This window comes from Primulina tabacum, chromosome 8 (genome assembly GCF_025594145.1).
Source record: "Primulina tabacum isolate GXHZ01 chromosome 8, ASM2559414v2, whole genome shotgun sequence".
NCBI lineage: Eukaryota > Viridiplantae > Streptophyta > Magnoliopsida > Lamiales > Gesneriaceae > Primulina > Primulina tabacum.
The window spans coordinates 38,134,701-38,200,489 of record NC_134557.1 but is presented as its reverse complement, the minus strand read 5'-3'; the positions used below and the strand labels follow the sequence as shown (position 1 = coordinate 38,200,489).

General features: G+C 33.2%; 2 long non-coding RNA genes across 2 annotated transcripts; both read right to left on the bottom strand.

Moving 5' to 3' along the window:
- Positions 1 to 16,286: 16,286 nt before the first annotated feature.
- On the bottom strand, positions 16,287 to 18,202 carry LOC142554066 (uncharacterized). Its single transcript, XR_012822082.1, has 3 exons — positions 17,929 to 18,202; positions 17,280 to 17,328; positions 16,287 to 16,562 (listed from the first exon to the last, which is right to left on the bottom strand). It is a non-coding gene; the product is annotated as an uncharacterized LOC142554066 (long non-coding RNA).
- A 5,066-nt stretch (positions 18,203 to 23,268) lies between these two features.
- Positions 23,269 to 25,047, bottom strand: LOC142554065 (uncharacterized). The gene is made up of 3 exons (XR_012822081.1): positions 24,842 to 25,047; positions 24,195 to 24,243; positions 23,269 to 23,492 (listed from the first exon to the last, which is right to left on the bottom strand). It is a non-coding gene; the product is annotated as an uncharacterized LOC142554065 (long non-coding RNA).
- Between the last annotated feature and the right edge of the window lie 40,742 nt (positions 25,048 to 65,789).

Genomic DNA, 65,789 nt, shown 5'->3' with positions numbered 1-65,789 from the left:
CAAATTTGTATAATTTTGTTTTTCAATTATCTGATTAATATGTTTAACAGTTATTTGCAACATATCATTCTCAAATAATTTTGAAAAAGCAGTAAAATTTAAAATTTTATTATTTTTTTCTATAATAAAAGATTGTTGAGGAGGATAAACAGATTTTTGAATCTGTCCAGAAGAAAGTTTATAATTTCTTTCAAGAATAGATATATAATCTATAATAAATGTTTTAAAAAACCAAGGAACAAAATGAATCAATTTATTCTAGTTTTCACAATATTTATAAAATTCCGAAACAATATAATCAAACTCATCTTCAGAAAAACTTTTAAAGTACCAATTTCTGAAAGATTCCTATTTGGGTAAATAAAATTCTGCATTGATCTTTGCTCTAGCAAGAGATCATTTAGTAAAATCAATTTTTGATTTACTATCCATTAAATACTAAAATTCATTTCTGAAACTGTATCAGTTTCTCTAACTTTTTGAAAGTTATTTTTATGAACAATATTGTTTTGATTTATGATTAATTCATCTACTATATCTTGTACAGAAGACTCTACATCTTCTCTTATCTGAGAAGTTGAAGCTCTAGAAATTTGACGAACGTCCACCATATAATCTAAAGGTGAAATAAAAGAATGACTAGATCTTGATCTAGCATAGATAGAAGATGGTAATAATCTTCTTTGTTCATTATTGAACTGTATTTGTACAGATCCTTCATTATTCTGAATAACTCGTTGTAAATCCCTATTTATTATAGGATTTCTAGGAACAGCTTGTTCAATTATCCAGTTTTCTGGAAATTCAATTTCTTCTCATTTTATAGATCTACGGGTTGTAATATTAGATCTATTAAAATTAGTTTCTATAAGAATAGTTTCATTTAATTTTTTATCTATTCTTTTACACATAGGATTCAATGTAAATAATGGTTTGTAATAAATATGATAACAGATACATATTACTTCTGTACCAGGAGTATAATTATAACAATGAGTTTAACATTTAATGTTAAAGAATCTAATATATTAATATCAGACAGAGATAAAGATAAATTAGGATAAACATCAAAATATATTGGACCATGTGCCAGACTAGATTGAATTATTCCCATAAGGGATTTTTTCCAATTCAAATTTCTACCATCTCTTAAAGCTGCTATGAAACTTTCTGGTAGTCCTTCTAAAGTTAGAGGTCTAAAAGCAATTTGAATTAAACCTATATGAATAAATCTATAATTTTTCATATAAGGTAAAATATCTTTATTATTTAACAATCTAATTACCATTTCATTATTATAAAGAGGTACTGATTATTCTGTAGTTTTAACTACTTGTTTAAAAACAATTCTTTCAAAGGTTCCCAACTTATAGATCATTTTAGATTCTATCTTAGGAATAGTCCATTTATTCAATAAATCTAAATTTTCAGGTAAATCATATTCTTCATTTAAACTGTTTTGAACAGTTTCTTTCATACTGAAAATATTCATTAGAATAAAAAGTACTAAATTATTATCCAAACTATTTTCATGGCTTTGATACCATCTGAGGCTTGGAATCAAAGTGAATCTGATACGTGGCGTTGTTATACCAATCTTTTCTTGTAACTCATTAAGAATTCTATGAACATGTTTAGTTATAAACTTAAATAAAATAGGATTACCTTGAAAAGTTCCTATTATACCTGATTCATCAACATAAGTTAAAGGATAAATTTGATAAATAAAAGGAAGACCAAGTGTAAGTTGGTTAGAAATATCTTTTGCTAATAAAAAACTGGTTTGAATACAGTTTTTATCTTTACAAATATATACTTTTGGTAATTTATAATTTATTTCTAATGGTTCTCCTCCTGCATGAGAGAGAAAATGAGTAGTTTTATGAAAATATTTTGTAGGAATTAATCCTTCCTGTATTACATTTAAATTTGCACCACTATCAATCATAGCAATGAAATTCTTTTTATAAGAATTTTCAATTAATAAAGTAATATTGGTGTATTATTTTTGAGATATGATCATGCTTAAAACAGATAAATATTTTTGATCAAGAAATGAGATATCATGAAGATTATCAAAACTTTCAGAATTATTAACTGAATTATTATTTTTAATAATGGAAATACGATAATTTAAACTATTATTATTATTCTGTAAAATTTTTATTTGTTCTTTAAGATTCTCTATTTCTTTTACTAAATCCTGTACAGTAACTGGATTTTGTTTACTATATTTCTGTTGTAAAAGATTTTTTACTTCTTTCATAGAATAAGATTATAGGTAGACATTCTCATAGGTGAAGCAAATCAAACCTATTTTCAGATAAAGAAGATGAAAAAAGAAAACGATAGTGGTTAGGAATGTTATTATTATTGCTAGTTGAAGCAGTATTTTCCATTTGATCAATAATTGTGGATTTTAATATAGGATTTTTAATCATTTTAAGGAATTCTAGAATATTATTGTTAGTTAACACATTAATATTTAAATCTTGAAATTGAGACATGAGTTTATAAAAATCATCATTTTTATCTTTATTATTTTCTAAATGATTTATACAAGATTTTCCTTGTATAAAGTTTTTACATTCTTCTAAATCAGAAATTTCTGGTACACAATCTAGTATTTCTCCTGAAATATAAGATTCTAACGAACTATCAGTTTCATTGTCAGAATTATTATTTGAATTCATTATTATTTTAAATAATATTTCTTTTAAATTTTCATCTATATCTAAATTATTAATTTTGTTTTTAGCCCAACATTGATTAGCATAGTGTCCTAGTTATTACAATTTCTACAAATTTGTTAGACTTAACTTTATTGTGGTGATAAGTATTAAAACCAGTAGGAATAATATCAACCAGAAGATTATGCAAAACAGTAGCTTTTGAGTTGTTCTATCAGAAGCAGTATTTTAGTTAATACTCAACGGCTTAGCAGAACTTAGTTCTACTGGATCAGCACTTAACGGATTTCTACTCGATTGTTTCAATCTTAATTGTTACCGTTATCTTATCTAGTACCAAGCATTTATTTCACCATTAAATGCTATACTAAGTCATTTAATACGCTTTACCGATTTTAGTATAAAACAGGACTGATTGTTCTGTAGCTCTTATGCAGGAACCTATTTCCGTAATAAAGCTGATTGTATCAGAGGTCAGGAGACAATCTCTGATTATATAAGTCCTGCTGAAGTGGGTGTGTACAAGTGTGTGTGTACAAAACCAAAGTCTTTTAGTGATACCTTCTGGAAACAGAAGAAGGGGAGACGTAGAAGATTTTAGTGATACCTTCTGGAAACAGAAGAAGGGGAGACGTAGAAGATTTTATCTTCGAACTTCCAGAAACAACTACTGTGTTATTACCTACTGCTATTACTGTTTTTCACCTTACTCCATCAGATTGTTTCCGCACTTTCAATAGTGATCTGCTGGACGTACTATTGAACAAGAACAGCTACAATCTCTAACAGGATTTTAGCACCCTTTGCATAAACTATCATCAAAGGAGAAGAGTTTATTCACCCCCCTCTAAACTCTACATCGATCCCCAACAAGTGGTATCAGAGCGGGTTTCTCTTGTTCTGAATATTTGCAATAGTTATGACACACTTTAGCAAGGTTCCCATGTTCTCAAAAGAAGATTTTGATGATTGGAAGATCCGTATGCAAGCTCACTTTGCAGTTCAGGATGATGACATGTGGTATGTCGTCACAGACGGACCATTAAAGATCTTAAAGACAAATACAGCTATTGCTATTACTGAGGGGGCACCTCAAATGGTTGAAAAACCACGAAACGAATGGACTGGCGAAGATAAGAAGAAAGCTAATCTTGACAATGTTGCGAAGGATATTCTGTATAAGACTCTTGATAAAAACACCTTTAGCAAAATCAAGATGTGTTCTACCGCAAAAGAGATCTGGGAAAAGCTCATTCAGATATGTGAAGGAAATGAGCAGACAAAGGAAAACAAACTGTCTGTAGCAATGCAGAAGTTTGAAAATCTAAAAATGAAAGCTGGAGAAACTTTAAATGAGTTTGATGAACGTTTCAGTAGCTTGGTCAATGAGCTGACGGCTCTGGGAAAAGAACATGGCAACAGAGAAATAGCACTCAAAGTAATGAGAGCGTTACCTAGAGAATAGGACGCCAAAATAATGGTTATGAGAGTCTCTAAAGATCTAAACAAGTTGGAATTACATGACTTGTTCGCTGACTTAAAAGCCTATGAGTTTGAGCTAGAAGTGAGAAGAGGAGAAGAGCCTTCAACAAGTCTGCCAACCAAGGCCCTAGCTGCTACTATTGCTACTACCTCTACTACTGCTGCTTCAGTCAATCCACAAGCAGCATCTGCCACCTCTATTGAAAGTACTTCTGAAAAGACTGCTGAGCAGATCAGCAGTGATGCTATGTCCTTGTTTGTAAAGAAGTTCTCTAGGTTCATGAAAAAGAATCATCGAGCTTACCAAGGTCCAAATCAAAACTTCAAAAAGGATTCATCTTCTGGAGATATGGCATGCTTTAATTGTAGAAAAGTCGGGCATTTTATTGCTGACTACCCAAAGCCCAAGAAGGATGATCAGAAGAAGAAAGAATACAGAAGGAATGACAAGAAGTTCAGAAGAGAACGCAAAGCGATGATTGCTGAGGAAAGAAAATCAAAATGGGCGGACTCGAGTACTGAGTCATCTGACTCTGAAAGTCATTCCAGCGAAAGTGATGCAGAAGAGATCAAATGACTTATGGCAGATGTTGAACCAAACTCGACATCTGAAGAGGTACTCGATTTTGACTCTGATGAATTAACACGAACTGAATTAATTAAAGCACTGCATGACATGGTAGAAGAGTACTCGAGACTTTATCAATCATTCGAGGAAGTTAAGATTGAAAATCTAAACTTAAAAAATCAAGTCAGTAAGTTCACTTGCTTGAAAGAGAACAGCTGCAATGATTTGAAAGTGGGGATGAGTAAATTGAAAACTGAGAATGAAAGAGTAAAAGAAGATTATCAGACAAAGAAATCTGAAAATCAGAAGCTATCTGTTCTGGTAAATGCTTGGAATAAGTCTTCTGTTTCATTAGAAAAGATGCAAGAATTGCAGAAGCAATCAGGTGACAGAAGTGGTCTCGGATTCAGTAATAATAAAAGCACTTCTGAAACTAGTACTAAACCAGAACTGGAGAAAGGTAAAGGGAAATTCATTCACTTTGTCAAATCCAGTGTGGCATATGAACCGGAAGTACCGACTGTTCAAGTTGAAAGAAATGTAAATCAGATTAACAGAAGAAAGCATTATGGTCTGGGTTATGTTGAATCTAAGGAAAGAGTTGACCAAAGTTCTGGATCCAGTAGAGGATTCAACTCAGGAAGACATCCCCCTATGAAGGTTAAAAACTACCAGTACTATAATTATATACCTGTTCAGAAGAGATACAGGCCAGACAATAGGAACAAAAGGGAAGAACAACATTCTAAGATGCATACTGTTAGAAATAACAAAACCTCTGCTGCACACACCTCTATGGATACCCGAAGTACAAAATCACCAAAAATTGTACAAATGTGGGTTCCTAAGGGACTAATAAGGCTTGGACCCAAGTAGATTGGGTACCAGATACTAAAATTTGTGTTTGCAGGAACAGATGAAAAAAGCTAAAGTAAGCAGCTCCACATGGTATCTGGACAGTGGATGTTCCAGGCACATGACTGGACAGAAAAATCTACTATCAGAAATAATGAGTTGTACTGGACCAAAGATAACGTTTGGGGACAACTCAAAAGGTAAAACCGTGGGTAAGGGTAAGATTATCCATGGTAACATAACTATCAATGACGTACTACTAGTTGAGAATCTTTGTTACAATCTGATTAGCATAAGTCAACTGTGTGATAATGGGTATTCTGTAGCTTTTCAAAAGCACATATGTACAGTTAAAGATTCTGCTGAGTCCACCGTCTTAACTGGAAAGAGAGAAGGCAACACCTACAGAGTTTCTTGGAACTTAGATCATGTTAATGCTCCTACATGTTTAGTTGACTCTCTTACTGATAAGCATTGGCTCTGGCTCAAGAGATTGAATCATCTGAATTTCAAGTCAATCAATAATCTCAAAAAGCAGAACTTAGTTGATGGTTTGCCTGATATTAAATTTGTTAAGAATCATGTTTGTTCTGCATGTCAGCTTGGAAAACATGTCAGATCCAGCTTCAAGAACAAAGGCAGTAAATCAACTTCAAGGTGTTTGGAATTACTGCATATGGACTTATTTGGTCCAATCCCTATCGTGAGCTTAGGGGGAATGAAATACACCCTTGTTATTATTGATGATTTCTCTAGATTTACTTGGGTAATATTTCTTGCTGGAAAGGATCAAACCAGTAACCTCCTGATCAAGCTTCTGAAAAAGATTCAAAATTAAAAATCTTCTTCTATTGTTAAAATCAAAAGTGATCGGGGTACTGAGTTCACTAACAAAATACTTGAGTTGTATTTAGATGAGCAGGGAATTCATCATGAATATTCAGCTGCCAGAACGCCTCAACAAAACAGAGTAGCTGAGAGGAGAAACAGAACTCTTAAAGAAGCTGCTAGAACAATGCTAGCAGATGCAGACATCTCTCAGCGCTTCTGGGCAGAAGCAATCAACACTGCATGCTATACGCAAAACAGAATAATGATCAACAAAAGGCATAATCAGACTCCTTATGAGATATGGAAAGGGAGTAAGCCTAATGTATCTTATTTTCATGTATTTGGTTGCAAGTGCTTTGTGCTCAATAATGGTAAAAACTATTTAACTGCATTTGATTCAAGATCAGATACTGGAATATTTCTTGGTTACTCTGCTGTGAGCAAAGCTTTCAGAATCTTCAACAATAGAACTCTCAATGTTGAAGAATTGGTTCATGTTGTCTTTGATGAAGATAGCAATACTCCTGAGATATCTAATCTGTCAAATTTAAGTAATAGGATAGACAGAATTCATCTGGAACCAGATAGTGAAGAAGATACAGAACCAAGCTTTAAAGATGTTCAAAATCCAGAACCAGACATTCCAATAGTGGAACCAGAAGTACAGACATTAGACTTACCGGTACCAGCAGAAGACATTCAAGAACCTGCTACTGGTTCAGTAGAAATCAATCCAAATATATCAAATCAGGAAGAAATCCCTTCAAACCCTTTTATTTGGAGAAAATCCCATCCTCCCTCTTTGGTTATTGGAAATCCAGCAGCACCTTTGAGAACCAAAAGGCAAATGATTAATGAATATATGCATACTGCTTTCATTTCTCAGGATGAACCAAAGAAAATTGAAGAAGACCTTCTGGATCCTAGTTGGATTGAAGCTATGCAAGAAGAGCTGAATCAATTCAAAAGAAACGAATTTTGATTTCTAGTACCTAGACCATCTCACCAAGCTGTCATTGGAACCACGTGGGTATTCAGAAACAAACTAAATGAAGAAGGCACAGTGATCAGAAATAAAGCAAGACTGGTGGCTCAAGGTTTTAGACAAGAAGAAGGAATCGACTATGATGAAACCTACGCACCAGTAGCTAGGCTCGAAGCTATCAGAATATTCTTAGCCTTTGCTGCTTTCAAAAATTTCAAAGTTTGTCAAATGGATGTGAAGAGTGCTTTCCTAAATGGTCTACTATAAGAAGAAGTCTACGTCGAACAACCTCCAGGTTTTATTGATCATTTTTCACCTCATCATATATTCAAATTACACAAAGCCTTGTATGGTCTAAAACAGGCACCTAGAGCGTGGTATGACACTATTTCACAATTTCCTGTCGATCATGATTTTACAATTGGGACAGTAGACAAAACTTTGTTTACTGTAGTCAAGAATAAACATATTCTATTGGTACAGATCTACGTTGATGATATTATTTTTGGGTCAACTAAACCCAAATTATGTGCGAAGTTTGCTAAATTGATGCAGGATCAATTCGAAATGAGCATGATGGGAGAGTTAACATTCTTCCTAGGATTACAAATTAAACAACTTGATACTGGAATTTTCATAAATCAAGCTAAGTATACTAAGGAGCTTCTGAAAAAGTTTGGTATGGAAGCATGCTCTGCTGCTTCTACTCCAATGAGCTCATATACCAAGCTTGATAAAGATGAAAGTGGAATTCCAGTAGAGGTAACTCAGTATCGTGGTCTTATTGGCTCACTGTTATATCTTACTGCCAGTAGACCTGATATATTATTTGCTGTTTGCATTTGTGCAAGATTTCAATCTAACCCTAAGTAATCTCATTATATTGCTGCTAAACGCATTCTGAAGTACTTAAAGGGAACTCAAAATGTCGGCTTATGGTACCCCATTGATTCATCTTTCAATCTTATTGTATATTCAGATGCTGATTATGCAGGTTGCAAACTAGACAGAAAAAGCACAAGTGGTTTTTGTCAATTCCTTGGTGATAGGCTGATCTCCTGGTTTAGTAAAAAGCAGACTTCCATAGCTACGTCTACTGCAGAAGCAGAATACCTTGCTGCTGGAAGCTGCTGCTCTCAAATACTATGGATGCAACAACAACTTAAAGACTATGGAATTCAGGCCTCTGAATCACCTATCTTTTGTGACAATACCAGTGCCATTGCAATCACGCAAAATCCAGTACTTCATTCCAGAACGAAGCACATAGACATCAGACATCATTTTATAAGAGATCATGTGCAGAAGAAGGACATTCGTCTGGAATATATTTCTACTGATTTACAAGCAGCAGATATCTTTACTAAATCTCTGCCTGAGAATAAGTTTTCTTATTTTCGAAATATACTGGGTTTAATTGAATTAACTTGATTTTATGATATCATCTGGTTTATTTTATCAACTTTGTGATAACTCTGCAGAAGGATAAAAAGACATGCGTACTACTGCAAGCATCGGAATTACTTTAATCTGATATTTTGAAATCATGTTAGCCTGTCACTTGTTGTTGTTTTATTTATACACATGTTACAATTAATGGTGAAGAAGTTGAATAATCTCAAGTCAGTCGAAGCATCTACGGATTTACCAGAATGAGTTTTTCTTACTCAAACTATTTCATCATTCATTCAATGAAAGTAGTAGATAAACAGAATATGCCAAAATAAGATTCTTTTTCATTCATAAAACCAGAAGCATTACATTGAGTTTATATACTACATTTGTTGAAAATCATCAGCTTGAAGTACTTTTCTTGTTGCAAAGTACTTCAGCAGGAAAATGATGGTCTTCTTCGAAAAGATTCCAGCAAGCTTGGGTCTTGTAAGACTCTAGCAAGCTTGGGTCTTGTCAGCACTAATGTATTGGAAAAGGATGTCTTCAAACATCTGCTTACGAGAGACTGGAAGTAGTCTTTGGAATTCCTCTGCTGATTCTGACTCTGGAGAAGACTCCGAGAGATCACTTGCACCTATCATATGTATTGGTTTGATAAAAAGATTGAATGATTTAGTTTGTGAACATGCAGGCACTTGTGTAGAGTCACGTGAAGCTGAAGAGACGGCGATCTGGTTACTCGAATACCAAGATTCATCCCTCTTATCCTCAGATATCATATCTTTGCATTTTTTAGTTGCATTAATCGAGGGGGAACAGTATCGTCTTTTTCAGATTGACATTTTTACCTTGTCAGAAGCAGAAAGGATGGTTTGTCTTTTCGATAAAACAACGAGTCTACTGGTTTTATCAAAGTGCTCACATATTCCAGTACTTTGAAACTTCCAGTAGACGTTATCATAAAACGACAAACCTCCTTCTGATTTTTTTTAGTAACCGCTTGGACAGCCCGCTCTTTTCACTAAATTTCAAAATTTTAAATCATTGGTCAATCTGACACGTTCTAAAATTTTCAAATACGCAACCGTAGACAAATTGACACGTGTTCTTGTGTTTACATTGACGGCTGTACATTCTCTTGAATATTAACCGTTCTTGTTTTTACTTGTCACTTTTTACGTTTCCAGGATCTTACTCTCTAACTACTGCTTTCTCTCGAAATCACACTCTCACAATCTACTTCGAAGCTACTTTCTTTACAGGAAACGAAATGGCTGGTGCTTACATCCTGAATGCTTACCAGGTTAACTTCACATTTGTCCTTACTATCAAGGATGAAAATCTCCTAAAGATGTTTCAAACCATTGAAAAATCGGGACTCAGAAAATTCTTCGAAGCACCTGCTGTAATATATAAAACTGCTCTTCTGGAATTTTTTGCTAAGGCAACTGTGGAAGAAGGGAAAATTGTATATTCTCAGGGAGATGCATCTATCTCCATTGACGCCGCACTTTTGGGATCGACCTTCTTCCTTCCTTGCTCAGGTACCTCTGAACTTTTTGATATTTCTAAACAGGAGATGTCAGCTGCTCTCTGCACTTTCTCAGCTTCTGGAGAGGAAGTATCTCCATCTTGCTTCAAGAAACTTTTGAAAATAGAATATCAAGTGCTTGCTGACATTGTCGCAAAGGCACTGTTGGTCAAGGCCGGTACGTTTGATAAGCTGACCAACGAAAAAGTTCAAGTGATTGTTGCTATCACTTCAAGGATTAAGATGGATTGGAGTCATTTTTTGTTTCGAATAATGAAAGAAATGATTACCAGGAAGAGTTCTGGTTTTGCTGTTCAAATTAGCCAGATGTTGAAGGATGCTGGTTTTCCGTTCACCACTGAACATGATGCTTCTTATGTCACTATGGCCGACGCTGACAACGTGCTTGCTCTTCGACCGAAGCCAACTGTGGCTGAATTTGTTTCGATGAAAAAGGAAGAAGGAGATGCTCAAGCTAAGGCTATGGCACCTCAAAAGAAAATTAAGAGAAAAAGAGTGGTCATCACCACTGGTTCTAATAAAACCGTTTCTAAGGAGTCTGCCGCTCCTGTTTCAGAGTCCATACCTTCTGGCATCAGCAAGATGAAGAAGCCTCGCACTGTTCTCCGCATCAAGAAAACAGTTGATACTGCTGACGTGGACACTGTCCCATTGCTACAAGTGTTTCCTAAACCCACTTCATCTGTACCAGAAATTGTCGATCGACCAGCTACAACTTCTACTGCTACGGCATCAACCACTGCATCAGCATTTAGACCCACTTCTGGGGTTGTTATTCGAGAACTTGCTTCAGGATCTTCTGCTTTCCGACTGGTACTGCCTACTTCATCTTCTGATAAGGGCAAAGGGAAGCTAATTGAAGACCCAAAATCTCATGGAGCCATGTCATTCGTCCTAACTGGTATTGAACTTCACTTGATAGAGATCGAAGACTCTGCTGAAGAAGACATAAATTTCTTTGATGAATGGCATAAAGTTCGAGTTTTTCATCCGTTCTCCTACTTCAAGACGACAGGAGCTTATCGAAAAATGATGCAAGCCGAGATGAGAGTATTTGAACTGACAAAGACAGAGAATGTAATTGATGCCATGCGTCGACGAAGTTACGTCCTTGAGCAACTGAAATGTCAAAAGTTGACATCAATTTTGAAAACCCTCGAATCAAATTTTGATCCAATGATTCCCACTGCTGCTCAAGACAAACAGGTTATCGACACTCTAACTGCGAAATTGAGACAAATGAATGAGCTAATTCTCGCTCAAGAACAGGCTTTGTTCCTGAATTTTCTCAGAATCAGACAGTTGAGGATCGGACCCCAGCTTCACCAGAAGCTCAAGTTCCCAGTACTCCTGCAATGACGAAGCAGCCTACTCCATCTTTATCTTTGCTATCAGTTCATGAATTGGCTTCAGTGGAAGAAGTCATTCAATCAATTGTTCCTACATCTTCTACTGTACCACCAGCAGATCAAGATGATGATTTTGTTCAACCATCTTCTCCTCCAGCAGATCAAATCATGGCAGAATCAGATGCTGCTCCTTCCTCATTATTGCCTAATCTAGAGAACTTCTCTACTGAATACAAAGCAGAAATGGAAGCTCTTCTGCTTCAGCAATCTGAACCTGCTTCCACCAAACAGCCACTGGAAATCTCTGAAGAGATTCAACCTGATGTTAACAAAGTTCTTGTTTCTACTTCTGCTGAAGAAACTGATCTCTCTACTGCTAAAGACACTACTGAAGCACCACACCTTCCTACTGATCCAGAAGTAATCATTGCTGAACCTGGCCCCTCTGCTGATCCAACAGATGTTATCACTTCCTCTGCTCAGCCAAAAGTTCAACCTTCTACTGCATTAGCATTATCCACACTTGAACAAACTGCTCATGATGATCGCCTTGCTGAAGTAAGGCAACGTATGCTTGAAAGGACTCCGTCACCAGAACTAGAACCATTCAATATCGAGATTGAGATAGATATTCTACATAGGAATATCAACAATCTCTCTGATATAGTTCGGAGACTATCTCATGAACATGCCGCAGAAGTAAGTGGTTCTCAGTTCTTTCGAGACCGTATATCAAAGGAAATCTTCAACACGGCAGAATCTGTGAGCAGAATGCATGCTGAGACCATCGTGTTCAGATAGTCCATTTCCAATGGTCACAATGCTCTCGTGCTCGGACATAATGATATTTTTCAATGCCTCACTGAACATGATGCACTTATTCGTTTGTTCTCCAACACCATGCAATCTATGGATGCCAAGATTGAGTCTCAATCTCAATCTCTCACTACTCTTCATGAACGAGTTTCTACTCAGGCTCCATATTTTGAAATGTTGACGAATGGAATTCAGAACTTGTCTGGACGCATGGATGATTTAATTGCTCGGGTCATTGTTAATGATTCCAAAAAGGGGGAAGAAGAAAAAAGAGGAAAAGTTCAAGAAAAACAAGAAGATCAGGGACAACCATCTAACAGGAACCAAGATCCTCAAGATGAGGATACTCTGTTTCGAGATATTGGAACAGATGACTGATTTTTTTACTGTCTTTCAAACTCTGTTTAAGATGCTTATTTACTTATTAAATCATCTGGTTTTAGTTATTATCTGTCGTATTATTTATGGCTACTAACCTCCAGGTTTTGGCATCACCACAAAGGGGGGAATTGTTAGACTTAACTTTATTGTGGTGATAAGTATTAAAACCAGTAGGAATAATATCAACCAGAAGATTATGCAAAACAGTAGCTTTTGAGTTGCTCTATCAGAAGCAGTATTTTAGTTAATACTCAACGGCTTAGCAGAACTTAGTTCTACTGGATCAACACTTAACGGTTTTCTACTCGATTGTTTCAATCTTAATTGTTACCGTTATCTTATCTAGTACCAAGCATTTATTGCACCATTAAATGCTATACTAAGTCATTTAATACGATTTACCGATTTTAGTATAAAACAGGACTGATTGTTCTGTAGCTCTTATACAGAAGACTCTACATCTTCTCTTATCTGAGAAGTTGAAGCTCTAGAAGTTTGAAGAACATCCACCATATAATCTAAAGGTGAAATAAAAGAATGACTAGATCTTGATCTAGCATAGATAGAAGATGGTAATAATCTTCTTTGTTCATTATTGTACTGTATTTGAACAAATCCTTCATTATTTTGAATAACTTGTTGCAAATCCCTATTTATTATAGGATTTCTAGGAACAGCTTGTTCAATTATCCAGTTTTCTAGAAATTCAATTTCTTCCCATTTTATAGATCTACGGGTTGTAATATTAGATCTATTAAAATTAGTTTCTATAAGAATAGTTTCATTTAATTTTTATCTATTCTTTTACACATAGGATTCAGTGTAAATAATGGTTTGTAATAAATACGATAACATATACATATTAATTATGTACCAGGAGTATAATTATAACCATGAGTTTTAACATTTAATGTTAAAGAATCTAATATATTAATATCAGACAGAGATAAAGATAAATTAGGATAAACATCAAAATATACTGGACCATGTGCCAGACTAGATTGAATTATTCCCATAAGGGATTTTTTCCAATTCAAATTTCTACCATCTCTTAAAGCTGCAATAAAACTTTCTAGTAGTCCTTCTAAAGTTAGAGGTCTAAAAGCAATTTGAATTAAACTTATATGAATAATTCTATAATTTTTCATATAAGGTAAAATATCTTTATTATTTAACAATCTAATTACCATTTCATTATTATGAAGAGGTACTGATGATTCTGTAGTTTTAACTACTTGTTTAAAACCAATTCTTTCAAAGGTTCCTAACTTATAGATCATTTTAGATTCTATCTTAGGAATAGTCCATTTATTCAATAAATCTAAATTTTCAGGTAAATCATATTCTTCATTTAAACTGTTTTGAACAATTTCTTTCATACTGAAAATATTCATTAGAATAAAAAGTGCTAAATTATTATCCAGACTATTTCCATGGCTCTGATATCATCTGAGGCTTGGAATCAAAGTGAATCTGATACGTGGCGTTGTTATACCAAATTTTTTCCTTAGTGGCTTTTGCACACATGGAGGTTATTGGTTTTCAGCCTATATACCATCTTAAACCAATATTGAGCTAAGAAAAGGAAGAATTTAAATCTTAGAATAATAATGAATATAAGATTCATATTTGGAATTTTTACAAAACATAAAAGGATTTATAAAAGATATAACAAGGAAATTAAATAACAGAGGATTTTACCGAGATCACATAGAATCATAAATTCATAAAAATACCCATAAATGACTTAAACGCCATTTCTCGGCTAAGCAGGCTGAAGGGCTACAACATGAATTTAATTTTACTGGTTAAACTCGAACCTTGTGTTTACCATTTTCTAGTTCATATTTTTACCTTATGTTCTAACTAAAGACTCTTATATTACTTTAAATTCCAAAAATTTAAATAAATCTTTTATTATCTCAATTTAATTCCAAGTTACAAATAAATATAGATCATGTCATAGTAAGGTAATAATTTAGCACGAATACTTTAGCCTGTCAATCAGGCTAATTCTTATGAAATATAAAAATTTAAAACAGTAAATAAAAATAGAAAATAAAAACAAAATAAACTTACAAAGTTGTTACCAGAACTTCAAGCTTTTATTGATAAATTTCAGAAGGGTTGTTTACAAGAGAGAATAGAGGGGAGCAAACTCAACCGTGTCCTTCTAAAGACACAGAAGTAACCTATAAATAGATAGAAAAGCCCGACATCAAACCCGGATTCCATCTAAAAATATAAATAGTAAAATGCTTTATTAAAGCAAATAGTAACATGGTTACAAAATTCAAAAAGTAAATAGTGATATGACACCCATTTTTTGTCACGATATACCATGATGTGAGATTCCACCATGTTTGAATAATGAGATTCCACTTTCAACGATTTTAAACATCTTTGATATTTTCCTTTAGTGATTTCTTCAAATTTTCAAAGATATCATCTATTTGAGATAATTGAGGAATATCATCCTCTGGATCCTGTGCATCCTGCATTTGCATTAGATGTGTAAGGCCCTGGCCCTGTCCTCAGACCCTGCAATCAAAGTTCCTGAACTCAGACCAGCTTGCACTTACTCATCGGTCTTCTCCACGCCAGGAAAGTGGAGTTTGTGCCTTCCCATGATTCGACCCCTCAACCTCCTGGCATATAGGTATATTGGCTACAATCCTGGTAACCACTTGAGCTGTGTAACCACTTGAGCTGCAGCTCAAGTGGCTACCAGGATTGTAGCCAATATACCTATATGCCAGGAGGTTGAGGGGTCGAATCCTGGGAAGGCACAAACTCCACTTTCCTGGTGTGGAGAAGTCCGATGAGTAAGTGCAAGCTGGTCTGAGTCCAGGAACTGTGATTGCAGGGTCTGAGGACAGGGCCAGGGCCTTACAAGATGTATGAATTGATTTTCGCTAGATTCAGACGCCATTGATTTATCTGACTTTGAATCAGAACATCTAATATTCTGAAAAAGATCCTTCTTCATTTCTTCAATATAGACTTCAATCATTTTTTCTTTTGAATAAATCTTAGAATATTTCTGAGTGAGAATTTTGAATGGACTCATAGAGGCTTTTTTATTTTCTTGTTGATTATGAAATTCTTTCTGATATAATGAAAATTGCTCCTCCATTTGATGAAGAGTGTCATAACCATAAAGTTTTCCAGTTTCTGGATCATCACGCAATAATTTGTCCCAAAATTTAGTGGAACTAACTCGCAATATGCAAGGGATTCCTTCATCAGGGCAAAGAAAAAATTTCGCCATGACCTCCCCGTAAGTAGGACATCCCGAAAACTCAAACAACAGTTTATATCAAAATATACTCCAACTAGAATCATTAAATCAAAAACCGAAGTTAAACAACCTATAGCCGCACTGGCCAAGCCTAGGCAGAAATTAAAACTTACCAATTACTCACCAGATCAAAAGAATCTCAGAGTCGACTCAAAATAGCACAAAAACAACCAAATAACACTACAGATACACGGGGCATCTCCCCGGCAAATAAACTACAATACAAGACTGAAACAACTCAAGACATACATATAGACTAACTGAGAGACTCCACTTAACAGAACCAAGCAATCCAACCTCAATCCCGAGCTCCACTGGCAGAACCTCGGCCTGATGCTGCAAAACGACTCGGGAGATCTACCATGGTGCCCAAAAGCAACCACAGCAGCCCCCCAGTAAACAACTGAGATTAGGATTCTGGTAAGAAACAGTTCAACAATAAAAACAATAATCATAAATCATGCATAATCATATAATAAAATATAATATGCAATGCATGAAAGGCTCAACGAATAATCGGGATAACAGGAGCCAACAAACGGTACGATAACAACTGGAATAATGCTCGAGCAACAACACAGAGGAGCTACATCGTCATGCAGCTAAACCGCCCTGCCAAGTATGCGAGGTATGCCAAGCTGTGCTGAATAACACCCCTGACTCGGCCTCCATACAACTGATACACTATAACAGGATGGCACAACAGAACGAACTAGTTGACACAATTCCAGCGCTCACCTCAAAAGGCTGCACTAACCACGGGATTGTTCAATCACATCTACGGTCTCATGTGTATAGGACTATCAGCCACACTATGATCCCGAGATAAACAACAGTGCCAGATAACAACATATATCAACAATGGGCTAACAAGATTGATAGGCTCAACATGAATGTCATAACTGTATGACCGATGCTAAATGCCAATAATATGTCATAATAATAAACATAGATCACGAAGGCATTTAACAATTTACAACAATCAACAAGTTATAAACACGATCCATGTAACACAGAATGACAATTAAACATAATTTATGTTTTACCGTCGTATGTTACCGAGCTGTAACATACCTATACCAACTTGAAACTCCAATATCAACTTCTCTTCAAGACTCTCGGCCTAAACAAAACCAGAATAAGCTGATCATGAAAACTACATTCCATACCAATGTCCGATTAGGCAGAAAAGAGCATAAAATTTGTATCTCGCTCAATATTAACTCAAATCAATATCTGCCAATTGGAAATAAAAGATAACTCAATTATCTAAGTTCCTTTAGTTGAAACCATCTTCAGAATCATAGTAGATTATTCCCAGAATTTTCAAGAACACACTGTTACTTCAAAATTCGCGGACAGAATCTCATGCACTGAGCAGTTCAAGAAAAACAAGCATAACTTGCTCAATTCTTAATGGAATTTAACGAATCTTATATCATTACGAAGAAAACACATAGCTCTACAACTCTTATTTCAATCACAAGTCCAGAATCCGAGCGCATAATTGACAAAAACTCGAATTACAGTAGGTGTCCTGCACAGCACACTTGCAGAATTCGATTTTGGCACATTTGGTAGAAAAATCATAATAAATCCGTTTCTTATTGAAATTTGATGATTCTAGCGGCTATATACAGAAAACCTAAACCACTACAAAGTTTATTTAGGTCATTTCTACAAATTCAAACTACAAAAATCGCAGCAACCCAAAAACTCTCACCCAAAAACCGGAAGGATTCGCGCAGAAACAGAGCACCGGAACAGCAGCTTCGAACTACTCGAATCCTTGCTCAAACTTCACGATTTCTAACTTAAATCGAAGCTTAGGATGTTAGGAAGACACCCCTTTAGACCGATCGAGATTTCTACTCCGGACGGAGGAGATATCGCGATTTTCCCGCAGCCGCTACACAAGTGACGGGAATGAAGTTTGGGGAAAAGCTTCTTTCTTCTTATTTCCTTTTCTCTCGATTCTTCCTTCTTTTATTTGGTAAGTTGTGTGTATGTATATGTGTGTGTATATATATATATATATATATATCTTGTGTATTTGGTTACTAAAATAGTAACTCAAGCCCATCTATCACGGTCTGTATTTATTTTGCTCTCGTGTGTTATTTAAACTCTATATGTATTTTATATCGTTAAATTCTCCGATATTCTAAAATACATATTTTTAACACACTTCTAAAATTTATTTGACATAAATAATTATTTTAATTTACAACTCAATAATTATTCTAATTATGCCAAATTACCGGATAATTAATTACAGGGCCTTACACTTCTCCACCCCTTAAAACAAATTTCGTCCTCGAAATTTCTGTTTGTACACATACATCTTACACACGATACAATATCAACAATACAATATTAAGAATCAAACAGATATGGATAAGACGTTCTCATCTTCTCTTCTGTTTCCCACGTTGATTCTTCTACACCATGCCTCGACCACTGAACACGTACAAATGGTATAACTTTATTGCGTAGAACTTTATCTTTACGATCCAAGATACAAACAGGATACTCAGTGTACGATAGAGAATGATCAAGTTCAACCTCATCAGGCTGAATCACATGAGACGGATCGGGCTCATACTTACGCAACATAGAAACATGGAAAACATCGTGGATGCCAGACAATGACTGGGGCAAATCCAAACGATAAGCGCATGTCCCTATACGTTCAACAATCTCATAGGGACCAACGAAACGAGGTGACAACTTACCTGTCATGCCAAAATGAACAACACTTCTAAACGGAGAGATCCTCAGAAACACAAAATCTCCAACTTGAAATTCTAGAGGTCGACGACGTCTGTTAGCATAACTAGCTTGACGATCTTGAGCAGCTTTCATTCTCTTACGAATCAACTGGAATTTATCATGCTTTTCCTGAACAATGTCAGGTCCAGTCAACTGCTTCTCACCAAATTCATCCCAACAAAGAGGTGATCGACATCGTCTGCCGTACAAAGCTTCAAAAGGAGCCATACCAATAGTCACCTAGAAACTGTTGTTATATGAAAATTCTACTAGTGGTAAAGCTTCCTGCCAACTTTCTTTAAAATCCATGACTACAGCTCGAAGCAGATCCTCGAGTGTCTGGATTGTACGCTCTGTCTGACCATCTTTCTGAGGATGGTAAGCAGTACTCATCGCAAGCCGTGTACCCATTTCTCTTTGGAAACTAGTCCAAAACTTTGATGTGAATCTAGGATCACGATCTAAGACTATTGCAACTGGAACTCCATGCAGTCTCACAACATTTTCAATTTACAGACGAGCCATTTTCTTGTACGAACACGTCATCTCATACGGAATAAAGTGTGCCGACTTAAATAATCTGTCGACAATCACCCAAATGGCATCGAAATGACGAGAAGTACGTGGCAAATGCGTGACAAAATCCATAGCCACGTGCTCCCAGTTCCACTGAGGAACCTCAAGACTATGCAGTAATCCTCCAGGTCTCATTCGTTCTATTTTGACTTGCTGACAGATCAGACAACGAGACACAAACTCAGCTACATCCTTTTTCATATTCTTCCACCAAAACTGAGGCCGTAGAATATGATACATTTTCCTGCCTCCTGGGTAGATACTGTATCGAGTACAATGAGCTTCTTTAAGGATGGCTGTACGCAATTCAGGAATATCTGGGACAACCAATCTACCATTCAACCGAAGAGAATCATCTGAGTGAATTGAGAAACCAGATTGATGTCCTTGAGATACTAACTCATAAGATTTCAGAACTCGATCATCAGTTTTCTGAGCTGACTTTACAATCTGAATCAACTCTGGCTCAATAAAATCTGAGACACACAAACAGCATTACCTTGGATTTGAAAATCCAACCCAAAAGTGCAAATATCCTCTCGTAACTTAGAAACATGAATCGAGGATAAATTAATATCAACAACCTTACGACTCAAAGCATCGGCAATGACATTCACTTTTCCCGGTTGATACTGGATCTCACAATCATAATCTTTCAAAAGATCCATCCAACGTTTCTGTCTAATATTCAGATCTGACTGAGAGAACAGATACTTCAAGCTTTTGTGATCAGAATAGATTACAAATTGCTCCCCAAACAAATAATGTCTCCAAATCTTGAGAGCAAAAACGATAGCAGCCAATTCTAAGTCATGAACAGGATATTTAGACTCATGCGATTTCAATTGACAAGAACCATAGGCCACAACTCTGCCATGCTGCTTCAGTACACAACCTAATCTTCAATTTGATGCATCGGTACAAACTACGAATCCTCCAAAACCACTTGGGATGGTAAGAACTGGTGCAGAAGTCAATCTCTTCTTCAACTCGACAAAACTTGACTCACATTCATCAGACCAAATGAATCTCTGATTTTTCTGAGTCAGTTGAGTGATAGATCTAGCAATCTTTGAGAAATTTTTGATAAATCTCCGGTAATAACCAGCTAAACCCATGAAACTACGAATCTCTGGCACATTGGTTGATCGTGCCCAGTTCAGTACTGCTTCCACTTTACTTGGATCGACAGAAATACCATGTTGAGATATGACATGGCCCAAAAACACAACTCTATCTAACCAAAACTCACACTTGGATAGCTTGGCGTACAACTGCTTCTTTTGAAGAATTCGAAGAACTATCCTCAAGTGTTTAACATGCTCTTCCTCGGACTTGGAATAAACAAGAATATCATCGATAAATACAATCACAAAACGATCGAGATATTTACGAAATACTCGATTCATCAAGTCCATAAACACAGCAGGAGCATTGGTCAAACCAAAAGGCATAACCAAAAATTCAAAGTGTCCGTATCTCGTGCGAAAAGCTGTTTTCGGCACATCTTCTTGTCTAACTCGCACTTGATGGTACCCAGAACGGAGATCAATCTTACACTGAAGTACCTTGCAACTGATCAAATAAGTCATCAATCTTAGGGAGTGGATATTTATTTTTGACAATAAACTTATTCAGTTGCCGATAATCAATACACATCCGCATCGTTTCATCTTTCTTCTTGACAAATAGAATCGGTGCACCCCACGGTGAAGAACTCGGACGAATATAACCTTTACTCAACAAATCCTGTAATTGTTCTTTCAGTTCTTTTAGCTCAACAGGAGCTAAAAGATATGGTGCTCGAGATATGGGTTCCGTTCCTGGCATTAATTCGATACTGAACTCAACTTCTCGTTCTGGTGGAAAATCAGAAATCTCTTCTGGAAACACATCAGGAAATTCACGGACTACAAAAATATCGGATAAAAACATTTTCATCGTGAAACAAAACCGCATTGAACAACACATTATCAGTGATAATCATTTTGCCCATCGGAGTAGCAATAGATAGGTTGGAATTCATACCATTTGTGCGAAGATTATGCGAAACAACGAATGCATGAGAAACAAAGGAATGAGATGCTATGGTATCAAATAACACTCGTGCTATAAAACCACATAGAGCACAGTTACCGGAAATGACAGTACCTGGAGCTGCCTGAGCCTCATCCTCAGTCAAGGCAAATACATGAACAGATGACTGATTCTGTGGACCACCTTGCCCTCTGGTCTGATGTGAAGGGCGACTAGGCTGGTGGGAAGACTCGGACGCTGCTGGGAATCTATTCCTTTGAGCTCCACTACCTGCCTCGGCTGATTTCCCCGTCTTACTAGGAAAAACTCTAGCAAAATGACCCGGCTGACCACAATTATTACAAACCCCTTGAACTCCAACACACTGATTACTGGAATGCTTGCCCCCACAGTGATCACAATAAGGTCCACTATAATGATATCCACCACGGTTCCCTGAACTCCCTAAACTCAAAGAACTAGAACCGGGCTTCTTAAATTGCTTCCCACGTGGACGAAGAGATGCAGAACCAGATGAACTGAATTGTTGTCTCCCCGAATGATGATGTTGGGTAGGCACTCGATTGCCACTCCTCTTAAGACTAGCTTCAGCCCTTTTTGCTATTTCCACTGCCTCAAGATAATTCAGTGGCTTACCGGTAGAAACAAAAGGGTGCAGATGATCGTTCAATCCTTCAATGAAACTTTCAACGACAGCAACCTGACTCGCAGCAACATGAGGAGCATATCTCAGCATTGCATAAAAAGTATCCGCATACTCCGCAACTGACATATCGCCCTGCTTCAAGTTATGAAACTTCGAAGCCTTAGAACTGTAAAATGATGGAGGATAGTAACTCTCCTTAAACTTCAGCTTGAATATATCCCACGATGGAACAATCCTCTGAGCATCTAAAGTCATCAATGTAGTAGACCACCACATTTTAGCACGATTTTTCAACTGATGCACAGCTAATCTCAATCGACACTCTGGAGGATACTCGATCAAATCAAACAATTCCTCAATCTCAGAAATCCATAATTCAGCTTTCTCGGCTCCCTCCGAACCACTGAATCGAGGTGGATGCATAGAATGGAAACGCGCAACTAATTCATCCATCCTAAGCTGCTCTAGCTGATCAGCAGCTTGCTCAACAAAAGTATCATCAACAACATGAACACGAGGTCTACCACGTCCACGACCTCGACCTCGAGCTAGAGGAATCTCATCAACAGGAATTTCTCCACATCCTTCCATTCTATACGATAAAACACCAAAACAATTAGAATGGAAGTAAACAAAACATATAACCACATAAGTATATTTTCAAGTAGCATACACAGGCGCAACAACCACTTTAGTGCCAAGACTCTAGTTCGAGCGTATCCCAGTTTACGCTCTGATACCAAGATGTGAGGCCCATTTAATCTAATGACAATTAATGATAAAACAATAATGGTTTGACTTAAAGATGCAGCGGAAAAAGGTTTAAAATACTTTAAAACGGACCTCAGGGACTAGAAAAATTTCGGCATGACCTCCCCGTAAGTAGGACATCCCGAAAACTTAAACAGCAGTTTATATCAAAATATACTCCAACTAGAATCATTAAATCAAAAACCGAAGTTAAACAACCTATAGCCGCACTGGCCAGGACTAGGCAGAATATAAAACTTACCAATTACTCACCAGATCAAAAGAATCTCAGAGTCGACTCAAAACATCACAAAACCAACCAAATACCACTACAGATACACGGGGCATCTCCCCGGCAAATAAACTACAATACAAGACTGAAACAACTCAAGACATACATACAGACTAACTGGGAGACTCCACTGAACAGAACCAAGCAATCCAACCTCAATCCCAAGCTCCACTGGCGGAACCTCGGCCTGATGCTGCAAAACGACTCGGGAGATCTACCATGGTGCCCAAAAGCAACCACAGCAGCCCCCCAGTAAACAACTGAGGTTAGGATTCTGGTAAGAAACAGTTCAACAATAAAAACAATAATCATAAATCATGCATAATCATATAATAAAATATAATATGCAATGCATGAAAGGCTCAACGAATAATCGGGATAAAAGGAGCCAACAAACGGTACGATAACAACTGGAATAATGCTCGAGCAACAACACAGAGGAGCTACATCGTCATGCAGCTAAACCGCCCTGCCAAGTATGCGAGGTATGCCAAGCTGTGCTGAATAACACCCCCGACTCGGCCTCCATACAGCTGATACGCTATAACAAGATGGCACAACAGAACGAACTAGATGACACAATCCCAGCGCTCACCTCAAAAGGCTGCACTAACCACGGGATTGTTCAATCAAATCTACGATCTCATGTGTATAGGCGTATCAGTCACACTACAGTGCCAGATAACAACGGATATCAACAATGGGCTAACAAGAACGATAGGCTCAACATGAATGTCATAACTGTATGCTCGATGCTAAATACCAATAATATGTCATAATAATAAACATAGATCACAATGAAGGCATTTAACAATTTACAACAATCAACAAGTCATAAACACGATCCATGTAACACAGAATGACAATTAAACATAATTTATGTTTTACCGTCGTATGTTACCGAGCTGTAACATACCTATACCAACTTGAAACTCCAATATCAACTTCTCTTCAAGACTCTCGGCCTAAACAAAATCACAATAAGCCGATCATGAAAACTACATTCCATACCAATGTCCGATTTGGCAGAAAAGAGCAAAAATTTGTATCTCGCTCAATATTAACTCAAATCAATATCCGCCAATTGGAAATGAAAGATAATCAATTATCTAAGTTTCTTTAGTTGAAACCATCTTCAGAATCTCAGTAGATTATTCCCAGAATTTTCAAGAACACACTGCTACTTCAAAATTTGCGGACAGAATCTCATACACTGAGCAGTTCCAGAAAAACAAGCATAACTTGCTCAATTCTTAATGGAATTTAACGAATCTTATATCATTACGAAGAAAACACATAGCTATACAACTCTTATTTCAATCACAAGTCCAGAATCCGAGCGCATAATTGACAAAAACTCGAATTACAGTAGGTGTCTTGCACAGCACACTTGCAGAATTCGATTTTGGCACATTTGGTAGAAAAATCATAACAAATCCGTTTCTTATTGAAATTTGATGATTCCAGCGGCTATATACAGAAAACCTAAACCAGTACAAAGTTTATTTAGGTCATTTCTACAAATTCAAACTACAAAAAGCGCAGCAACCCAAAAACTCTCACCCAAAAACCGAAAGGATTCGCGCAGAAACAGAGCAACGGAACAACAGCTTTGATCTACTCGAATCCTTGCTCAAACTTCGCGATTTCTAACTTAAATCGAAGCTTAGGATGTTAGGAAGTCACCCTATAAGACCGATCGAGATTTCAACTCCGGACGGAGGAGATATCGCGATTTTTCCGCAGCCGCTACACAAGTGACGGGAATGAAGTTTGGGGAAAAGCTTCTTTCTTCTTATTTCCTTTTCTCTCGATTCTTCCTTCTTTTATTTGGTAAGTTGTGTGTATGTATATGTGTATATATATATATATATCTTGTGTATTTGGTTACTAAAATAGTAACTCAAGCCCATCTATCCCCGTCTGTATTTATTTTGCTCACGTGTGTTATTTAAACTCTATATGTATTTTATATCGTTAAATTCTCCGATATTCTAAAATACATATTTTTAACACACTTCTAAAATTTATTTGGCATAAATAATTATTTTAATTTACAACTCAATAATTACTCTAATTATGCCAAATTACTGGATAATTAATTACAGAGCCTTACAATTACCAATCTAGGAACATCTCTTTCCTGCTCAGAATGTTTATTAACATAAAAAGCTGTACATGACCAGTGAGATTGAGAAGGTTTTATTAAACCTTTATCTAATAAGGAATGAATTTCATTCTTACATAATTCTAAATATTCAAAATTCATTTGACAAGGACGAGCATTGGTAGGAATATTCCTTTCATCAAAATTCTCTTCATATGGAAGAGATATAATATGTTTCTTTCTATTCCAAAAAGCATTTGGAAGATCATTACATATTTCTAATGAAAATTTATTATAAATAATTTTAATTTTTTTCCTGTAATTTAGGAACCTTTGAAAGAATTGATTTTAAACAAGTAGTTAAAACTACAGAATCATCAGTACATCTTCATAATATTGAAATGGTAATTAGATTGTTAAATAATAAAGATATTTTACCTTATATGAAAAATTATAGATTTATTCATATAGGTTTAATTCAAATTGCTTTTAGACCTCTAACTTTAGAAGGACTACCAGAAAGTTTCATAGCAGCTTTAAGAGTTGATAGATATTTGAATTGGAAAAAATCCCTTATGGGAATAATTCAATCTAGTCTGGCACATGGTCCAGTATATTTTGATATTTATCCTAATTTATCTTTATCTCTGTCTGATATTAATATATTATATTCTTTAACATTAAATGTTAAAACTCATGGTTATAATTATACTCCTGGTACAGATAAAAGAATAGATAAAAAATTAAATGAAACTATTCTTATAGAAACTAATTTTAATAAATCTAATATTACAACCCGTAGATCTATAAAATGGGAAGAAATTGAATTTCCAAAAAAATGGATAATTGAACAAGTTGTTCCTAGAAATCCTATAATAAATAGGGATTTACAACAAGTTATTCAGAATAATGAAGGATCTGTTCAAATACAGTTCAATAATGAACAAAGAAGATTATTACCATCTTCCATCTATGCTAGATCAAGATCTAGTCATTCTTTTATTTCACCTTTAAATTATATGGTGGATGTTCCTCAAATTTCTAGAGCTACAACTTCTCAGATAAGAGAAGATGTAGAGTCTTCTGTACAAGATACAGTAGATGAATTAATCATAAATCAAAACAATATTGTTCATAAAAGCAACTTTCAAAAAGTTAGAGAAACTGATACAGTTTCAGAAATGAATTTTAGTATTTAATGGATAGTAAATCAAAAATTGATTATACTAAAGGATCTCTTGCTAGAGCAAAGATCAACGCAGAATTTTATTTACCCAAATGAGAATGTTTCAGAAATTGGTACTTTAAAAGTTTTTCTGAAGATGAGTTTGATTATATTATTTCGGAATTTTATAAATATTGTGAAAACCATAATAAATTGATTCATTTTGTTCATTGGTTTTTTAAAATATTTATTATAGATTATATATCTATTCTTGAAAGAAATTATAAACTTTCTTCTAGACAGATTCAAAAATTTGTTTATCCTCCTCAACAATCTTTTATTATAGAAAAAAATAATAAAATTTTAAATTTTACTGCTTTTTCAAAATTATTTGAGAATGATATGTTGCAAATAACTGTTAAACATATTAATCAGATAATTGAAAAACAAAATTATACAAATTTGTATCTTACGATAATAGGAGATGAAATAGTTTCTCTTAAGGATCGTATTGACAAAATTATTTTAGCTATAAATCAAATTAAACCAGATGTTCATTTACAGTCTAAAGAAGAAACTAATATTGTTTCTATTGCTACTTCTTCTATTCAATCCCCTGAAGATATAAAGAATTTTAAATTTAAATCTTCTGTTTCTGATATAGAAAAATTATTAGAAGAAAAATTTAAAAATCTGAATTTAAATACTCTTAATGAAGAATTTGAGAATAATGAGAATTATTCTGATGAAGAAATTTATAAAATCAAATGGGCAGATAGACATACCCAAAATAAATATTATTATAATAGACCTACTCCCATGGATGTTCTTATAGAAGAACAAGAATATATATTTGCTAATAGTTATAATGGGAAAAGTATTTATGAATGGAATATTGATGGTTTTAGTGATAAGCAAATTTATAATATTGCTCACAGAATGCTTATGTATAGTACTGTGTGTAAAACTTCAGGCAATAATGATATAAATATTGCTAAGATGATTATATCAGGTTTTATTGGCCAACTTAAAAATTGGTGGGATAATTATTTAAATCAATCCCCAAAAAGAAGATATTATAAATTCAATAAAAATTGAAAATAATATTCAATCAGAGAATGTAGTATATTCATTAATAATGACTATGATTGAACATTTTACTAATAAATTCACTGATGATAGTGAAAAGATTCGTACTTTATTAAGTAATCTAAAATGTAAAACACTTACTGATTTTAGATGGTATAAAATACCAGATTGTAATAATAGTTTCTGGAAAGCTAAATTCATAGATGGTTTACCTTTTCTATTTGCTGAAAGAATTAGAAAAGTATTAAGAAAAGATGAAATTAATATTCCATATGAAAATTATACTTATGAAAATTTAATTAATACTTGTATTAAAGAGGGTTTAGCTCTTTGTAATGAATTAAAATTAAATAATCAAATTAAAAGACAGAATTTATTTGAGAAAAAACAATTAGGTAAATTTTGTGATCAATTTGGCATGGACTTACCTAATAAAGGTAAGAAGAAAATTAAAGAAAAAGATGAAAAAATTTATAGAAAGAGAAGACATTTGTCTGGAAGACAAAGAGATAAAAAGAAGAAAAGAAAAGAAAGCCGTGATTTACGGAAAGCTGAAAAATATAAAAACAAAAATAAATTAATAATTTGTAGAAAATGTAATAAGCCAGGACATTATGCTAATCAATGTTGGGCTAAAAACAAAATTAATAATTTAGTTATAGATGAAAATTTAAAAGAAACATTATTTAAAATAATAATGGATTCAAATAATAATTCTGACAATGAAACTGATAGTTCGTTAGAATCTTATATTTCAGAAGAAATACTAGATAGTGTATCGGAAATTTCTGATTTAGAAGAATGTAATAACTGTATACAAGGAAAATCTTGTATAAATCATTTAGAATATAATAAAGATAAATTAGGATAAACATCAAAATATACTGGACCATGTGCCAGACTAGATTGAATTATTCCCATAAGTGATTTTTTCCAATTCAAATTTCTACCATCTCTTAAAGCTGCTATGAGACTTTCTGGTAGTCCTTCTAAAGTTAGAGGTCTAAAAGCAATTTGAATTAAACCTATATGAATAAATCTATAATTTTTCATATAAGATAAAATATCTTTATTATTTAACAATCTAATTACCATTTCATTATTATGAAGAGGTACTGACTTGTTTAAAACCAATTCTTTCAAAGGTTCCTAACTTATAAATCATTTTAGATTCTATCTTAGGAATAGTCCATTTATTTAATAAATCTAAATTTTCAGGTAAATCATATTCTTCATTTAAACTGTTTTGAACAGTTTCTTTCATACTGAAAATATTCATTAGAATAAAAAGTGCTAAATTATTATCCAGACTATTTCCAAGCCTCAGATAATAGTGATATGCCACCCAATTTTTGTCACGATATACCATGATGTGAGATTCCGCCATCTTTGAATAGTGAGATTCCACTTTCAACGATTTTAATCATCTTTGATATTGTCCTTTAGTGATTTCTTCAAATTTTCAAAGATATCATCTATTTGAGATAATTGAGGAATATCATCCTCTGGATCATGTGCATCCTCCATTTGCATTAGATGTATGAATTGATTTTCGCTAGATTCAGAAGCCATTAATTTATCTGACTTTGAATCAGAGCATCCAATAATCTGAAAAAAGATCCTTCTTCATTTCTTCAATATAGACTTCAATCATTTTTTTCTTTTGAATAAATCTCAGAATATTTCTGAGTGAGAATTTTGAATGGACTCATAGAGGCTTTTTTCTTTTCTTGTTGATTATGAAATTCTTTCTGATATAATGAAATTTTCTCCTCCATTTGATGAAGAGTGTCATAACCATAATGTTTTCCAGTTTCTGGATCATCACACAATAATTTGTCCCAAAATTTTGTGGGGCCCCGGGTCCGATATCTAATATTAATAATTATAATTGTAACAAACAAATGATTTAGTAAATACATAATTTGTGGTTCACAAATTCACATAAACATCGTCAAAATAATTTAATGGTCTCAAATGTTTGAAATATAATTTTCAACATGCCAACAAAAAGTAGTGAACCAAAGAAATCCAAACATCATCACATAACTCCTAAGACCCGAGAATCCCACTCTAACTCGTATCTCCTCGCCTGGAGCTGGACTCTGGCATCCCAAACCTCGCCTCACCTACCGTCAAGCACATGAAAACAAGAGGTAGCAGACGTGCCGGTGAGTATAAACCCAGTATAATACAATCAATAACATATGAGAATTAACATTTCAAATATCTCATATAAAATTCATAAAGATGCAATATAATGCAATGCATGATCAGAAGCTGTGGGCTATCAATAAATATCAAGATCAAGTGAATCATCTGGTCATAGGGTACCCATGGGAATAGAATCACCCAGCAACATCCACCGACTCATCCGCTCGGGATGGGGTGCTGTGTTCTACAATCCTAGGACTATGGTGCACCTATAGAGAGTGTTCAGGCCATAGCAGCGACCTCCGCATACACTATGCCAACTCAACTATAGCCCCATACGTCCAACAAATCAATAAATCAAGGCGACCTCCGCCATATCAAATCTGAATCAAAAAGTGGCTCAATATGCAATGTAATGATGCAAATCAATATCATTATTTCGATATCATAATCAACTCATCTCAATACAACAATCATCATCAAATCACCAATAGTTCATCGAGCCATAGAGTTTTCAATTTAAAATAAAAATGATACTTTTACCTCGTATGTTACCGACCGTAACATACCTTTCAAATATTACCAAAAGAAGATCGAAATGTGTAGGTGAGAACTCTTGAACCTTTGAATTCTACTATAACTCAAGAACTTTGATCATCTATCAAAACAAAGTAGTTTCTGTTCAAAATTCATAATTAATTCAATACTGCTTCGAATCAAGATCCGTAAATTTCTTAACCGTAATATGCCATAAAAACATTTATTGAATCATTTTATCAAACACATGACATGCGTGCTAAAGAGTTAGCTCCTTTACTTTGCCCTTACCTTCAATTCCATTTCTTTTCAAAATATCAATACATACAATAATAATACCATCAATCATTATATTAACAACTTTACCTCAACACTCAAACCAAACAACACATTGTTTTCCCTTCAATCACTAAACCAAGTAAATAAGCTTTCTTAACTTGCTTATAAACTCCTGAGGAGAAGAACTTCAAATCTCCAAGCAAATATTAAGGCTTCAATCAAAGAATAATGTCTCGGAAGAAATTGGATTGAAGGAGAATGAAGAACCCTAGCTCTAAACCAATGGAGAGAAAAGAAGGAGAAGGAAAATGAGTAAAAAGATGATCTCATTCGATTTTATGCCTTCCCAAACCTCAAAACACGCTTTTTAACTTTCTGGGCACTCGGGCGGTCACATATTACCGCCCTAGCGCCGAACTTACTGCCCACAACTCAAAAATTCAGAAGCAGTGGCGCTCGGACGACCGTTTCTTACCGCTCGGGCGCCGCTCTGCGCACAGCTACTATAAAGATCGCTTCTGAAACGCCTCTTCCTTTTTCGAATTAGAAAAAGTGGTAAACAAGAAAGTTGTATCCCCATGTCTTGGTTTTCGTCTCCAATTGGCCTCATGTCATTTGAAGGTCTGAGTAAAAAGTTATACTCAATCTCCCAACATGTGTCATTGTAGGAATGTCGATACGCACGACACACTTCATGGCGCTTTTGACTCGTTTTCCCTTATGATTTGAACAAAATTCAGAACATGAAAGTTATAGCCTTATGTCTTATGTTTCTAATGAAAGAGGCCTAACATCAATTGGATCAATATACAAAATATTATGCTAAAAACCACAACTACTGCTACATTTTTCATACCGTTTCTGCACTTCCATTACCTATTTAGCTCAAATTCCACCTTTGATTCTACCCCTCCATTATCTATTCCATTCTATAACATTCATTACCATTCATACCATAACGTAAAGCCAAGAACCATCACAACTACTGCCACATTTTTTCAAAATTCGGGCATTACAATTCCTCCCCTCTAAAATAGATTTCGTCCTCGAAATCAATCATTTCTTTCAAGTCTAACATGTAGTAATCAATACTGAAAATAAAACCGAGAATAGAAGCATACTTCATTTGAATAACTCTGGATATTTTTGTCTCATTTTATCTTCTAATTCCCAAATTGCCTCCTCGACACCATGTCTGCTCCACTGTACTTTAACCAATGGTATCAATTTATTTATGAGTTGTTTATCTTTTCTGTCTAGAATCTGAATCGATCTCTCAATGTAGCTCAAATTCTGATCTAACTCAACCTCATCGGGTGGAAGTACATGAGAAGGATCTGGATGATATTTCCTCAACATGGACACATGAAAAACATCATGAACACCTGATAACACAGGAGGAAGAGCTAATCTATAAGCCAAATCACCAACACGTTCCAAAATCTCATACGGACCTATGAATCTCGGTGATAATTTACCCTTCTTTCCAAATCTAACTGTAACACGGAAAGGAGATATTTTCAGAAAAACTCTGTCACCTTTCTCAAAAATCAACGGCCGTCTCCTGATGTTCGCATACTTAGCCTGTCTATCCTGAACAGCTCTCATACAACTCTGAATCAATTTCACCTTCTCTGTCATATCTCTTATCATATCAGGTCCTACAATTGGTGCTTCAGATAAATCGTCCCAATACAGAGGAGATCGACACTTCCTGCCCTATAGTGCTTCAAATGGTGACATTTCAATGCTCACTTGATAACTATTGTTATAAGAAAACTCGACAAGTGGTAACGAATCCTGCCAACCAATCCCAAAATCCATAACTACAGCTCTCAGCATATCCTCTAATGTCTGAATAGTACGTTATGACTGTCCGTCTGTCTGAAGATGATAGGCTGTACTCAAATGCAAACGAGTACCAAGGGCCTCTTGTAAACTCTGCCAAAAATGAGTAGAAAATCTGGGATCACGATCTGATACAATGGACTTAGGCATACCATGCAATCTCAAAACTTCTCTGATATACAATCTGGCCATCTGATCATGCCTCTATGTCATCTGATAAGGAATAAAACATGAAGACTTGGTTAATCTATCAACGATAACCCAAATTGAATCGCAACCCCTCGACGACCTCAGCAATTTCGTGACAAAGTCCAGGGTGATATGGTCCCACTTCCATTCTGGAACCTTAGGGCTATGCAAAAGACCTCCTGGTCGCTTTCTTTCTGCTTTCACTTGTTGACAATTCAAACAACGAGATACAAATTCTGCTATGTCAGATTTCATTCTTTTCCACCAAAATTGTTTCTTCAAATCATTGTACATCTTTTTACTTCCAGGGTGTACACTGAACTTACTACAATGAGCATCACGCAAAATATGTATCCTCAACTCTGAAATATTAGGAACTACAATATGATCATTCACAAACAAAATACCCTCATTATTGACCTGAAATTCTGATCGATGTCCTGATCTGACGAGTTCAACTGATTTCTGAATGCTTTGATCTAACCTGTGAGCCTCTTTAATCTTTACAAACAACTCTAGCTCTGCCTGAATCATAAATACTTTTACAGATTGAGTATCTACCAGAAAATCCAAACCAGAAATACAACATTCTTCCACTAGATCAGATACACTGCTAATGATCAAAGACATATTACATACTTTTCTGCTCAAAGCATCAGCTGCTGCATTTGACTTGCCTGGATAATATTTTATTTCGCAATCATAGTCTTTCAACAAGTCTAACCAACGTCTTTGTCTCATGTTCAGCTCCGCTTGTGAAAAGAGATATTTCAAACTCTTATGATCAGTAAATATCTCAAATTTCTTCCCATACAAGTAGTGACGCCAAATCTTTAAGGCAAAAACCATTGCTGCTAGTTCCAAGTCATGCACTGCGTATCTAGACTCATGTGGATTCAACTGTCGTGAAGCATAGGCAACCACACGGCCATGCTGCATTAATACACAACCCAGTCCTTGATGTGAAGCATCAGTGTGCACTGTAAATCCTCCTACACCTGATGGAATAGTCAGAACTGGAGCACTAGTCAATCTCTGCTTAAGTTCAACAAAACTAGCCTCACATGCTTGCGACCAAATAAATGGTACATTCTTTTGTGTCAGCTGGGTAATTGTCCTCGCAATCTGTGAGAATCCTTCAATAAATCTGCGATAATAGCCTGCCAAACCCATAAAACTACGTACCTCAGGAACTGATTTCGGTCTAGACCAATTGATGACTGCCTCAACTTTACTCGGATCAACTGATATACCAGCACTTGAAATCACATGTCCAAGGAAAACCACTCTATCCAACCAAAACTCGCATTTCGATAATTTAGCATACAACTTTTCAGTTCTCAAAATTTGCAAAACAGCTCTCAAGTGCTCGGCATGCTCAATTTCAGATTTTGAATAAATAAGAATATCATCAATGAAGATCACAACAAATTGATCTATATACCTTTGAAACACACGGTTCATCAAATCCATAAATACCGCAGGTGCATTGGTCAACCCAAAAGGCATAACCAAAAATTCAAAATGCCCATACCTGGTACGAAAAGCACTCTTAGGCACATCTGTCTCTCTAACTCTTAACTGATGATATCCGGATCTTAAATCAATCTTAGAATATACTGAAGAACCCTGCAACTGGTCAAAGAGATCATCAATCCTTGGCAAAGGATACTTATTCTTTACTGTGGTTTTATTCAACTGTCTATAATCGACACAAAGCCTCATAGACCCGTCTTTCTTCTTCACAAGTAAAACCGGAGCACCCCAAGGTGAAACACTTGGTCCTATATATCCTTTAGCCAATAGATCCTCAAGTTGTTCCTTTAGTTCAATTGGCGTCATCCTATAAGGAGCTCTAGAAATAGGCTGTGTACCTGGCATCAACTCAATGTTGAACTCAATCTCTCAGACTGGAGGAAATTCTGGAATTTCATCTGGAAATACATCTGAAAATTCACTAACAATTGGAATATCTGCCAATTTAGGTACTGACCTTGAAATATCAATTGCATAAACCAAGAAACATTCGGCTCCTTTCTGCAACAAACGAGTCATGGACAAAATAGATATCAAAGGAATCTTAGCTCGAGAACCTTTACCATAGAATGTCCAGTGATCTTTCATATCAGGCCTAAACTTAACAATCTTCTGAAAACAATCTACAGTAGCCCTGTATCTTGTCAACATGTCAATACCAACTATGCAGTCAAAATCAGACATCTCAAACACAATGCAATCAATCTCAATGACATTATCCTCATAACGAAATTCACAACCACTTATCATTTCTGCTGACCTCATCACTTTGCCCAATGGAGTAGAAATAGATAATGTAGATGATAATGGCATAGAATGCAATGAATGCAACGAGACAAAGTGCTCAGCTATGAAAGTATGTGATGCACCAGTATCCATCAAAACATAAGCAGGATAACTAGAAAGAAAACAATTCTCTGCAATAACATTATCTGGAGCATCATGTGCCTCATCCTCAGTGAGTGCAAAAACTCGAGCCTGCTGTTTAGGTGGCTGTCCTACCCTGTGGCCACCAATATGTTTGTTCTGATCTGACCGGTTTGATTGCTGATAAGAATGAACTGTAGGGGTCTGACGATTCTGGTGAGGTGTTTGTCTCGATGATCTCTCACTCTGAGATATTTCACTGCCACGATTAGGACACAGTCGAGCATAGTGTCCCACCTGGTTACACAAATGGCAAGCTCCTGAGATTCCTCTACACTGATCGGTATAATGTCTACCACCACACTGACCACAAGTTGTGCCTGAATAACCAGTGCTCTGAACTGAACCAGACTGTCTCAATCCACTAGAATTCGAAAAATTACTGCCATGCCTCTTAAATTGCTTCCCTCTAGCCCTAAACTGCTCTCTTATGTTGTCACTATTACTCTGTCTGAACTGCTGTCGGAACTGTGGTTGTTGGGGTCGTTGCGAATACTGAGAACCTCTCTGCCTAATGATTCTTGTTTCAGCTCCCTTGGCTCGATCAAGAGCCTCAGCAAAAGTGTTAGGCCTTCCAGTATTAACCAGGGTAAATATATCAGGATTAAGACCATTTATGAAATAATCGGCCTTAGCTTCTTCATCGGATGCTACATGAGGAGCAAATCTCAGTAAATTCGAGAACTTGGCAACATAGTCCTCAATATTCAGATTTCCCTGCTTTAAATTTGCAAACTCGGCTCCCCTATCTTTCCTGTAAGAGGTAGGAAAGAAACGCTGATAAAATTCAGATTTAAAAATATCCTAGGTAACAATCGTACCTCGACCCTCTAAAGCTTTCTTGGTCATTATCCACCAACTCTTAGCAACATCCAATAACTGATTAACAACTAATTTGATTCTACGATCATCTGGATACTCAAGAGATTCAAATAATTGATCCATATTCTCCAACCAGTTCTCACACTCTAATGCATTCTCGGTACCCTTCAACATCGGTGGGTGCAAAGAATGAAATATGGCTAACAGTATCTCCATCGGAGTCGGAGTTATATCCATCTGAGTATGAGTAGCACTGCCCTGATCTTGTGCCACTGGTATGTCATGTCTAGGTCTACCACGACCTCTACCTCGAGTAGCCATGTCTGATAAAAAATAGATCAAACACATATAAAATCACTATATCATAATCATCTCACTCTTGTATCAATCATCTCTGGCTCTTGAGACTCAACAATCTCAAAAATCTCGAATAAAACTCAACAATATAATATCTCAATTTAAATCATGTATTTCACATCATAGCACAATGAAAATGCTAACGAATATATCACATGATCAAGCAATTCAAACTGACTCGATCTACCCTGTTCCCAAATATCTTACGCTCTGATACCACCTAATGTGGGGCCCCAGGTCCGATATCTAATATTAATAATTATAATTGTAACAAACCAAATGATTTAGTAAATACATAATTTGTGGTTCACAATAATTTAATGCTCTCAAATGTTTGCAATATAATTTTCAACATGCCAACAAAAAGTAGTGAACCAAAGAAATCCAAACATCATCACATAGCTCCTAAGACCCGAGAATCCCATTCTAACTCGTATCTCCTCGCCTGGAGCTGGACTCTGGCATCCCAAACCTCGCCTCACCTACCGTCAAGCACATGAAAACAAGAGGTAGCCGACGTGCCGGTGAGTATAAACCCAGTATGATACAATCAATAACATAAGAGAATTAACATTTCAAATATCTCATATAAAATTCATAAAGATGCAATATAATGCAATGCATGATCAGAAGTTGTGGGCTATCACTAAATCTCAAGATCAAGTGAATCATCTGGTCATAGCCATAGGGTACCCAAGGAAAGAGAATCCCCCAGCAACATCCACCGACTCATCCGCTCAGGGTGGGGTGCTGTGTTCAACAATCCCAAGACTATGGTGCGTCTATAGAGAATGTTCAGGCCATAGCAGCGACCTACGCATACACTATGCCAACTCAACTATAGCCCCATACGTCCAACAAATCAATAAATCAAGGCGACCTCCGCCATATCAAATCTGAATCAAAAAGTGGCTCAATATGCAATGTAATGATGCAAATCAATATCATCATTTCGATATCATAATCAACTCATCTCAATACAACAATCATCATCAAATTACCAATAGTTCATCGAGCCATAGAGTTTTCAATTTAAAATAAAACTGATACTTTTACCTCGTATGTTACCGACCGTAACATACATTTCAAATATTACCAAAAGAAGATCGAAATATGTATGTGAGAAGTCTTGAACCTTTGAATTCTACTATAACTCAAGAACTTTGATCATCTATCAAAACAAAGTAGTTTCTGTTCAAAATTCATAATTAATTCAATACTGCTTCGAATCAATATCCGTAAATTTCTTAACCGTAATATGCCATAAAAATATTTATTGAATCATTTTATCAAACACATGACATGCGTGCTAAAGAGTTAGCTCCTTTATTTTGCCCTTACCTTCAATTCCATTTCTTTTCAAAATATCAATACATACAATAATAATATCATCAATCATTATATTAACAACTTTACCTCAACACTCAAACCAAACAACACATTGTTTTCCCTTCAATCACTAAACCAAGTAAATAAGCTTTCTTACCTTGCTTATAAACTCTTGAGGAGAAGAACTTCTAATCTCCAAGAAAATATTAAGGCATCAATCAAAGATTAATGTCTTGGAAGAAATTGGATTGAAGGAGAATGAAGAACCCTAGCTCTAAACCAATGGAGAGAAAAGAAGGAGAAGGAAAATGAGTAAAGAGATGATCCCATTCGATTTTATGCCTTCCCAAACCTCAAAACACGCTTTTTAACTTTCAAGGCACTCGGGCGGTCACATATTACCGCCCTAGCGCCGAACTTACTGCCCACAACTCAAAAATTCAGAAGCAGTGGCGCTCGGGCGGCCGTTTCTTACCGCTCGGGCTTTGCTCTGCGCACAGCTACTGTAAAGATCGCTTCTAAAACGCCTCTTCCCTTTAGAATTAGAAAAAGTGGTAAACATGAAAGTTGTAGCCCTATGTCTTGGCTTTCATCTTCAATTAGCCTCATGTCATTTGAAGGTATGAGTAAAAAGTTATGCTCAATCTCCCAACATGTGTCATTGTAGGAACGACGTTACGCACGACACACTTCAGGGCGCTTTTGGTTCGTTTTCTCTAATGATTTGAACAAAACTCAAAACATGAAAGTTATAGCCTTATGTCTTATCTTTCTAATGAAAGATGCCTAACATCAATTGGATCAATATACAAAACATTATGCTAAAAACCACAACTACTGCCACATTTTTCATACCGTTTCTGCACTTCCATTATCTATTTAGCTCAAATTCCACCTTTGATTCTACCCCTCCATTATCTATTCCATTCTATAACATTCATTACCATTCATATCATAACGTAAAGCCAAGAACCATCACAACTACTGCCACATTTTTTCAAAATTCGGGCATTACAAATTTAGTGGAACTGACTCGCCATATGCAAGGGATTCCTTCATCAGTGTATCCGAATTCTGGTTGCCATTTATAAAAACCTCTGGCAAAATCTTTGCAGATGGACCAAATATTTTCCACCAAATTAAAAACCAATTTGGAACAGGATAATGAAACACATTTTCACAAATCTTTAGAAACCAAGTATGTTTCCTTTTTTTATTTTCATAGAATAGAGTTTTATTAAAACTCTCAATATAATCCCAAAAATTGAATTTGAAACTCATTTTATGACTTTCAGAATAAAATTCTTTTTCAACCAATGGAGATATACCCCATTCTTCAATAGATATTATCTTTTTGATAATGAACTTTGAGAAATTATAACTTCCTTTTTGCTTGGTATTACTGAAAAAGTGAGTTATATCAACACTTTTTGTAGATAACGGAAGATTTTAATAAAATCCTCGTTGTTTGTAAGAACCATATACATATGATGTATTGGTTAAATATCTTTCCATGATAGTCCATGAGTTTTTTCCCATTGGGTATCTTTTTCTTCTATAAGAAAAATCAATTCACGATGTTTTGTCTCTGTATATAGAGCTGAATCATTATCATCTTCTTTGATGATATTAGCATATGATGCTGAAGATTGAGAATCTGTATTACTTCTCTGCTTTTGTTTCAAAAATTCTTTAAACTCATTATATAACTCATTATTTTGCTAAGTATTACTGGCTGATGAACTGGATAAGTTTTGGGCTATTAGCCTCTGGTTACAATGCTGAAAAATAATATTAGGGGGTTTTCCCCTACCACCTCATCCTCTATAAGAGGACTCTCCTCTTCCTCGAGAATTCATATCTGTAGATAAAGACATTAGGATAAATATTCTCGAGTTAAGAAATCAGGTAAATGATTATCTTCACCTTTTTTATAAATGATTTCAAAATCAAAGGGAGCTAAATGAGCCTGCCATCTTGCAAAAATTTGCTTAGACACATCATGTTTAAAATCTTTATTAAACATAAATTTTGCAGATTTGTAGTCAGTTTTTATAATAAACTTTTGATTATATAAATAATCTTGAAATTTATAATACATCTGACAATAGCTTAAATTTCTTTTGCTACTGTGGAATAATTTTTCTGAGCATTATTCCATTTGCCAGAATAAAAACGAATAAGAAATTCTTGTTTAGTTTGGGAATCTTTTTGTTTTAAGATTCCTCCAAAACCTATATCAGAAGCATCAGTTTCAACTATTTTATCCCATTGGGGATTAACAAGCATAAGGCAAGGAAGATTTTTAACCTTTTCCTTAATATTTTTAACAGCCATAGTGTGTCTTTCAGACCAAGGTAAAGGATTTTTCTTTAACCTATCATATAATATAGCAGAATCCTTAGTAAGATCTTTAATATAAGGAGAAATATAATTCAAACTTCCTAAGAATCTTTGTAACAGAGTTTTATCAGTTATAATATCAGGAAATTTTGAACCAAATTCTATACTTCTTTGTATAGGAATTATTTTTCCTTTCTCAATCATATGACCAAGAAATCTAATATTAGTTTGAAATACAATCATTTTGGATTTTGATATAACAAGACCATTTTGAATAAAAATATTTTTAAACATATCTAGATGTTTAAAATGTGTTTCAATATCATTAGAAAATACTAATATGTCATCAATATAAACAATTATAAAATTGCTATAATTATAAAAAATATCATTCATAATTTGTTGAAATTCTGAAGGGGCATTTTTAAGTCCAAATGACATAACAGTCCATTCATAATGTCCTATTGGAACAATAAAAGCAGTTTTATACCTATCAGATTCTTTTACTTGAATCTGCCAAAATCCTGATTTTAAATCAAATTTTGAGAATATAATTGCATTTATCAGTCTATCTAATAAATCTTTTTTATTAGGAATAGGATATCTAATCCATTTTAAAACCTTATTAAGGGGTTTATAATTTATTACCAATCTAAGAACACCTCTTTCCTGCTCAGACTGTTTATTAACATAAAAAGATCTACATGACCAGGGAGATTGAGAATGTTTTATTAGACCTTTATCTAATAAGGAATGAATTTCATTCTTACATAATTCTAAATATTCAGAATTCATTTGACAAGGACGAGCCTTGGTAGGAATATTCCTTTCATCAAAATTCTCTTCATATGGAAGAGATATAATATGTTTTTTTCTATTCCAAAAAGCATTTGGAAGATCATTACATATTTCTAATGAAAATTTATTATAATTAATTTTAATTTTTTCCTCTAATTTAGGAATTTTTAATTTATCATCTATAGTTAAAATATTAACTTCTTCTTTTAAAGAATTTATTTGAAAAGTTTACCTATCAATCTTTTCTTGTAACTCATTAAGAATTCTATGAACAGGTTTAGTTATAAACTTAAATAAAATAGGATTACCTTGAAAAGTTTCTATTATACCTGTTTCATCAACATAAGTTAAAGAATAAATTTGATAAATAAAAGGAAGACCAAGTATAAGTTGGTTAGAAATATCTTTTGCTAATAAAAAACTGGTTTGAATACAGTTTTTATCTTTACAAATATATATTTTTGGTAATTTATAATTTATTTCTAATGGTTCTCCTCCTGCATGAGAGAGAGAATGAGTAGTTTTATGAAAATATTTTGTAGGAATTAATCCTTCCTGTATTACATTTAAATGTGTACCACTATCAATCATAGCAATTAAATTCTTTTTATAAGAATTTTCAATTAATAAAGTAATATTGGTGTACCATTTTTGAGATATGATCATGCTTAAAACATATAAATGTTTTTTATCAGGAAATGAAATATCATGAAGATTATCAAAACTTTCAGAATTATTAACTGAATTATTATTTTCAATAATGGAAATACGATAATTTAAACTATTATTATTATTCTGTAAAATTTTTACTTGTTCTTTAAGATTTTCTATTTATTTTACTAAATCCTGTATAGTAACTGGATTTTGTTTACTATATTTCTGTTGTAAAAGATTTTTTACTTCTTTCATAGAATAAGATTGTTCTTGTTTAACAAGAATGTTATTATTATTGCTAGTTGCAGCAGTATTTTCAATTTGATCAATAATTGTGGATTTTAATATAGGATCCTTAATCATTTTAAGGAATTCTAGAATAATATTGTTAGTTAACACATTAATATTTAAATCTTGAAATTGAGACATGAGTTTATAAAAATCATCATTTTTATCTTTATTATCTTCTAAATGATTTATACAAGATTTTCCTTGTATACAGTTATTACATTCTTCTAAATCAGAAATTTCTGATACACTATCTAGTATTTCTTCTGAAATATAAGATTCTAACGAACTATCAGTTTCATTGTCAGAATTATTATTTGAATCCATTATTATTTTAAATAATGTATCTTTCAAATTTTCATCTATATCTAAATTATTAATTTTATTTTTAGCCCAACATTGATTAGCATAATGTCCTGGCTTATTACATTATCTAAAAATTATTAATTTATTTTTGTTTTTATATTTTTCAGCTTTCCGTAAATCACAGCTTTCTTTTCTTTTCTTCTTTTTATCTATTTGTCTTTCAGACAAATGTATTTTCTTTCTATAAATTTTTTCATCTTTTTCTTTAATTTTCTTCTTACCTATATTAGGTAAGTCCATGCCAAATTGATCACAAAATTTACCTAATTGTTTTTCTCAAGTAAATTCTGTCTTTTAATTTGATTATTTAATTTTAATTCATTACAAAGAGCTAAACCCTCTTTAATACAAGTATTAATTAAATTTTCATAAATATAATTTTCATATGGAATATTAATTTCATCTTTTCTTAATACTTTTCTAATTCTTTCAGCAAATAGAAAAGGTAAACCATCTATGAATTTAGCTTTTCAGAAACTATTATTACAATCTGGTATATCATAAATACGAGATAAAAAGGTATCTTTATACCATCTAAAATCAGTAAGTGTTTTACATTTTAGATTACTTAATAAAGTACGAATCTTTTCACTATCATCAGTGAATTTACCAGTAAAATGTTCAATCATAGTCGTTATTAATGAATATACTACATTCTCTAATTGAATATTATTTTCAATTTTTATTGAATTTATAATATCTTCTTTTGGGGATTGATTTTAATAATTATCCTACCAACCTTTAAATTGGCCAGTAAAACCTGATATAATCATCTTAGCAATATTTTTATCATTATTGCCTGAAATTTTACACACAGTACTATACATAAGTATTCTTTGAACAGTATTATAAATTTGCTTATCACTAAAACCATCAATATTCCATTCATAAATACTTTTCCCATTATAACTATTAGCAAATATATATTCTTGTTCTTCTATAAAAACATCCATGGGAGTAGGTCTATTATAATAATATTTATTTTGTGTTGGTCTATCTGCCATTTGATTTTATTAATTTCTTCATCAGAATAATTCTCAAATTCTTCATTAAGATTATTTAAATTCAGATTTTTAAATTTTTCTTCTAATAATTTTTCTATATCAGAAACAGAAGATTTAAATTTAAAATCCTTTATATCTGGAGGGGATTGAATAGAAGAAGTAGCAATAGAAACAATATTAGTTTCTTCTTTAGACTGTATATGAACATCTGTTTTAATTTGGTTTATAGCTAAAATAATTTTATCAATACGATCCTTAAGAGAAACTATTTCCTCTCCTATTATCGTAGGATACAAATTTGTATAATTTTGTTTTTCAATTATCTGATTAATATGTTTAACAGTCATTTGCAACAAATCATTCTCAAATAATTTTGAAAAAGCAGTAAAATTTAAAATTTTATTATTTTTTTCTATAATAAAAGATTGTTGAGGAGGATAAACAGATTTTTGAATATGTCCAGAAGAAAGTTTATAATTTCTTTCAAGAATAGATATATAATCTAGAATAAATGTTTTAAAAAACCAAGGAACAAAATGAATCAATTTATTCTGGTTTTCACAATATTTATAAAATTCCGAAACAATATAATCAAACTCATCTTCAGAAAAACTTTTAAAGTACCAATTTCTGAAATATTCTCTCATTTGGATAAATAAAATTCTGCATTGATCTTTGCTCTAACAAGAGATCCTTTAGTAAAATCAATTTTTGATTTACTATCCATTAAATACTAAAATCATTTCTGAAACTGTATCAGTTTCTCTAACTTTTTGAAAGTTACTTTTATGAACAATATTGTTTAGATTTATGATTAATTCATCTACTCTATCTTGTACAGAAGACTCTACATCTTCTCTTATCTGAGAAGTTGAAGCTCTAGAAGTTTGAGGAACATCCACCATATAACCTAAAGGTGAAATAAAAGAATGACTAGATCTTGATCTAGCATAGATAGAAGATGATAATTATCTTCTTTGTTCATTATTGAACTGTATTTGAACAGATCCTTCAATATTCTGAATAACTTGTTGTAAATCCCTATTTATTATAGGATTTCTAGGAACAGCTTGTTCAATTATCCAAATTTCTGAAAATTCAATTTCTTCCCATTTTATAGATCTACGGGTTGTAATATTAAATTTATTAAAATTAGTTTCTATAAGAATAGTTTCATTTAATTTTTTATCTATTATTTTACACATAGGATTCAGTGTAAATAATGGTTTGTAATAAATACGACAACAGATACATATTACTTCTGTACCAGGAGTATAATTATAACCATGAGTTTTAACATTTAATGTTAAAAAATGTAATATATTAATATCAGACAGAGATAAAGATAAATTAGGATAAACATCAAAATATACTGGACCATGTGCCAGACTAGATTGAATTATTCCCATAAGGAAGTTTTTCAAATTCAAATTTCTACCATCTCTTAAAGCTGCTCTGAAACTTTCTGGTAGTCCTTCTAAAGTTAGAGGTCTAAAAGCAATTTGAATTAAACCTATATGAATAAATCTATAACTTTTCATATAAGGTAAAATATCTTTATTATTTAAAAATCTAATTACCATTTCATTATTATGAAGAGGTACTGATGATTCTGTAGTTTTAACTACTTGTTTAAAATCAATTCTTTCAAAGGTTCCTAACTTATAGATCATTTTAGATTTTATCTTAGGCATAGTCCATTTATTCAATAAATCTAAATTTTCAGATAAATCATATTCTTCATTTAAACTGTTTTGAACAGTTTCTTTCATACTGAAAATATTCATTACAATAAAAAGTGCTAAATTATTATCCAGACTATTTTCATGGCTCTGATACCATCTGAGGCTTGGAATCAAAGTGAATCTGATACATGGCTTGGAATCAAAGTGAATCTGATACGTGGCGTTGTTATACCAAATTTTTTCCTTAGTGGCTTTCGCACACATAGAGGTTATTTGTTTCCAGCCTATATACCATCTTCAACTCATACTGAGCTAAGAAAAGGAGGAATTTAAATCTTAGAATAATAATGAATATAAGATTCATATTTGGAATTTTTACAAAACATAAAAGGATTTATAAAAGATATACCAAAGAATTTAAACAACAGAGGATTTTACCGAGATCCCATAGAATCATAAATTCATAAAAATCACCCATAAATTCCTTAAACGCCATTTCTCGGCTAAGGAGGCTGAAGGGCTACAACATGAATTTATTTTTACTGGTTAAACTCGAACCTTGTGTTTACCATTTCCTGGTTCATCTTTTTACCTTATGTTCTAACCAAAGACTCATATATTACATTAAATTCCAAAAATTTAAATAAATCTTTTATTACCTCAATTTAATTCCAAGTTACAAATAAATATAGATCATGTCATAGTAAGGTAATAATTTAGCACGAATACTTTAGCCTGTAATTCAGGCTAATTCTTATGAAATATAAAAATTTAAAACAGTAAATAAAAATAAAAAATAAAAACAATATAAACATAAAAAGTTGTTATCAAAACTTCAAGCTTTTATTGATAAACTTCAGAAGGGTTGTTTACAAGAGATAATAGAGAGGAGCAAACTCAACCGTGTCTTTCTAAAGACACAGAAGTAACCTATAAATAGATAGAAAAGCCGGACATCAAACCCCGGATTCCATCTCAAAATATAAATAGTAAAATGCTTTATTAAAGCAAATAGTAACATGGTTACAAAATTCAAAAAGTAAATAGTGATATGACACCCACTTTTTGTCACGATATACCATGATTTGAGATTCCACCATCTTTGAATAGTGAGATTCCACTTTCAACGATTTTAATCATCTTTGATATTGTCTTTTAGTGATTTCTTCAAATTTTCAAAGATATCATCTATTTGAGATAATTGAGGAATATCATCCTCTGGATCCTGTGCATCATGCATTTGCATTAGATGTATGAATTGATTTTCGCAGAATTCAGACGCCATTGATTTATCTGACTTTGAATCAGAACATCCAATAATCTAAAAAAAGATCCTTCTTCATTTCTTCAATATAGATTTCAATCATTTTTTCTTTTGAATAAATCTCAGAATATTTCTGAGTGAGAATTTTGAATGGACTCATAGAGGCTTTTTTCTTTTCTTGTTGATTATGAAATTCTTTTTGATATAATGAAATTTTCTCCTCCATTTGATGAAGAGTGTCATAACCATAAAGTTTTCCAGTTTCTGGATCATCACGCAATAATTTGTCCCAAAATTTAGTGGAACTGACTCGCCATATGCAAGGATTCCTTCATCGTGTATCCGAATTCTGGTTGTCATTTCCAAATCCAAGGAATTCCAAATTCCATGAAAAATAGACATAAAGTCTTACCATCAATCCAATGTTCAGAGAATGATTTTTTAATACTTGGAAAAACATTTAACCAAGTACTCATGGGTTTTATAAAAACCTCTGGCAAAATCTTTGCAGATGGACCTAATATTTTCCACCAAATTAAAAACCAATTTATAACAGGATAATGAAAAACATTTTCACAAATCTTGAGAAACCAAGTATGTTACCTTTTTTCATTTTCATAGAATAGAGTTTTGTCAAAACTCTCAATATAATCCCAAAAATTGAATTTGAAACTCATTTTATGACTTTCAGAATAAATTTCTTTTTCAACCATTGGAGATATACCCCATTCTTCAATAGATATTATCTTTTTGATAATGAACTTTGAGAAATTATAACTTCCTTTTTGCTGGGTATTACTGAAAAAGTGAGTTATATCAACATTTTTTGTAGATAACAGAAGATTTTCATAAAATCCTCTTTGTTTGTAAGAACCATATACATATGATGTATTGGTTAAATATCTTTCCATGAAAGTCCATGGAGTTTTTTCCCATTGGGTATCTTTTTCTTCTATAAGAAGAATCAATTCACGATGTTTTGTCTCTGTATATATAGCTGAATCATTATCATCTTCTTTGATGATATTAGCATATGATGCTGAATATTGAGAATCTGTATTACTTCTCTGCTTTTGTTTCAAAAATTCTTGAAGCTCATTGTATAACTCATTATTTTGCTCAGTATTACTGGCTGATGAACTGGATAAGTTCTGGGCTATTAGCCTTTGTTTACCATGCTGGGTAATAATATTAGGAGGTTTTCCCCTACCACATCGCCCTCTATAAGAGGACTCTCCTCTTCCTCGAGAATTTATATATGTAGATAAAGACATTAGGATAAATATTCTCGAGTCAAGAAATCAGGTAATCAGATACCATCTAAAATCAGTAAGTGTTTTACATTTTAGATTACTTAATAAAGTACAAATCTTTTCACTATCATCAGTGAATTTACCAGTAAAATGTTCAATCATAGTCATTATTAATGAAAATACTACATTCTCTGATTGAATATTATTTTCAATTTTTATTGAATTTATAATATCTTCTTTTTGGGATTGATTTAAATAATTATCCCACCAACCTTTAAGTTGGCCAGTAAAACCTGATATAATCATCTTAGCAATATTTTTATCATTATTGTCTGTAGTTTTACACACAGTACTATACATAATCATTCTGTGAGCAGTATTATAAATTTGCTTATCACTAAAACCATCAATATTTCATTCATAAATACTTTTTCCATTATAACTATTAGCAAATATATATTCTTGTTCTTCTATAAGAACATCCATGGGAGTAGGTCTATTATAATAATATTTATTTTGGGTAGGTCTATTTGCCCATTTGATTTTATTAATTTCTTCATCAGAATAATTCTCATTATTCTCAAATTCTTCATTAAGAGTATTTAAATTTAGATTTTTAAATTTTTCTTCTAATAATTTTTCTATATCAGAAACAGAAGATTTAAATTTAAAATCCTTTATATCTGGAGGGGATTGAATAGAAGAAGTAGCAATATGAACAATATTAGTTTATTCTTTAGACTGTATATGAATTTCTGGTTTAATGTGATTAATAGCTAAAATAATTTTATCAATACGATCCTTAAGAGAAACTATTTCCTCTCCTATTATCGTAAGATACAAATTTGTATAATTTTGTTTTTCAATTATCTGACTAATATGTTTAACAGTTATTTGCAACATATCATTCTCAAATAATTTTGAAAAAGCAGTAAAATTTAAAATTTTATTATTTTTTTCTATAATAAAAGATTGTTGAGGAGGATAAACAGATTTTTGAATCTGTCCAGAAGAAAGTTTAAAATTTCTTTCAAGAATATATAATCTATAATAAATGTTTTAAAAAACCAAGGAACAAAATGAATCAATTTATTCTGGTTTTCACAATATTTATAAAATTCCGAAACAATATAATCAAACTCATCTTCAGAAAAACTTTTAAAGTACCAATTTCTGAAAGATTCCCATTTGGGTAAATAAAATTCTGCATTGATCTTTGCTCTAGCAAGATATCCTTTAGTAAAATCAATTTTTGATTTACTATCCATTAAATACTAAAATTCATTTCTGAAACTGTATCAGTTTCTCTAACTTTTTGAAAGTTACTTTTATGAACAATATTGTTTTGATTTATGATTAATTCATCTACTCTATCTTGTACAGAAGACTCTACATCTTCTCTTATCTGAGAAGTTGAAGCTCTAGAAGTTTGAGGAACATCCACCATATAACCTAAAGGTGAAATAAAAGAATGACTAGATCTTGATCTAGCATAGATAGAAGATGGTAATAATCTTCTTTGTTCATTATTGAACTGTATTTGAACAGATCCTTCATTATTCTGAATAACTTGTTGTAAATCCCTATTTATTATATGATTTCTAGGAACAGCTTGTTCAATTATCCAGTTTTCTGGAAATTCAATTTCTTCCCATTTTATAGATCTACGGGTTGTAATATTAGATCTATTAAAATTAGTTTCTATAAGAATAGTTTCATTTAATTTTTTATCTATTCTTTTACACATAGGATTCAGTGTAAATAATGGTTTGTAATAAATACGATAACAGATACATATTACTTCTGTACCAGGAGTATAATTATAACCATGAGTTTTAACATTTAATGTTAAAGAATCTAATATATTAATATCAGACAGAGATAAAAATAAATAAGGATAAACATCAAAATATTCTGGACCATGTGCCAGACTAGATTGAATTATTCCCATAAGGGATTTTTTCCAATTCAAATTTCTACCATCTCTTAAAGCTGCTATTAAACTTTCTGGTAGTCCTTCTAAAGTTAGAGGTCTAAAAGAAATTTGAATTAAACCTATATGAATAAATCTATAATTTTTCATATAAGGTAAACTATCTTTATTATTTAACAATCTAATTACCATTTCATTATTATGAAGAGGTACTGATGATTCTGTAGTTTAACTACTTGTTTAAAACCAATTCTTTCAAAGGTTCCTAACTTATAGATCATTTTAGATTCTATCTTAGGAATAGTCCATTTATTCAACAAATCTAAATTTTCAGGTAAATCATATTCTTCATTTAAACTGTTTTGAACAGTTTCTTTCATACTGAAAATATTCATTAGAATAAAAAGTAATAAGATAATAATTAATAAATTGATTAGTTGATTTACGATGAATAATCAATAAATAAAATTGTAACCTGATCCAGTGAATTATTAAAATAATCTAATCCAACCAACCCAATCAAAGATCAAATATTCGCCAGTCCTCGCCCAGTAGTACAAGTTGCTTGCGATAGAGATATATTTATGTTAATGATTTTCTGTATTCTAATTCATGTATATAAATTTAGGGGAAAAGTTTATTAAAATATACGATTTGAGCACAACTAGCATATATATATCAGAAATCTGTAGAAAAAGAAACAATGTATATTTTTTGAACTAATTAAATCAATGTATATCATGTAGTTGTGATAAGCATAGAACTTAGGAGCTTCTTTCTTAAAATTCTTGTTAGTCCTTGTTGTTTGATTGTTTGTATCACACTTTATCATTGTCTCTAGATCTTTTTACTTTTTTTGGACAATATCTATTAAAATGTATGTGCTTGTTAGCTTCTTATCACCGTATATTTTATATCTTATGCATACTCAAGTGATACTTACAATGGGAGATTCACAAGCAAAATATAATGTGTGGACAACTGAAGAGAGTAATGAATTGCTAAAACACATGGTTGATGCCGCAATGCGAGATGGCGTGATAAGAATGGAGTATTTAACAAAAAAACTGTGGAGAAAAAAATACTTTGTAAGGCCCTGGCCCTGTCCTCAGACCCTGCAATCACAGTTCCTGGACTCAGACCAGCTTGCACTTACTCATCGGACTTCTCCACGCCAGGAAAGTGGAGTTTGTGCCTTCCCAGGATTCGACCCCTCAACCTCCTGGCATATAGGATTGTAGCCAATATACCTATATGCCAGGAGGTTGAGGGGTCGAATCCTGGGAAGTCACAAACTCCACTTTCCTGGCGTGGAGAAGTCAGATGAGTAAGTGCAAGCTGGTCTGAGTCCAGGAACTGTGATTGCAGGGTCTGAGGACAGGGCCAGGGCCTTACATACTTCCTGCTCTAAACGAAAAACTTGGGTGTGAAAAGACTATATTACACAATATCAAAGTCGTTTAAAGTGGTTCAAACAACGATACAACAATTATTGTAAGCTTATACGTCATAACTCTGATTTTGAATGGGATTTCGTGACAAAGAAATTCACTGCTAAAGATGAAGTATGTGAGGATTATTTCAAGGTAAAAGTCATAAATTTATATTTATAATTATAATTATAACTAGTTTTAACAATTGTTGTTTTTTGTTCTTGACCAGTCTCATCCTAAACATGAACACTATCGGACAGACACTTTTGAGGATTATGAAGATTTGGGAATTGCGGTCGGGACTGGAACTGCTACTGGAAAATACTCCATTGGACTAGGAGATGACACTGATGCAAGAACATTTGAGATAGAAGAAAATAGGGAAACTAATTTATTATATGATTATGTCTTTGATTATGATAGTGGTGAATTCGTGCAAAGTGACAAACAAGAATCTTCACACCAGCCTCCATTTTTTGAGGACTCTGCTTTACCATTACCTCCTTAGCCCAGTTCAGAGGTTCCACCAACAACTAAAAAACGAGATAGGGCTGAGTTTGAAGCAAAATCAAGCACATTCAAGAATACAGACCCAAATTATATATGTGAAATATCCCACACTCTTGAGAAGGTAGTTTCTAAGATAGAATTAATATGGAATGCAGGTGATACTTGTTGGGATGCTATCAAAGAGGTCCAAAATTTGGATAATCGTACTCGATACAAAGTGCTTGATTTACTTAACACCAGATCAAAGAAGATGGATTTCTTGAAAAAGACAATTGAGGCGCGTTCGGGATGGATAGACTATAAATTAACTGAATGCATATTTTTAGGGACATGATCAATAATGAGTTATATTGTGATACAATTTCTGGATATATTCTTTTTATTTTTTTTCTAATTGTGGATTTTTGGATTATTTATATAAGTTTTGAGTTTTACATGGAATCAATAAATTCATAGATTTTTTTTTTCTAATTCCTTGTCTGATATCAGGTGGTTCATTAAAATGTCATATATCAACGTACATGATGTAGCAGATCAAATGGAAGAAGAAGAATTCGAAGAAAAATTACACGAAGCTTTTAGCTATTTGTTGAGGCAAATTCTTGGGATCCTCTATGTGCTAACTAAGCATATAACTAACATGAATGACGAACGTGTCCATCGTCCCTTAAATAGACAACCAATAACTTCAAATGGATACGAATATATCCATAAAATATTAAAAGAGGATACAACAAACTTTCGAGAAATTTATAGAATGTATCCTGACGTATTTTTAAAATTGTGCAACATCCTTAGAGAAAAAACACCATTGCAAAATACAATATATATTTGTATTGAAGAAATGATGGCCATGTTTTTACTTGTTGTCGGTCAAGCCCTACAGTCCATGCACTTGCAAACCCATAAACTATCACCTACAAGCCTTGCGCCGCCACCCCTAGCGGATTCAGGCCTACCCTTGCACCAATCGTCCCTTAGCCTATCTAGGACCATGGCTAGACCCTATTAGGACCCCCATACATGCCCCAACAGCAGTCCACAGCCGTGCCCTTCTAGAACCCAAATTCGAAAACACTAGTTCCTTAAACCCAAATTTTCGTTCAGCTCTTGCATCCCTATTGTTCAGCCCTTAAACATGCATCTATGGACCCTTAAACATGGTGAAAAACGTCCTTCCTAATAGCCCTATCATGGCAGCCCCTTTTTGCATCATAATCATGAATTTAGAAACATAAAAACTTAGGTTTTGTTCATGTTTTGTCATAAAAAAGAAAAAAATTGTATCGTATTTTTCATGCAGTCATATTAAATACACATAACATGGGTGATTTTTATGAATTTATGTTTCTGAGGTGGACCTCGGTAAAATCCTCTGTTGTTTAATTTCTTTGTTATATCTTTGTTAATTCTTTTTATGTTTTGTAAAAGTTCCATAGAAGAACCTCATATTCATTATTATTCTAAAATTTAATTGTCTCCTTTTCTTAGCTCAGTTTGTTTTTAAAATGGTATATCAGCTAAAAACCTTGCGTAACTGTATGTCTTTAGGCTATATGTCTTTAGGAACATGCTCGATAGATATAACAATTATAAGCATTATTTTAAATATTTAAATGTTATATATTATTTTTCCCTTTGTATTTAGTTGTATATTCCAATTGTTTAATTTTGAAAAAACATTTTCCCCTTTTTTTGGGTGAAGTCACTTGTGCCGTGGCAACGGTATTGACAAACACCACATCATAGGAGCAGAAAAATATATTTATAAAAATTTAGATAAAAAGTATTTTAAAAAAAAAATTAGTTCATGTATTTATACTATAATTACTTGTTAATTATAACTTGTTAATTATTCAACTCCTATTTATCCAGAGCAGAAAATATCTAATTATAATTTTGTTTAGAAGAGCTACCTCAGTGTTTTTCGTTCATTATGATAACTACTATAATTTTAACATTTCCAAAAAAAAAAATTTGAACGATCATATAAATAAATGTGTTAATTTAGACATACAAACAATGGGGAGCCAAGAATATGGCTCTACTCTAGTTAAAATTTTAAACATTAGAATCATTTAATTATTTAAATTGATCTATCCGGGTTAATTTTAAATCAGTCCAAAATTTATATATAATTTTTTTTAAAAAAAATTTGTCACACAGGCTTTAATGTGGCTCCGCCACTGCATACAAAAAAAACAAGGATTTTCTAGACAATGCTTATAAATATTTTTTGGACATATAACTAGGACCATACAATATTTGAAAACATCAAAAATATTATCAGTTAGGAAGTTTACGTACATACCTTAATAAAAACTAGACAACCATCGATGATTTGCTTCGCTGGAGATCAAAGTTATGAGAAAATTGAGCGAATGTTTTGGTTGTATATATTGTATAGATATTTATAGAGCTTTGAACACCATAAATGAAGAGGTTAGGGGATAGATTAATCAATCCAAATAAAATAAACTAAAAAAATCTAATAAAACTGGGTTGATTTGAACAATTCGATCTCAAGGCTAAATGTCACATCTCGATATCGGGGTGGGTAGACATACGACATTGTTTCACAATCACACAATCATAAAGCAATAAGCATCGTAGAATAATACACAACCAAACCAGTATTTTTCATAAAAATAATAAACATTTTCTTCATAATGATATGGAAACAATTCTTTTAAATATCAAAGGTCGGAAATTCTTTTGCCATTTCAAATGCAAATTGTAACAACGCCTTTAAATAATTTCAAAACATGCTTTCAAATATAACGATTATATTGAAGCAAAACGAAGCAAGAAATCATATACCAATTTGAATGAAATATATCATGTCGATTGAATTTTCAAACACATAAATATATTTTAAAGCATAAGCTCACTTACAATTTATGCTCCAAAATGTTCTTGGATTAGCAGAGAACTTTGGACAGAAAATTTGATTGAATATATTGAGAGGTTCTATGAATGCTTTTCCGTTTATTTTTTATTATCATAGAAGGTCAAATTTATAGACATAAATGAATCGAAATTACGCTGCTTTCCCAAAATTATCGGCTGAGTGCTGTCATATCCTTCTTTAAATTAAAGGCATGATAATACCTTATCATACAGTCGCCTACTATACATTAATTAGGCCTCGAAATTTCTGCTAACAAGCTCGAATGGTCAATTAAATTCAAAAAAAATGGCCGACCTGAAATCCATGATTTCAGCCTTTTGCATTATTTAAACATTTGCACAATAATATAAACTAGTTACTCTGCACACGCGATGCGTGTGTGTACAATCTTTTTTATCATTATCGATGAACTAAAGTGAAATTTGACAAATTATGGAGGGACTAAATTGATATTTGAATTGTTGAAATAAAAAAAATAAAAATAAAAGTGTGAGTTGAAATTTAAAAAAAAACAAAACAAAACAAAAGTGTAATATTAGTATCATATAAAGGTAAAATTGGAAAAAGATGTTGGTGTCCTCTCTAAGTAGTTATTATCATATCCTCACACTTAATAATATAGTATAGATATTATCTTATCTTTACTTGTAGCGCATCATTTAACATCTTTAAATTATCAGCTACCGATTTTGTCAGGGACGCCCCAAGACCAGAGTAAGTCGACATACGATGTTGTTTCACAATCATACAATCATAAAACAAGCCTTGTAGTATAGTGTACAACCAAACCATTCTTTTTCATAAAAATAATAAACATTGTCTTTACAATAATACGAAACTAAATACAAAATGGGCAGAAACGAATTAAATCTAAAGAAAGTAAATTAAAATAGAATATCGATATTTAACACTATCACCAAGACATTTGTTGTTCATCGCCGTCAAGTTTATCTTCGTTATTATCAGAGGAGGGAGAGTAATAGGTGAATATTTTGGGAAATACTTAGTAAATAGGGGGACGATCGATCATAATAAATAAAAAAATACATATATTTATACGATAAGAAGAATAACGTGTCAAAATCAAAGCTGAACAAAAAAATGACACTGAAAGTCATATTATTTTCCATGATTTACTAATCAGTCCTTGATTTTTAATTTTCTAATAGGCGAGACCATGGTATCAGTTATTATATTTCATCGCATCAGAGTCATATCAAATCAAATATCATATTTAATGAATATATCATGTGGATCGAATTTTCAGACGTGCTTTCAAAATTAGTGATTATATTGAAGCGAAACAAAGCAAGAAATCGTGTATCAATTTGAATGAATATGTCATGTCGATCGAATTTTTAAACACATACATATATTTTAAAGCACAAGTTCATTTACAATTTATGCTTCGAAATGTTGATCCAAAATGTTTTTGGATCATAACAAAACTTATAACAGAAGAAATTGACTGAATATATTGAGAGGTTCTATGAATGTTTTTCCATGTGATTTTTTATTGTCGTAGAAGGTCGAATTTATAGACATATATGAATCAAAATCACGCAGCTTTCCCACAATTATCGGCTAAGTGCTGTCATATCCTTCTTTAAATTAAAGGCATGATAATGTCTTTATCCTACAATAGCCTAGTATACATAAATTACACTTTGAAAATATGTCTGCTAACAAGGCTCGAATGGCCAATTAAATCCCCACAAAAAAGCTGGCCTAAAATCCATGATTTCAGCCTTTACCATTATTCCAACATTTGCACAATAATATAAATATTATAACTAATCATTATTCGTAGTGCATTATTTTCACAACTTTAAATTCTCAGCTACGATCTTGTCACTAAATTTAATTAGAAATTTGTTGGACTAACTCAATTATCTCCTTCTTGTTTGTAATCGAGATAGTGGGAATGATGGAAATATGGACTTTTAGTGCTCATTTTCACGAGTCGCACCCTAAATTTCAACAAGTCTCAATACTTCCAAGTTCCTAGCTCTTTGATGTATTTTTTATGAGTAGATCTCCTGTGAGACGGTCTCACGAATCTTTATATGTGAGACGGATCAACCCTGACGATATTCACAATAAAAAGTAATATTCTTAGCATAAAAAGTAATATTTTTTTATGGATGACCCAAATAAGAGATCTGTCTCACAAAATACGATCCGTGAGACCGTATCACACAAATTTTTGTTATTTTCATTCAAATTCCATTTTACTGAGATAATTTTAAAGATGAATCATGTTCACTTGAAGTAACATTTTGTGTCTGGTTGTTGCTCTCTTAACTGTTGGATTATGATTAAAGAGACGCTAATTGAATTTGAAATCACATGAGTGAAATGACGCGAATTTGTTTTTAAGATATTATCAGAATTTTAAGTATCGGTATCTTTAGCTTTATTTTTTTGTAAAATTAAAATACATTTATACTATATTTGGATAAGAACTTTAAAAATGTTTTTATTGTTTTATAAATGAAAAAAAAATTGATGTTTGGAAAAGTTTCTGAAAAATTTTATGAAAATATTTGTTTTTTTAAAAAATTATTCTTTAAGTATGATTTTTAAAGAATAATTGAAATGTATTGTTTTTATGTTATTAAATAATCAAAAAATTTGTTCAAACATATTTTTAACTCTAAAAAAAATTATAAAATTGTTTAAACACATATTTATTCTTAAAATAATATTTAAAATACTTTCTAAAAAATTTGTAAAAAGATTTTTATAAAATAATGTTCTATAAGTATTTGTCCAAGGAGAACTTCGGTCTTTGCCAAACTGTTTTTTCAATTCTTTCTAAATTGAATTTTCTAACGTAGAATGAATTATTTGTGTTTTTTCTGAACCGAGTCATAGACGTTACTTAAAGGAGTGTTTCAAAAACTGGTTTTATTTTAATAAATACATGTGATTATTATAATTTCAAACAATAATATTCAAAAATTTATATAAATGGTAAAAGAGATCCAAGTTTTCGAAGGATTTAAAATCTATGTACATGTTATAAGAATTTATCATCTGTGTCTGAGAGCTTTTATTGTGAAGAAGAATGAGTTTACATAGGTCCTCCTTTTTATTGCATGTGATCCTCTTGCATATACACAAGTCAACAAAAAATTGTAGCTCGGACCTACCTAACACTAGTTAGTTACAAATAGGCGGTTAGGTTCCTTTATTGACTCTTAATCACATCACTTGTATCTTCAAAATCGCGGCCACCATCTCAACATTCTACAGCTTGGCTAGATTTTTCCATCTTCCAGATGTTGTAGCTTCATACAGTGCTTGAACTTTGTTCCTGACAAAGTTTTGGTCATTATATCCGCAGGGTTCTTACTTGTAAATACCTTCTCCAACTTCACTCTTCTTTTTGCAATAATCTCTCTTACAAAATAGAGTTTAATATCAATGTGTTTAGTTCTTTCATGATAAACTTGATTCTTAGCTAGATGAATCCCACTGACTATCACAAAATACTCTTGGGAATACCTTTTTATTTTCCTAATCAGTAACCATCCCATTCATCCATATAGCTTCTTTGATCGCCTCTGTGACTGCAATGAGTTCGGCCTTTGTAGTGGATAGTGACACGGCATGCTACAGGTTACATTTCCAACTAACCACATTCCCATTATATTTAAACACATATCCAATTAGAGATCTCCTTGTGTCGAGACAGCTCGCGTAATCTGCATCCACAAAACCATTTATTATTTCTGAATTTCCTCCTTTCCTTTCATACAACAGTACCATTTTAGATGTTCCCTGAGATACCTAAAGATCCATGAGATACAACAATCTCATTTTAGATGTTCCCCTGAGATACAACAATCTCATTTTAGGCTCTGAGTGATTCTTCCCCGGTTTGCTCATGTAACGGCTTACCAAGCTTACTGCATAAGCTAGATCAGAGCGTGTGCAAATCATGGCGTACATAAGACCCCTGCAATATTACAGTAAGGTATCCTTTCCATATAATGCACTTCCTCTTCAGTCTCAGGTGAGTCTTTATGTGAGTTTAAAGTGTGGTGCAGATGGAGCTAGCACTGACTTCGATTTGTCCATATTGAATTTCTTCAAGACTTTCTCAATATAGCCACTTTGAGATATGGAGATTCTTCCAACATATTGATTTCTGTTAATTTCCATCCCCGGTATCTTACTAGCATGCTCCATATCCTTCATTTCAAACTCAATTTTCAAAAATTCTTTCACCATCTTAGTATCAGATTTGCTCTTCGATGCAACTAGTATATCGTCGACATAAAGTAATAAATAAATTCCAATGTGCTTATCACTTCTTTAATGACAAAACACAGATGTCATGTTCACTTCTTTTGAAGCCTATTTTTAGCATAAAAGTATCAAATCTTCGATACCATTGGTGAGGGGATTTTTTGAGGTCACCATGTAAAAAGGCTGTTTTAACATCGAGTTGTTCCAAGTTCAAGTCTTCTTGCACCCTAGGTACAAGAGCAGCCTTATGAAACTATATTTAACTACAGGTGAAAAAACTTCATTATAGTCCACTTCCTCGCGCTGTAAGTATCCCTCAGCAACAAGCCTAGCCTTGAATCTGGCTTTCTCAAGTTTTGGTATAGCCTCTTTAACTTTATACATCCACTTGCAGCCTATCACTCTTTGTCCCAATGGTTTCTCAACCAAATATCAAGTTTGGTTCTTTTCCAGAGACTTGAGTTCATCTTTCATAGCCTCTAACCACCTTTGAGAATTAATACTGCTCATAGCTTCTTTGAAAGTCAATGGTTCTTCACCTTTAACTTCAGTGGCTATTGTGAGAGCAAATGCCATCATATTTGCATATCCTAATCTATAAGGTGGTGTTATGTTCCTTCTAATCATGTCCATTGTCAGCCAATTATCATCTATTGTTTCAGGATTGACTTGAGTCTGAGAGTCCACTTCTTGACCAACCACCAGTTCCATTGAATTTTCTTATTATGTTTCAGATGGCTCCACATTAATATGAGATTCCTCATCTTCAACATATTGTTGATCATCATTTGAATTTTGATTTTGTGGATGATACATCTCATTTTCTCTAAATACCACATCCATACTGATGATTATCTTGGATTTCCCCTCATATTTGTACCACAATCTGAAACCTTTGACACCCTCCGGATAGCCTAGGAACATATATTTCAAGGATCTAGGTTCCAACTTTCCTTGGTTAATTTGTGCATAAGCCACACATCCAAAATTCTTAGATTGCTCATATTTGAGGCTTGTTTTGACCATCTTTCCATAGGAGTTTTAAAATCTAATGTCATGGATGGACTTCTGTTTATAAGGTATACAGCTGTAGAAGTAGCTTCTGCCCAGAAATCGTTTGGCAAGTTAGCATCTGACAACATACACCTTACTCTCTCCATAATAGTTTTATTCACTCGTTCCTCCAAACCATTTTGTTGTGGAGTTCTCTTCACAATAAAATGTCTCTCTATACCATTAACTTACAATATTGTTTGAATTCTTCTGAACAGAATTCTAAGCCATTGTCTGTTCTCAACTTCTTTAGCTTCCTTCTAGTTTGTGTTTCAACAAGTGTTTTCAATTATTTGAATTTTCCAAATGTATCACTCTTGTTTTTCAAGATATAGATCCATACTCTCCGTGAAAAGTCGTCAATCAATGATAGGAAATACCTTCCACCACTCTTTGAAGGGAATCTAGAGAGGCCCCAAAGATCACTATGAACATAGTATAGAATTTCTTTAGCCTTGTGAATTCTAGTGGCAAACTTTAATCGTTTTGCTTAGCCAAATATGCAATGTTCACAGAATTGAACTCCTTCATTTGATCTTCTCCGAGAAGGCCTTGTTTACTGAGCTCCTTGAGCCCTACATCACTGATGTGGTCTAATCTCTTATGCCAAATTTGTGCTCTTGACTGTTGAATATTTGTTGTTGTGATTGAGGCATCGGTAATGGCTTTTGCTTGCATGAGGTATAAGCCATTCTCGAGCCTTCCTTTCATTATTACTAATGATCCTTTCAAGACCTTGAGAACTCTACCTTCAACCTTGCAACAAAAACCGTGGGAATCCAACATACCTACTGACACTAGATTCTTTTTTAACTCAGGTATATGCCTTACATCAGTCAAGACTTTCTCAGTGTCATCTGCAAGCTTCAGTTTTATGGATCAAATGCCAACTATCTTGCATGCTTTGTTGTTTCCAAGCGATATATTTCCTTCTTCACATGGTTTATACGAGAGAAACCAGTTCTTTTTAGGGCACATATGGAAGGAGCAACCTGAGTCAAGAACTCATTCTTGATTTGTTCATTCGCTTGTTACACAAAGAACTTCAGCGCTCTCATATCCTTCTGAGCTACATTGGCATCTCCATAATCATTTTTCTTGCCCAAATTGTGCTTCTTGAGATCGGGAAAATCCTTTTTGAAATGTCCCTCCTTCTTGCACAGAAAACATTTCTTTCTATCATTAGATTTGGATCTATTAACACTTCTGGGTTTAAATTCTTTCTTCTTACTTCTTCCTCTGATATTCAAACCTTCTGCCTGCACATCAACGGCTCCTTCAGCTCGTTTCTTGAGTTCTTTAGAGAACAATGCTGCTTGCACTTCTTCAAGAGTTAATGTTTATCATCCATATGTTAATGTATCTAAAATGATATTGAAATCACTAGACAATGATCTTAGGAGAAGTAAAGCTTGATCTTCATCTTCGATTTTGATGTCAATATTCTCAGGATCCAGAAGGATCTTGTTAAAATCATCAAGATGATCTTCCAAAGATCTCCCTACCAACATCTTGAAAGCGTATATTTTTTGCTTCAAAGACAACCTGTTTGCCAAAGATTTGGTCATATACAAGTTTTTCAATATTTGCCAAATTGCCGCAGCAGATTTCTTCTTTGAAACTTCCCTCAAGACTTTGTCACATAGAGATAAGATCAAGGCACTGTGAGCCTTATCGAGGAGCCCTTTCTTTTCTTTGTAGGACATTGATTCCGATAATTTCTTATCGCCCTCCAGAGCATTCTCAAGACCTTGATGTACGAGAAGAGCTCGCATCTTGCGAGGCCATGTCCCGAAGTCGTTCTTCCCCATTAATTTATCAATATCTAATCTCGCAGAGTCATTCTTGATGGAATCGGCTGATCGAACTTGGCTCTTCATGCCAATTGTTATAAGATTTATCCTCTCTGTTGATACAGAATTCACCAAGGATTTTAGTAGAAAAACGATTGCACAGTTATTGAGAAATTGAAGAAATCCGAGAGCTTTTATTGTGAAGAAGAAGAATGAGTTTACAGTAGGTCCTCCTTTTTATTGCATGTGATCCTCTTGCCTATACACAAGTCGACAAAAAATAGTAGTTTGGGTCTAACTAACACTCCTAACACTAGTTAGTTACAAATAGATAGTTAGGTTCTTTTTTTGACTCTTAATCACATCATTTGTATCTTCAAAATCTCGGCCACCATCTCAACAATACACGTACAACGTTAAATTCTTATGCCATATATGGTTTTATACAAATAGATTTAATGATTAAATTATTTTATAAATAAAATGAATTCAAAATTTTACATGGGGACTAACGAAAATTATGGGGGATTTTATTCATATGAAGCATACTTTAATTAAGTTTACTCTTATTCGTGTTAATTAATTGATAATTTACTTTTATTTTATTTCATACGGCCAAAATCATTAAGCCTAAAATAATGGCTGATTTATTTTCCACTTCGTACAACGACTCCCGTTAATTTCCAACGTGTGAAAAACAGCAGCTGGATTATTCAATTCCCCTCCATATTGTACCTATTTATTTCAAACGAAAACAACGTAATTTATAAGAGAGTGTTAAACAAATATATCCAAAAAAATTGACATAAACCTTATCGATTATAACAAATATTATTTTCATACAGTAAAAAATCTATAAATTAATAATCTCTAATATTTTTCAAAGTCTCAACTTGGGCCAATATGTTGAATTAATAATCTCAATAATTTAATAAAATAATGATTTTTCAAAAAAAAAAACTCTATAAATCCATGATCCCGTAGATAAATACCATATATTAATAATTATCTATAATTACAATTATGAATATGATTATTTAATAAAATATGATTCAATTATTGTTTGGTTTTTCTTGAAATTTAAATTTGGCTGGATTTCATGTTTTATAATTCATGAACCCATATATGGAAGTGAATCATATTCAAATTATAAAATGAGTTTTATTAGTCAATGAATATTTTTTTAATTATCAAAATGAATATAATTAATTGTTTTAAAAAATAAATTTGATTTTTTATTTTTTATATTAATTTAAGAAATAATATAGACATATATGAAGCACAATGACTTTTTTTATGTAATTAAATAGATGTTTTTTTACTTGAAAAAATATTCTTCAAAATATTAATTTATTAAATTATGGATTACCTTTGTATTTCTAAATTAATAAAATATCACAGTCCTAACGCTATTAATTTATTAAAATTTTATTTTAATCTATATATTCCATCGTTCACAAGTACATATAATGGCAAATTATATAATTTTGATACAATATATGGTAACAAAGTTCATCTTTAAAAAAAAATTGATATGCTATAACAGGATATCCATATTTTTGCTCGTGTAATCATATACATTCCAACAATCCTGTATTATCTAGAATTCACAAATATATATCTAATAAATATATTATATGTTATATAGTCACACGTCCCCCATACATTCTCGATTTAATTAATTTATATTATATTGTAAGTACTCAATCTCTCTTTTATGTAATTATATTTTATTAAAAAATTAACCATGAATTGTAGCATAGTGATTGATCAGCGCCAATGCATTGCTAGTCATACGCGCCACCTTCGAAATCCTCCCCCTCACGGCGATCTTCACTTCGCAGGTGGTCGGCTTGGCAGCGACTCCGTTCATGCAGTTGTCCTCGTACGTCAAGGCGGCGCTGACCCAAGTCTGAATGTCTTCCATCATCAGCAAGAAATCGGGGCATCTCTTACCGATCAGGTTCATCTCCGCCGCGGATCGGCGGAGCCTTTCCACCGAGTCAGCCAGCTGCTCCACACAATCGCGCATGGCGCCCACCTCCCTGGGGCGTATGCTGCTCCATTTCAAGGGCTCGGCCATGTCTGCGGCTGTGGAGCGGGCTGTGTTGAGGCTGAGGGAGAGGGCAGCGTCCGCGAGTAACTTCGAGCTTCGCTGTATGGTCACAACGTACCAAGTCCAAGTATAACAATTTGTTGGGTTCAGAAACACAAGAAGTCTTAATTTTGATGATAACAAAACTTGTTATTGTATCTCTAATATATTTACTAAAGTGTGTAGTTGCTAGCTCAAGTTGAAAGGTAGAACTCGAATTTAGCCAAACTGAAAATCTAAGAGTTTCCGTATTTTGATGATATCTCACATCTGGATAATGAAATGACAAATTGTCAAATCACTAAACAGAAAACTCAATTTGGGACAAGTATTTCATGTCAATTGGGCTAAATTAGACGTTATCTAGGAAAATTGAAGGTTGCAATATCAAACTAATTCCACTAAAACAACAATCAGTTGGATAAGAGCAGTTGCGGTATTTTAGTCAGCGTGATCAGCTCGGTTATCCAAACAAAATGATTTAGTATGCGTTACGAAGCTAAGACAGTGATCTACAAATCATAATAACAAGTCATAGTTTGAATCGGAGTATAAGATGCTGATAAAGGACTACGAAGATATGAGTTGGTTCAGTTTAGTAGACGATCCATATTGAATGACCAATTTAACAGGTTCGGTTGAGGAGGTTTAGTTGTGCAGACGAGTAAAACTGAATGAGCAGTTGAGCAAACGAGCAAAACTGAATGACCAATTGAACAGGTGAGTTGAACATGTTCAGTTGAGCTGGTTGAGTTGAACCGAATGACCAGTTGAACATGTTCAGTTGAGTAGAAGAGCAAAACTGGGAAAAAAATAAAAATCAGTTAGGCTCTGGAATAGTGCCAACAAGGCGGAAATGGCCGTATAAATATCAGAAACAATACAAAAACTTTCCAAATGGTCATATTCTTGTGTCTAATGTATATATCATTTTTGGAGCTTATCAATATAATATCTTGAATATCAAATACAAGCTTTGGAAAGGAATTCAAAGTATGGGCAGCCTACATGAAGAAATTAATTATAATGAGAGTAAGCCCAACGTGTGAGGATACATTTGAGATATACATACATTGTAATAAATTAAATCCTCACACACAATCACTCACATATATACAATAGATTTGAGTTTTAAAGTTTAGATGAATGAGTCTTCACACAAAGACATTAAAGATTGTTTTTTAATCATGGCATAAGAGATGTTAAACATTATGCGAATTGTGAGGTTTTGTGTCTATTTATTTATTGCATTTAATTATTGTTATTTTTTTAATATGCATTATTGAAGCATTTTATGTGTTCTTCAAATGCCCAGAATATTGCATACCAAGTATTTGACAAAATGATTCAACCAAAATTTTTTTTACTCATTCAACTTGCATATCTTTTAAATGCTTTAAAAATGTTTAATAGGTTTCTACGAAGTATTATTTTCAGTGTCTTCCGCTTGATTTTAAAATAAAATTCGATTTAAATTATCGGTGTTCATTATTTTAAGAACTGAGCTATTATAGCTCAACGATTATCCATCAATTGATCATATCAATTAGTATTGGGGTGGGTTTTCTTGAAAGAACATGAAACTGATTTTTAATTTTAAAATTATTTTTTCATATTTCTCTAACACATATATGTAAAGTTTAAATTTTTTAATAGCTTGCAGCAACCTTGAATAAAATGACATAACTCTTTACTAGGATGTCTAAATGGTAAATCGCATTTTGCATTACAAACTAGACTCATAGAAGATCACAGAGTATATAAAATTTTCCATCTGGTTGTGCACGAGCAAAAACAGTTTATCGGTTCAAATTTAGACCAGTGTGCTGCCACAAGTAAAGAGGCCAAGGAAGAAGTTGGCTTTTGTGTCACGAAATTCAAGGTTGTTGCCAACATCAGTGTAAGGCGAAAAAACTCAAATTTCAGTCACATATCATCAAGAAAACTCGATACACTCGCTCTAAGTTTTATTTATTCTATGGTGCTTGAGAAAATTGTCAATTAGATATTCTATCTTATGCTAGTTTGACCAACAATTCCTTTGCATTTGTTGATTGTGCTTAATGACTAATAAAGGACAATTTCAATGTTTATGAATATTGAAATTGGTCAGCGTGTTTTGATTTTGTGTTGGTTGAAATTTATTGAGTTTTTATTCTTGTTGAAGCTAGATGCATGATTCATGTATTCATGTGTTGGATATTTTTTTGTATTATTTGTGCATTGCATATTTTGAAAATACCATCATTTTGAAAATATTTGCACTGGTTAGTCATCTTTCTACTTTTATCAATTTCAAACTTTCAAAGATATAGTAGGATAGCTAATTGTGATTTTAAGGTGGATGTTGATTTTAAATAATGTGGGGGAGAAAATTTTGTGTTAAAGTTGTTTTGAAATATAGTTTTTTATTCACACAAAAAGGGGGAAATATGTTATTTTGTGATCATCAAAAAGGTGAGAGATTGTTGGGTTGAGAAACACAAGCAATCTTCATTTTGATGATTAAAAAACTTGTTATTGTATTTATAT